General features: G+C 37.9%; 2 protein-coding genes across 4 annotated transcripts; one reads left to right on the top strand and one right to left on the bottom strand.

Annotated features, from left to right (window-relative positions):
- Nucleotides 1-15,426: 15,426 nt before the first annotated feature.
- Nucleotides 15,427-51,317, bottom strand: LOC139121447 (uncharacterized). Of its 3 annotated transcripts, XM_070686324.1 has the most exons (9): nt 49,350-49,605; nt 43,071-43,163; nt 41,142-41,387; nt 40,770-40,826; nt 29,953-30,087; nt 27,701-27,835; nt 26,584-26,652; nt 18,898-19,011; nt 15,440-17,815 (listed from the first exon to the last, which is right to left on the bottom strand). In XM_070686324.1, the coding sequence occupies exons 3-9, from the start codon at nt 41,334-41,336 to the stop codon at nt 17,813-17,815; spliced, it is 708 nt and encodes a 235-aa protein (XP_070542425.1). In that variant the 5' UTR covers nt 41,337-41,387; nt 43,071-43,163; nt 49,350-49,605; the 3' UTR covers nt 15,440-17,812. The 3 variants fall into 3 exon arrangements, with proteins under 3 accessions (XP_070542418.1, XP_070542425.1, XP_070542434.1); XM_070686317.1 differs by lacking the exon at nt 43,071-43,163 and having other exon boundaries at nt 15,427-17,815; nt 49,350-49,608; XM_070686333.1 differs by lacking the exons at nt 43,071-43,163; nt 49,350-49,605 and adding an exon at nt 51,192-51,317.
- LOC139121457 (uncharacterized) lies at nt 51,318-71,756 on the top strand. The gene is made up of 8 exons (XM_070686349.1): nt 51,318-51,559; nt 64,452-64,698; nt 65,012-65,068; nt 66,046-66,227; nt 67,344-67,478; nt 68,201-68,269; nt 69,000-69,113; nt 69,649-71,756. Exons 4-7 carry the CDS (start codon nt 66,111-66,113, stop codon nt 69,048-69,050), a joined length of 372 nt encoding a protein of 123 aa, XP_070542450.1. The 5' UTR covers nt 51,318-51,559; nt 64,452-64,698; nt 65,012-65,068; nt 66,046-66,110; the 3' UTR covers nt 69,051-69,113; nt 69,649-71,756.
- The last annotated feature ends 333 nt before the right edge of the window (nt 71,757-72,089 follow it).

The raw sequence follows: 72,089 nt of genomic DNA, 5'->3' as shown, positions 1-72,089 counted from the left end.
CCTAGATTTATGGGACCAACGCGCAACCGAAGTATAAACGTAAAAACCTAGACAGAAGTGCTACAAAGTGTTTGAAACTCACAAGGAGACCCCGGGAAGGAGACACTGTAGTGTCACGATCCCTACAGGCTACAGGAGAGGCGACAGCGAGAGGATACCGCGTACGCATATAAAGAAGACGTCGCCGTACGCGTACTCTACATCTGATTTTAATCAAATTGCGGGAAAAGTATCACCGATGATAAAGCGAAAAAATGACTTTGTTAAAGGGACGGCACCGTAGTCGTATGCCCGATGAATGTAATTCAATGTGGTCAAACATAGACCTTCGAGAAAAACTCGAGGGTCTGGGTCAAATAAGCATTCAGCATTTAAATTTGACATCAGAGGACGTGGAACACTTTAGGTTGGTGAAGTTGAAGACAGCAACTTTGAAATGGCAAGAAAATATGTATACATATGTATAAATATTTGTTTTTGAGAATGTACAATAAGTAAAGTGAATATGTCATTTTAGAACGCGGATTCTCAAGGTAAAATTAGGTCACCGCTCTAGTTTTAAAAATATAATTAAGGTCCCTAATTGTGTCAATAACGTAAAACGATGCCTAGTAAGCCTATTTTCACGTAATTTTTGAAATCTTTGCCTGGGGTGTATCTGAATATTTAGCATAATGAAATCTGATCTGTTTTGACTGGTCAGTGTGTCAAGTTTCATGAAAATTACAATGGAAGAACTGAGTTTTCTATCATCTGACGTAATCCTATGGCAGCAGACGTAATTGTTGCTATCTTTTCTGTATCATTTTCATCTGATTGTCTTGTAACTTGAGACCACATCCAACAGGGATGGATGAAGTCTTACAAAAGATGAGAAATAGGAATATTCGTAATTCGTGATATTTTGCGGGAAATCGATATATCCAGTTGAAATCGGTAAATCGACGTATCGGTATTTCGGCAATAAGCCAATGTCCTATTTGATTTTCACACTTGCATTTTCGGTCAATCCCTGAAAATATATTGATATCTCGCATGACGATTTACATCATGACACAATCTTGATCGACATATGCTTCCTTTTTGCAAACTAAACACCGTCAATATAACGTTTTAGAATATAAATCATTTTCGGTACATTCGACGGCCATTCGGTTTTTGGAATATTAAACCTAATAATTTATATTTAAAGTAATCTGGGAAATGTGATTTTCTATCACATGTTGCATTGAGGAATATTTGATTCTAACTTTAAGTTTCTCATATATCGCTATTGGACCAATGCCCAATATTGTAATAATGATAACTGCGGCACTGAAGGCTCTCAAAACGTGACTGAAGGCAGTTTTATTTGAAGTTGATAAAGATAAATGATGTTGTCATCATCGTATTGGAAACCCTCCTTTTATACTCAACAAATCGTACACATGTCAACCACAACACATTCCGATGACGACAGCCATACGCCTATAAAGTAATGTATCTTCACTGAAATTTGCTATTTCCTCTTGTGCAAGTCGTAGCATCTCTGCTACCATGTCATTTGCCTCAATCGACACGATGTCGTTCCCTCGAGACTGTGCTACTTTTACGAGCAAGGGCGATTGCAAAATGGTCAATGTAGGCTCAGAGTTAGAGGGAAGGGAAAATGGCAAGCGACGCATGGCATATTAATCGAGCAAAAAATTAGTAGCCCTCATGTTATGACTAATGAAATATTATCCTGAGCTAGTTTACATCACGAATTTCAAAGTCGTCTTCAAATTTCCTTTTCCAAACTAAGTTTTACATGGCCGACACTTGAAAATAGCTGAAGTAAAACCATCCACAACTGCAAATGGCGACCGAATTCGAACGAAATAAGATACCGCCATCAAGAAGGCTCTAGTTACATAAGATTGTATGAATCCCCGTTGCAACACTTTGACATTTGTCGACGTTTTTTGCATTGTTATATGTTGCCACTATGTCAGCAAATCACCTGGCAATAAATTTAGCCCTCTGCGCCCCTCGTTCAAATTCCCACCAAATCGAATGCGACAATCTAGCAATAGATAGATGTAGTATTTGACTGAAAACAGAAATACCGAAATACCGAATACATATTATCAAAGGGAACCAGTATTCGCAACTGTGCCTGTGCGAGTTTCTTGTTTACAAACAATGTATACTCATGTACGATATCTAGGTGCACCTAATAATCATAGCTGTAACATTAATATTATACGATATGACAGATATGAATAACTTTCATCAATCACCATCGTATCTTGGATGTTTACATTGGTCGTGTGAGTCCCATGCGACCTTTAAGCGCAGCTCCGACGACTATGTCCCTTTAAATAACATGTCTGGATCAAATGATATACGTATTCATCCAGTTAAAACAAGATCTGAAATAATCATTTGGCCATATTGTGTACGGCGATAGAAGAATGGCGTGCCACAAGTTTTTGAAAGCGTGTCGTTCAGATGCACTGAAAGAAATGAAAGTGATATATAAGCAATAAACCTAGTATGTCCATATGTCTAATGTATTGTTTTGCCGCAAAATATCACGGATTATTTACCAGTAATTTAAATGAGTGCCGGAGGCAATTTGAGAGTATCATGTCATGGAGACTTTCATTTTTGCTATTTAGTAAAGTAATGATAGAAATTTAAATAAAATGAAATAAAATTTAAATACAGCCATTCAAAATGTATTTACACAAAAGACACAAAAGTTTTTCCTCATCAGTGAGTGCTGGTAGTTTTGATAGTTTATATGAGAATAATTATTTTATGTTATCACCCGTAAAGTTAATTTCAAAGCTGGCCATTATCTGGCAGCAGTTTTCAAGATGTGGTCATGTTTCATTGTATTTGCTCACTTTCCAAAGTGTGTTATCATGCAGTAAGTTAAAAAATGAAAGTGCCGTAAGTGTTGTCTGCTTCGGTGCACGTGCCACCCTTCACTCACGTTATTGCATTAAACACATTCACCCGCGAAAAGTAGGTCCAGCGATTTTCGCAAATATGCGACAAAAAACAAAATAAAGACATCGTTTTATACTTTATTCTTTGACTTTGAAATTAAATATAGCCATACAGAGCATGACATTGTTGAAATTTGCAATCAAGTGAAGTTCGTAAAAATGTGGTAAATCACCACATTTTTGTCACCGGTGGCAGACATGAAAGCGGGAGAGAAGTGAAACGGAAGTGAGAGCGCCACCACTGTTTGGAGTGTGAATATCACATGTCTCACTCCGGAGCCCCTCTAAAGATGCAATGCACTATCTGTTAGGACGATAGACGAATTTTCAAAGAACTGTATTTATTACTAACACAAATTTCGGTGACGTCGAATACAACTGCTCGTACGTGTGATCGATGCAAAAGGACAGCCAAAAAACAAACTTACAGTTTACCGTGCATCCTGCATGAAAGTCCGCAGTCTTCTAAAACTTGGAAGTCCGCCTCATTGAGAGTGTTCTAACGTCCTTGTAAACACTGACAATGACATAAAAATGACGTCTGCTCGATAACATATCGATAAACTCGATAAAAACTACAACAACACAGAAAATTCGAGAAAACACATGGCAAAAAGGTTCCCTCATCTCGTGAAAACACGTCTCATTGAAATCACAGATCCTACAATCCGCCAGAGAGGGCGCTGCACTTAACTTTCGTCGCTCCACTATCACTATCCACTACTTAGGGACCGTCTCAGATTGTCGCAGAAGTTCAAAAAGCGAAATTTATTCGTTTAGGGCGGAGGGGGTGTGACCTCCATTCAATTAGTGAACTTCACTTTCGCACTTTTATTTTGTGATCAAACGTTTTCGTGTTTTATTTTAAATTACAGAAAAATATGCACACTCGTGCCAACAACTTTGTAACTGTCTCTATCTCGTTCATTCCCAAAACACAATTTACCGATAGTAACATTGTATCCTAAACCTTTCATTCATCAAATTATTCAAAGACAAAAAGTATCATTTTTTAAAATGTGCTATCTATAAGCGTCTGCTCTAACCACTAGATTTCTTTATTCTCACTTGTTATGCACCTGGTCATAGTCGTTTTAATATGATTGAACACGCTTCCCCCCCCCCCCCATGTCGAAGTTTCTCGCCGGAGTGACTCTAGCTATATGTCTACCTGGTGAGGAAAAACCACCATGTAAACAGACTGATATAACCGAAGCCCAAATTCGCTGTAAGGAATCAAAGCAAGTGTCTGCGACAACGCAATCAACAGTCAATGTATACTGGAACGGCCAGAACTGGACCAGGTTTCCTATAACAAGTGAGGGATATCCTTATATGGTAAATCGCCTGAACCGTATGACGATTTCTCTGATGTTAAGGTAGCGGTAAAGGCTGTTTTTGCACCAATTCTTTTCTCAGAGTTAATGTCAAGTTTCAAGTGTTAGAATCAAGATATTTAGTTCAAATTTTCAGGATAACTCCCTTAGTTAATACTTTCTCCAAAGAATATAAAAATTGTATATTTGTAGCCATGATTTGAAATAGACACCAATCAATATTAAAATTTAATTTTTCATATTTTTTTACATCTTTGAATTTATTAATAAATTAATATCACCAAATTAGTCATAAATATGTTGACACTATTAATTGCAAGATTTGTACGGCAGGATTGTAAATAAAATTTGTTTTTATGATTTTACATGGGTTTACATATCAAAAAATTATTAAAAATTCTTTCAAATTCAAAATGTGATTTTTCAAAAAGTACTTCAAATACAGGAAAATTGTGCCATACAAATCTTATCTGTAACCTTGTTAATAGGCTGTAAAAATTCCATGTCCATATCTCATTTCAAAGGTTGGATTAAATTGGTATAAAATTATGTAGGAAAACTGTTATTCTGTCAAAAATGTTGAAAACAAGCCATATTTGCACCCCTCTTTTGAAGTCACAGAGCAGTCTTTTTGGTTAATCTCACTTTTGACACCTCTTTGACACCCAAAGAATCTAAAAATGCATTTATAATAGCAGTCACGCATTCTGAATGCAAGCACTGCCTTGTCAAACTTTCCCAAAAAACAGTAAAAATGACTTTCCCTTTTCAAACATTTTTTTTAAAAGCTAGGGGACCTCTACCATAGTTAATACACTAAGGACTCCCCAACTTCCTCTTATTTGGTCAGTTTTTCAGAAGTTTCAACGGGCTATAACTCTGCAATACCTTTGTGCCCAAATGTCTAGTTTTTTGTATTCCACAGAGACTGTTGACTACTTTTATGTTTTAATAGTTTTATTGAAGTTTATAACTGACGCTCTAGCCTTTACCGCTACCTTAATGCATTTGCAAGTGCTGGCATTAGGGCATTGCAGACCAAGCCTCGGTTTGTTTAATGTTGTAATGTGGCAAGGGAATACGTCTTTAGTAGCTATAGCAAAATGCAACATTGTACTCTCAGGCAGACATGAACATTCGCACTTTTGAAGTTTCGTTTAGGGGAGGGGGAGGGGGTTTTGATCTAAATGAAGAAATTTCGTTTCTTGAACTTCTGCGACAATCTGAGACGGTCCCTTAGACTGCACCCCCTGGCACTTTACTTTTCACAGCGGCAGTTACTGTGTGGCCAAGTTACTGGTGCACCTTGCAAATACTTCTTGTGTTATGGCACTCTAGCCGTATGTTTACATACACGTACTACGTACACAACTGATAGAGAAGGACCTCCGACTTTTGAAGCGACAGGGTTATCAAACGATAAATAATCTTGATTGGTAGCTTATACTTCTTCAAAGCGACCGAGCATGTGACATGTGTTGATCAGAAGGTGGAAATCTTTTGCTAGCTCACCTCAAGATTGCCCATCCACAACTGGCAAAAACAGTTGCACAAACACAAATTGCAGATTTCATTGCCGACAAAATGCAAACTTTAATATTTCATCGTAATTTCAATGTGTCACATGAAGATAATTCCTGGAAAATTGTATACCAGTTTCAAAGGTATCGTACAAGAGGTTTATTAGAAAACACGATTGGAACTAATTTTGGATAATTGGATGGTGAAGTAAAGTCATTTTAACCTGCACATTTAAGCTTATCTACTTTTCTTTATAAGTTGCACACTTGCTTTTATGAGCAATTTGTTATATTGCAACATTCTGCTATTTGGCACCTACACTTTTGTCCCCATCAAGAGACCTAGCAGCTGATAGAGATCCGCAGTATTATGTAGACGGATGCGCTATTTTGCGGGTTGCGGGCTGCGGGTTGCGGGCATTAAAAAATGTGTGATTTTTGGTATCTTTGTCGCTAGTAGTTAGAATAATTGCTAAAATAGTATCTTGATGTATTTGTTTATGGAATAAAAGCCGTGAACTTCTTGAATAATGCTTTTATTTTAGCTTACATCCGGTAAAGCGCCACCAACGTCAGAAAAGTCCATTTTCCATCCAACATTCGCCGTTGCACAGCGCACTGCCGATCGAAGCTTTCGAAATGATATGACTGAACACGGATGAGTGATAATATGAACACAAGACAGATTTCACAACAACTCGCTATATTAAATTTTTATGTTATGATTAGGATTAATAGTTTAAAAGTAAGTTTTGGATCCTTGACAGCACAGATGAACTGGGAGATGAACTTCTGCAGTTTGTTGAAACTCGACACGCCTAATAATTTGTTACTTTTTCATAGAATGCCAGGGTGTCTGTAAACGTTGTAACTAGCCATAACGATCAGTAACGACCAGAAACGAGCAAAAACGACCTAGAACTAGACAGAACGAGCCAATAACGATCCGTAACGAGCCAAAAAAATTGATTTGTCCCTAAGTTAAACTACAAGGGCATTTCCCGCCAAACTTAGAAATCACGCCCTCTATGACGTTTGGTATTGCCAAAAAATTCTGCAACAGTGCTCATACAGTGAGCAATAACGAGCTAGAAATAGAAAGTACGAGCCAATAACGAGCAATAAAGAGCAAAATAAAAATGATCTGTCCATAAATTGAACTTCAACTGCACTTCCCACCTGTCCTGGAAATCCCACCATCTACGACATGCTTTGTACAATCTCGAAACCTCTGGCGGAGTTCGATTCTGACCCGAGTAGCGACCTGGGTAGCTTAAGTTGACATCATAGGACACTATTTAGCATGCTCAGAACTGTGACCCGGGAGATGCGAAACGAACGACATACCCGATCGACCCTTGTAAACAAACATGGCAACAGAGTTGAAAGAAAATTAATTTTGCATAATCATTTTGAAGATTTTGATGAAGACTCAGACCCTAGTATATTTTTTGATATCGGATAAAAACTGTCATGTTTTTAATCGATTATTTTATCAGCAAGTCAGGTCTGCATATTATTTTCTATTCGTCACAGCAACATTTTGAAAACTCCGATGTGATGCAGAGGGACCATGTTGTAATAACGTTTTGCATATTTCTTATATCGCCAGCTACACACGTAAACGATGTGCAATTTAAGAGCATAGAAACTTGGTACCTTTCACTAAAAAATTACGGGAAATTGGCAACAGCTCAAGTCAATAACTACAGGTAATAATATTATGACTTTTATTTGCTGAAACTTACGTAAACATGTAAAATATATTTATTTACTTCATCTGTTTGGCGGCCATTTTGCCGAGTTGCAACTCTACCAACCCAGTTTCCGACGAGGGAGAAGCCCGAGTAGGGTTGAAAGGTCAAATGACGTAATTTGCGTCATCAGAGTAGCTACGCTGATTCGTTCGACTGCAACTCGGGTCACTACTTGGGTTACAATCGAACTCAGCCTCTGTGGCAGTGCCCGGGCAGTGCTCAGTGAACACGTGGCATACTAGTGAAGCCTGATGAACATTTTTCTAATACAAAGAAAAATTCACATTTATTTATGTATTGTTGATATAAAAAAGACAGAAAAGTCAATTCCCAGAGCGCACATAAACTTGAGCGCACGTAGTATCCGTTTTGCATTCATGAAACCACATTTGCCTGAACTCTGACCCTTGCCGGTGATCATGGTAAGGGACTGGAAAGAGATTATGAGGGGAGGGCCCCATTTTAAAAATAAATCCGGAGTCTGTTGGGCAAACCATTGATAAATTCCCCGACAAACAAGCGATATCCCTACATTCATTTATGTTTGATAGCTTATATATGTGTAACGCCCCTCCCTGTAGAGATTTTATCTTGAAGCGTCCCTCACGTGGCCAAGGCGTGTGAAGGTCATTGACTCAGATCGTACGAGAAGCAGATAAGAGATAGTGTGATAGTTTAATTAATTATTGGTTAAGATTTCATTGAGAACAATCGAGAATGGGATATTCCATGGTGTGATCTTATTTAATCTTAAGAAACAATCAAAGACTGGCGGGAAAATTACCACGTGATAACTTTTGTAATTATGTAAGTTTGAAGATGTATTTAACTTTGTAGAGAGCTTAGACTGAGACTTGAGATCAGACCGTTGACAGTGAACGACACGGTCGCCATCTTGCAATAAAGTACAAGGTGTCTTACAATCTACATCTTGGTTGTCAGCTTCAGTTACTGAAAGCATTACGATCCAGACTGGTACCTCTCAACTCGTAATTCCCCTAACTGCGAGCGCAACATATGTACTTTATAGAAATTTGGAGGTAAGAAGTGCATATGTGTGCAGGAAATATGATTTTTCTCTAATTTTACTCAAGCTGTTGAGCTACTATATGGCAATCTATGAGAAAAGCATGGACTCTGTTGCGATACAACACTGACTATGTCTTTGCATTTGTAAATGTTTGTCAATTACAATGTGGTGTTTGGAAGTGAAGATGCATGTGAGATTTAAAAATTGATATGTTAATTTCGGGTCAAAACTACAACCTCACTACACATGTTAACCCAGGCTAAACTATAAACAATTTTTCCCTTACAAAACCACAGTGGAAAGAATCAGTCCCCTGGGGTGGGGAGGGAGGGTTTTGTGCAACTGTTTACTTTATTTGATTTTATTTTGATTGATTTTCGAAGGATGAAGCTATTCTTTAAAAGGTTCATGATATGTTTTTTTTGAGCACGTACATTGATGTGCGTCACTATTTTTCATGGAAACACGTTTAAAGTTCACAATTCACCATTTTGTCCTCAGCGTCATGTTGAAAAACAACAGCCCTCCCATCTTATAATTTCTTTTCTGTCCCTTAGTATGAGTAATCCATTTGGGAAAAGATCATATTTTTGGGGCTCTTTATTGCCCCTTATTGGCTCTTCTATCTTGTTCTGGCCCCTTATTGCTCGTTATTGCTCGTTACTGCTTGTTTCTGGTCGTTATTGACCGTAATTGCTACAATGCAGCTCGTTACTGGTAACGGGCTGCACCATTCCAAACATGCCGTAGAGGGCGGGATTTCCAGGATTGGCTGGAACTGCGCTTGCAGATTAATGTATGGACAGATCATATTTTTTGGCTCGTTATGGCTCGTTATTGGCTCGTTCTGTCTAGTTCTAGGTCGTTATTGCTCGTTACTGCTCGTTTCTGGTCGTTATGGCTAGTTACCACATTTACAGACACCCTAGAATGCCATGCCCTTCTCACACTTCAGATTAGTTCAACCGCCGATAAAAGCACATTTTTCAGAATCGTTTTCAATGCCGTTTAAAATTAGTTTATTGTGGTGAACACGATAATAGTCAAAGGAAACTTTTCATAGTCACGCTGGATCAAATGCATATGGAACGACTATCATACTGCAGGTGCAAGTCATAGAATACCTTCATGATATTAGATGATACACAATTATTGAGAGCTGCATAACACAAACTTATCCAAAAATATTCCTATTAGATCGATTCCTGAAAATAAGTCAACGCACCGGCGTGTTTTCCCGCTGAAATTCTCGCGTTAGCGGAATGTCGTTCTCTTCGGTCGCAACCTCGGTTGAACCGAAACAGCAAAGTAAACTAAGTCCTTTGTTGTACGTCTTTTCTTTTTAAAGATTTCATGAAAAATACACGGCATTTAAATACCAATCACTTCTACGCTTTTTGAAGTCAATTTTTTCTTACACATTGCATTTAAATAGGCATTGTTTAATTTTCTGTATGTGTTGCCCTAAAACCGAATTGTGAATAGATGCATTACAAAGAATTTACTTGCTATGGCCTGATACTAGAAATGTAACAATTTTCATTCCGCGATAAGTGGCGACATTTCCGAGGCGCGAATTTTTTTTGTCAGTCTGGTATTTTTTTTGTCAGTCTGGTATTTTTTTGTCAGTCTGGTATTTTTTCGCACTCACATCCATGGCAAGAAGAAAAGTGATTTCAGATCCCTGGCGTGGCCAGGAAGCTCGGAATAAATAAATTGGTCCTCGGAATCGCCGCTTTTAGTTTAGCAGATTTTGATTTTTTTAGAAAAATGACGTATTTTCACCCACTTGGTTTGGTCTACTTATCCCTGGAAAACAGACATTGCCAACTACGACCACGTCTTTTCACTATCATATACATTCTAATCCATATACATGTATCATTTCGGATAGCCTGTTCAGTTCGAAAACAGGAACGGCATGTAGTCCAAAAAATCAAGTTTACAGCATATATGTTTTCAACAGCCTTCAAATGTACAGTATTATGTTAAAATACACCATATAGTTGTGTTTCATTAATTTTAAGCATCTTGACATGATGTTGAAATGTGGACTTGGCAGGAAAAGGGATAGTGTACGATAGACTTGATCATGATTATTGATAATAGAACCTTCTAAAGGTTTTATTTATTATATACTAAATGCCATATTACATATATTAGAAATCTAGCCACAGCCCGCAACCTGCAACCCGCAGCCCGCACTTTAGCAGATACCTTATGTACTGACAAACTTTTTGTGACATGTGTGTCGATGAAGAAGGTTGAAATCTTTGACAGCTTACTTCAGGATGGCCTGACCAAAATTTGCAAAAAATAGCTGGAAAATTCGGAACATATTATGTTAAGATCATTCTTTTGAATTCCTGTAGCCAGTATTCAACTCCAACATTGTCCACACTGCTTATGAAGTAGTACTAAAATCCATCAAAAGATGAATTGCATATTAAATGGTTTGTTCCACAATTCGTCATCCCACCACGCTCCAAATTCTCGCTAGGATCCACTTATGAAATACTCACCAACAATCCGCCATACTCTGGTACACAAAGATGATCAAAGAAGTAACAGTAATTATTGATTGCCACAATCCCTGCGTAGATTAAAATACCTCCTAATAGAAGTGAAGGCAATCACGACCAACGTTGATGATTTAACAGGAGGCTTTGCATTCTTGTCTTCAGGAAGATTGTCATCAAGGGGCACTTTATCCATCTTGTCTCAATCTTTTCTCACTATCGATTTGCCTTTGCCAACGAAACATCTGTCTGAAGAGAGAAAATGGGCTGTGGCTAAATATACACCCTGAGACACTTTGGGAAGTCTTTCACATGACGTAAAAAAATTACTTTGGTTTTTTTTACAATTTAAACACTCAATGTATTATCGGTACGTTTGATGTACGAAAAGATAAGGTTTATTAAACAACACAAAATTAGAATCAATCCTACAGCTTACATTGGTGTTGGCGTAAGTGTCTCAATAATCAATTCGAAACACATAGTCAAATTCTGCCATATTGGCTTACAAGGCGGATTTGTGATGACGCATCCTTAATATGCAAAAATAATGTTTTTCAAATGTTTAAACGAGATTTTGGAAATTAATCTTTCAGGAATGGTGAAGATGGTACCTTGATATCATCGATGTTCTGTAGGAAACTACTAATTCAGTGAAGTGATGAGGGGTACAACCAAATGGCAACGATAATATAGATGACATTTTTCTGATTATCTATCGGCAGCGGCAAATTAGCATGTCTATTGTCATATGGCTTGCATTGATTTGTGGCTAAGCTACACCCTAAAGTGAATACTTGACAGCGATACTTGTTCAAGTAAATATATTGGTTTCTAAATTGTTCAACAATTTAAACTGAAAATAACGTTTCTGCCATGATTTTCAATCGTCTTGCTTTTATTAATGTGATCTTGTAACATTTTTATATTTAAAGCCATTTCAGTTACGCCAATTCTTCAAATTTGCCTTCTGTTAGCGTTATTATTTCAAGGACAGGTGGAGCAAATGTTCTCAAAATTCGAGCCACGGATGCTGTATTGCTATACATGAAAATAATATACCTTTTGCATACGGCAACAATATCTACATACTTGTTCTAGATTTTAGCCAAATTTTATTCTCTCCCATGCATAGGTATGCCTTAGTGGATGTTCAGATAAACTCATGATTGAAGTTTTTGGCTTAAGGTAGAATGCGCCTCGGACTCTCAAATTTATATAATTCTTTTCTGATCTTCCACTTGTTGGGACTCATTTTAAAGCTCTTGGAGAAAGAAACACCTTCATCGTCTCCGTTTTTCGATAAATTCAAAATTTAAGTTTCCCCTAAAGAGTTAACACAGGAATGGCGGCCATTTTGAATTTCAAATATCGCAAAAATGTTGGGCACTTTGTTTCGCTACTTCCGAACTTTGCACGGTGACTCCCGATTTTTATTGTTGATTTGGTGAGAGAATGGTTAAATGTTTCCTTGAGGAAAAATTGAGCAAAAGTTTGAGTCTTTCACTTTCGAGGTGCCTGCACCTTAAGCAATTTTCTGATAGCTCATGGAATACCTACTCGATTCGTAGAGATTAACCTCTTTCATACTGATGGTCATTAGAGAAAAAGAAAGGATACCTTTCATTTTGTAATCTGTCACTTTTTCCTAAGGATAAACAGGTTAATTTGGACGATAAAATATTTTGTAAACGTTCATTTTTTTACAAAATATTGTAAGCAAAATTTAAGTGTTTAATTCGGACAAAGGGGAGAGTACTTTTTTCCATGATCCTTCTCATTGAGTGTTGCATTTCATTTGTTCCCTATGAGTTTGGGTTTACGACAGTGAACTTTGCCAATGCCAAAATCTTTTAAGAATATGGTGCAAGAAAAAAAGAAAACACTATCATATCAGTTGACATGTTTGTATGCTCATAGCACATAGCAGTTGGCGATTCAAACAAGACTTGGCTCAGGCAAAATAAACACAAAAAAATAAATTTCTGTCAGAAGTGAATTTGTATACCTATTATTGTTTTATGATGGTCTGTCTATGAAAGGTCGGTTGCCAGTGTACCCTGATCAGTAGAACAGCTCATCGAACTGGTTCAACCCCCCACCACAAAACAAACACACATTTTGACTCTGATCAGCAAACATTTGCGAGGATTTCAAAGTAACTTTGGCCCTTAACCTTTATTTTTGCACCAGTAAACTACGCGGTGCTCAAAGGATCCACATTACTAGATAAGGGTCAACAAAGTGGCCCTGGGATCTTTCATTATTTAGTTGGGGGAGGTGTCCTTGCTATCACATAATATTACCTTTTGCCTATATCCATGACACATACTGAAGTGTCCTTGACGTGTTTTAATTACTGAGTTGAATTTTTTTACTTGGACACGCGTTGGTATCACATGATGTGCACGTGCTATTGATTTAACACGTACACACAATCATCCAGACTTCAATCACATATTATTTTGGTTGATTAGACAAATAGACCGTTTTTTCCACAATTATTAACCAGTACAACATTTTGTGCCAATATGCAAAGTCCACTAGATTTGTTGCTGCATCTGTCACTGCCGAAAATGGCGTGATGTATGCAGTACAAATGCTGCTGTATAGATCAAAAGTAGGCTATACTCAGAATTAGCTGAGTATAGCATATCGCTGCACTCAACACAGCGTGTTTTGCTTAAAATCGCTTAAAATTACTTAGTTTGCAAATATCAATTCCATTTTATTTGTTAACCAAAGATTAAAATATTGGTTTGGTTCACCGTTTAGCTTATAAAGCAGTCACAAGTTGCATGATAAAAAAGTGTTTATTTATGCAAATGTATGAAAATCACCCGATTTCCTGGCTTCTCTTTTCTCCCAATTTCAAGATTTCCAAAATATTTAACTCCCCTCTGAATGGGTCAAATTTTCTGAAATTTTCACACTATGTTCATTAAATACTATAAGAAAAAGGTAATTTTTTTTGGCAATAAAATACTTACAATTTGAATAAGAGGTTTTTCAATTTTGCTAATCATAATTTTAATCACTTTCTTGAGTGTCAGTCTTTCAACCCATGCCATTTTAGAATGAGGATAGATAATGGAAAATAAAATAATCGTTTTTTTCTACATACACTCTTGTTTCAAATGAAACATTCCATTTCAGAAAAAAAGTGTCAAGTTTTTGACTTATTTTTTAAAACGTATACCGAAATTGAGGTATTCTGACCAAAATATACACCCTCCTCATTTTCCTAGTAAACTACTCCTACCATACTTTAGATTCTCTGCTTTTGAAAATATACAGTATAAGGTGGTTTCCTTGTCATCTTAGATGAGAAAAAATCCTTTGAAAAAACTGTTTGCAACATGCAGCTCCACCTTAACTTTCGTCCACTGTACAAGCCATCAGGCAATGGAAAGAGATGGCATCTGGTAACATTTCTACAGGTACACTAATTTCATTTAGATTGCCCAGTGGTAGCTCTGTAAGACTAAAATAGGCAATAAGATTTTATAAAACTGCATATTTTTTTTATTCTTGTAGGCACTTGTAAACTGGCTGTCTGCCCTAACAAGAAAATATTTGTACAAATTAAAATGTAGGATCAGCAACTTTGGTTACAGTGGTACATGAACTCAAAATAACAATAAATGGCTGAGAATGCCAGGGGTCAGTGACACTATGAATAGACAAACTTAGCTTTAAATCATCATGATGTATTCATATTTCATTTTCCATAGATACATGAATGAATACCAAATAGAGGTCATGATAATGCGTGGCCCTAATTTAACTGCACATTCACGCAATTTAGGTCTAACAATCACCCAACCTAATAAGTAACGAGTTATTTTTGTTTGAAAAGCAGTGAAAAGCTAATGTATCAAGAATTGTTCCCTATAATTCCACCACCTACTGTGATAATATTTATGTAGAGTTTCCTGAGGACATGTCACCCAGGTTATTGATGAAAAGCCATAACTGAATACTAATTTAAAATGAGAATCCCTACATGTATATGGATCAATTACACAAGGAATTGCACTATATTTTGAAGAAGAACAACAACAACGAAATGAACAAAATACACTTCTTACCTTTTTCAATTTTTGACCCTGTTAGAAGTTTCAGGTTTCACTACTGGTCAGTTAATAGTAAACTTAATATGACACTAACAATGCTTTAGTGTTGAAGTAGGTGTTATCATCGATCATAGAAGCACCTTAAAATACCTTCAAGGCCTTCCAGCTGCAACTTTGAAGGTATCAAATAAATGCTATTTTCCACATTAATCTAATATTGTGAGTTTTAATGTAGCTCTTCCATTCTGTTACATACCCATGTTAAAGAAATTATGTATGTGCTAACATGCATAAAGTAATTTTCGATCTTGTTATGTTTTATGAGAATGACAATAGAATATTGTGTAACAGGCTAATAATCTCCTGTTGGACGTGTGGTATGTGAGTATTCATATATGCAAATTATGTCAATGAATAATGTCAAAGTTTGCAAATTTGACGATAATGACAATAGAATATTGTGTAACAAGCTAATCATCTCCTGTTGGACGGTGTGGTATGTTAGTATTCATATATGCAAATTATGTCAATGAATATTGTCAAAGTATGCAAATTTGATGATAATTATCCATTTTCTATGGAGTTATTCATCATGTATCCAGGATCACACCCAAGATATGATGAACAAGATAAGTAAATGAAAATATCTGTACAACATTAACTTTCTTTCAACAATGACCCTCTATGAAGCACATAAAGGGTAACAATAGAAATACAAGCAGATTAAACATATACCGGTACATATCTTTTATTTTATTCTTATATCTTATAATTACCAAATTACATCTGCATGATAAGCATTTGAAGTACTGATTCCGGATTTACTGAATTTTTGTTGTTGTATTCACAGAAATTTCTCAACGAAACCGATATGCAGATGTAATTTGTGACAGAAAACTACAATGATCATTGAAGAGTATGTTAACACAAATAAATTCAATGTTCTGGATGAAGTGATCTATCTTTGTTTGCAGCAATAAATGGTATTTTTAGTAAGTGAACACTACATCAAATCTATTCTGTTTATAACTTTTTCTACATTGGTTTAAGGCTGTCAACAACTAAGAAATTTTGTAAACCATACAGTGTATTTGCAGTCATCTACCATTGAGAACAATAAAATTATCATCATGCTTCATATTTGTGTTTTAAACTGCAGAGAGTGTTACGGCCTTATATGAAAATTACCAATTTGACAAATGTCACAATTGTAAAATGTATAATTGTGCTATTATCAAGACATTAACGTAAATTGTGTGCATTCAGACATTCATGCAACACAAAACACTGCTGGATAATGTACTCAAGCATATTTTCAGGCTAACCACATTTGATGACAAACTCACTGCACTATCCTCTTCCTCATTTTTCTCCAAAAACATATCTTTCCAGTAATACCATACATGTAACTATCACTTGGCAAAATATCAATTGAAGTACATGAATGACATGCAGGGAAAGAATGATACTGACAGCATAACAATTTTTTGTCACAAAATGTCCGATAAAAGCCAAAGGCACCCTTTTCTTGACTACACTGTAAATGCTTGAAAGGAATACTACTAGAGTACTAGAACATTGCTACTGTACCACACTAATTGTACAATTCACACTAGTGATTTTTAATTTCTTAAAATATTGTTTAACCTACACTGTCTCCAAATTTGATTTTTCTCAATTATTTCAGCAAAATTATCACATGACAATAATATTGTATTCACCTGGACAGACTTTGTCTGTTGTAATATGACAACTTGTGAATATCTCTGAGGCCGCCCTGAACACAAAGGGATTGCCCATATAATTTGTTATCCGTAGGGTGTTGTTTATATTCTAATTTCTCGTGTCATGTTTCAATATGATATCTTTCCAGATGGAGAAACAGATTGACCATAGTCACAATCATATCTAATGAATGTCCACTTGAAGACTTAATGCGCCTTATGAAACAAAGTACACTCATTCGACAGGAAACATCCAGTTTGAATATTTGTCTGACAAAAGGTAAATGATCTAACCAGAGGTAAAGTCAGAGAAATTACATATCCAGATGGCTCTAGAGTTTCATGGTGTACATTGCTTCCAGTATTGGACCAGATGAAGATCAATGATACCTAGAGAGCCACATCAGACATGTACAGAAAGAATGACAGGGCAGCATGATAAAAGTAATTAAACAATACTAAAAATGTTCTCTGACAAACAATAAAGGATCAACGCACCTAACGTATACTTAAAACCACACACTTGTCAGTACTGGCCTATGTAACACTAAATCAGAAACAAAGTAAACTGTAAATCATACAGAAAGACTTTTACAATATTATTTTATAACTGGAGTAAATACAGCATCTTCTACAATTTTAAATTTTTTGTGCTGATTAACAATGCTAAACCATGCAATGTTCAGGTACTCATATATTCTCTGGATATCTTTGTCAATGTCATGACAACATGGGCTGATGTCAAAACACTTGTCAGTTGTTCGTTAGTTTAGTCGTGGCATATCATCTTAGTCCAGTAATGGTGACGATTCTGATGCATCCATATCAACGTCACCTCTCTGGCTCTCGATGTCCCTAGAATCATTGCCATTTACTGTGGACAAAGCACACACATTAATGATGAAAATGAGAACGTTACACTCTGCAGTCATACAGTACAGACCTTATGGCCATAATGCTATCTGACAAGGTGTGTTGTAAAAAATAAACTGACGACACTAAAAGTTATCGTGTTGCTATTGTCCAAAAATCAGATTTTCAAATCAGAAAGCTGTTCAACACAATTTGATGTACTGCGTTTGATGCCTCAAATCAGCAAGTAATAAACTATCCATAATGAACTTCAGGCCTGAACTTGAACCCCTATTGGTATATACAGGTAGTTCAAGTATGTTACCAGATAGTCAGGCCTGAAAGGGTTAATCAATTTTCTTTTATAATGAACAAAAAATCAGGGGTCACTATGCATATTTTGATATTAACGAAACAGGCTTCCTAAATTTAGTGATATTTGAAATTCAAAATGGCCGCCCTTTTCCTGAGAAATTTAAATGTTTCATTTGTACAAAATTAATAGAGTGAAAACATAATTCAGTCCGCAGGCTTTCAACTGTATGGGCAAAAGCAATCGATGAGTGAGGATTGTAAAAATTTAACGAATCAAAAACTATCAGCAAGATGAAATCTGCTGTATAAAAACTAAAACATCGTGATCTGTTTCACAGACAACTGAGTTAAAAACTTGTGAAGATTTATTTGGGCTTTAGAAACAAGTAAAAAATAGTCACTTAAGCATCCTTTTTTAAGTGAATGCATGTATTTGTCTTTTCATTGGCTAATTCAAATGTCACTGATTAAAACTTTTCCCTTTACTTAATATATTTACAATTGTAATGGAATTCAAAAATGCTAAAAAGCATGCAGCTAATTCAAAATGTTTTACAGGATCCAATGAATATTACCCTGAAGAACTAAATAGCGGGAAATTAAAGAAGGCTGAAAAAATTGAAATGGTTACTGTAATAGAAATTATTCTGATGGAATACAAATCCCTTGGTCTAACATCTTCACACTAAAGAAATTGATGCAAAACTTTCCAATTTCCTAAAATATTCAGGTATGTGAATTAAAAGATGACTCCTGATTAAAGAGTTCATGATACTGAATTCTGGTTACCTTTGTTGTGTTGGTTGGAATCATCGCAACTATGGCATTGCCTTTTTCAGCCGGTACAGTCTTCAAAGGAATTGGCAAAGTTATACCATCTGGTTGTCCAAGATAGATGTACATCTGGGATTGAACACAAAATTACACATTTATATTTCTATCCAAAAATGTTATGAGATCACCCGTGAGGTGAGTTGCACAATGCTATTGGCATGAATTCTCATTACCTTAACTAGCTTTTGTGTTGTGCTAGGGGGCAAACAACATGCCATTGAATTGCACTGTGGGTAGAAAGTGGACTTCTCACCACGGAATAGTTTAAAATAGTGATCTGAAAAATATTTCTAACACTAATTATGGCGCGTAATGCATGCCAAAATTAACATCCGTTTTCTTACACCACCGACCGAATTTTTCCACTAGTCATCCACATTCGGCTTGGCGATTTCTGAACCCACTCACTGAATTATTCAAGTGGTTACCGATTTCTGAACCCACTTACTGCATCCTTCACGTGGTCAGCGATTTCTGAACCCACTCACTTATATTCAAGTGGTCAGCGATTTCTGAACCCACTCGCTGAATTATTCATGTGGGCAGCGATTTCTGAACCCACTCACTGAATTCTTCACGTGGTCAGCGATTTCTGAACCCACTCACTTACATTCAAATGGTCAGCGATTTCTGAACCCACTCACTTACATTCAACTAGTTAGCGATTTCTGAACCCACTCACTGACATTCAAGTGGTTAGCGATTTCTGAACCCACTCGCTGAATTCTTCACGTGGTCAGCGATTTTTGAACCCACTCACTGAATCCTTCAAGTGGTTAGCGATTTCTGAACCAAGTCTCTGAATTCTTCAAGTACTGAACTCCCTAAGCTCAACTTCATTAATTTCTACTTATGACACGAAACAAGACCCCTACGTCACACAGCGTCATGCCTACGTCAAATGTCGTCACAAAAATTGTGGTGTCAATTTTTACTAGCATGCTAAGGGGCGAAATTAGCTTTGACCTCTGAGTTTTACGTCGACAACAAGTGCGTTTACGTCAACTAACACACTCCATCAGCGGATTATTTTTATTTTATTTTTTCTTCCTGGCCTTAAAGCCCCAGTATTTCTAACTTTTAACCTTTTTTGTTCGAAATTACATGTTATTCCCTTTCATCCATCGTGAAATGTTGTTCAGTGAAGAAATAAGCCAAATTTGTGCTCATGTAGTGACATACAAACGCTAAATACTGCCCGATCGAGTTGGATTGCCGCGCGGGTTTGTTGACAATGCACATGTATACGTCTTGCAGCATGCCTCGCACGAGTGATCGCTCGCATGGAAGTACAGCTCTCGTCATCGTACGGTTTCAGAAAACGACAATATAGTAATTGAATATCGTAACTCAACTAAGTTAAAACAAGGAACGTGCTTTGGAAACGATAGGAAATGTTCTTAACGTATTTTAAGACCTTGGGATAGTTCAATGTCGTATAATAAGAGGCTCTCATCAGCCAACAGTCCCAAAAAATTCCTGGGGCCATGCCGCGCCTTGTTGCGGATCCGTAGCCCTACCACTTTCTTTGCTGGTTGTGTTGGGGGAGTGGGGCCACTCCCCCAACACAACCAGCAAAGGGAGTGGTAGGGCTACGGATCAGCAGCAATGCCGCGCCCTGCCCGGGCAATCGTCAACGGTCGCTGGCTGAATGATCGCGAATGATTTTATTTTGTTCTCCTCTGTTCAAATACGTACTGCTACTGTGTTTCAGAGGATACAGAACTTTGGGAGAGGAGGCTGACATTCTATTCTGGTACAATGTGTGCGTTATATACGGATTATTCAAACTGAAGTTGGCAAAGCCCGATGCGCACCCTGCACAAGGTCACACTGGAACTCCCGGTACCGATGTAAAATCAAGACGACACTGTATGCATTTGGCTCACTTCTGTAGGCAAATAACTATCAAAATTGAGTAACTTGAAGTAATAAAATTCAGCTGATTGTCGTTTTAGCAGCAAGGTGATTGCGAAATCGAAGCAACAAATTTTGGCAATGCATGGCAGCCTATGCAAGCGAATGCAAGTGAACGCGATGGCCTTTGACAGAAAGTAGGGAAACCGTCAGTATTTACGACCTGATGTTACAATCGATAACGCAGTAACTAACCGATAACGTATCAAAACCGACATAGTTGTAAAAAATTACCGATAATGTAGTAAATCAACCGATAACGTAGTAACGAATCGATAATAACGTAGTACATTTTTCTATTCGATAACGTAGTAAAAATTTACCGATAACGTATCAATGACCAAGAACGGATTAAATCACTGATAACGTTTCATGGGGGAAGATATATGTATATATATATATATATATATATATATATATATATATATATATATATATATATATATATATATATATATATATATATATATATTACTCTGATATATGTTAAATAAAAAGCAAATAAATATTTTACAGAAGAATAAATATGAACTACATGAAACCGGGCAAAAACTGCAAGTAGCTGCCACTACCAGCAATACTTATTATGAAACAGAAGATAGTGATGATGAGAATGATATCGTTGTTCATGTACTCAATGGCACCAGCGACAGTGAAGATGAGGATCGACAGTGGTGATGATGATGTCGCACAGTAGTTTTCTACAGTTGGGACCAGAGGTGGAAGGAGAGGCTGGGTCATGGAGAAATGTTCTCAACAGATATCATTATTAGTGCACAGGATCTAGGCAATGTTGTAAATTCATCCTTTGTATTATCACAGAAATGTACATTTTAATTGACTTCGTATTCAGTTCAACAACCATTTTGACATCTAACCATACCATAATGACATGTTACCCATCCAATTAAACAATACTATATGGTCAGAGACTGGTTATTAGGTGAGCTTTTATATCTACATTGTGTTACATGGGCTCAGGTTAGCCTAAATTTCCGTGTTAGGGATCGAGGGGGGTTACTCAACTTCATCATGGTTGGCTGGGGTATGACTTAAAATTTCGGCGTTTCTAATGTAATTCCTCCGACCCCCATGCCGTAAATAATGACGGCTCCCTAAACAGATGTGTACGCCTGAGTCAAAACGACCAGGACAAATTAAGCACGGCTAATTTCTCTGCGAAATTTAAAAGCAACAATGAAGCTACAGCTAAGTAATTTACAGACTCTTGGCTTTTGATGCATCATTTTTTTAGCTTTTATACCTGTAAAAAGACATTCTGAATACAGCGGTAAATTTCCTCCCAACGTGAAAGGCGAACAGGCGGGCATTCTGCAATGGACGCTATCAACTTTACCTTGCTGCAGGCCCCACGCCAATCTCGGCCCGGCCCCGCTGCTCTTGTACAGACTGACAGGACTAGTAGCCGGCCAAAGGGCCAAACGCATAAAACAACGCCGAAGTGTAAAATCCGTAGGTCAGAACCATTGATAATAAATTTCCAGAACAAGAGATGTTTACAAGTTTTGTATTGATCACTTCATCTAGGTTTATGTGAACGACTTTCTCATAGAGCTGTGTGTATGATTGTCCCGGGCATTGTTTGGGGGTAGCGCCTATCGACACGATCATCGTGTCTATAGGCAAAAAATGCTTTACCGACGCGATGATCGTGTCAATAACGTATTTTTGTAACGCCTCTCCCTGTAGAGATTATATCTTGAATCGTCCCTCACGTGGCCAAGGCGTGTGAAGGTCATTGACTCAGATTGTACGGGAAGCAGATAAGAGATAGTGTGATAGTTAATTAATTATTGGTTAACATTTCATTGAGTACAATCGAGAATGGGATATTCCATGGTGTGATCGTATTTAATCTTAAGAAACAATCAAAGACTTGGCGGGAAAATTACCACTTTATAACTTTTGTAATTATGTTAACTACGAGCGCAACATTTTTTCTTACCTATCGACACTATCATCGTGTCAATAAGTGTGTCCTTCTTTACTTATTGACACGATGATCGTGTGTATAAGAAGCATTTTCCGCCTATTTGCACAATGATCATGAAATAAGCGGGAAAATCTTATAATTGACACGATCATGAGCCTTTTTTACGATCATCAAACACAGCAAAAAACAGTAATGTTAATGCCTCGTCGGGCAAGCAAATTTACTTTAATGTGTATCCGCGCACTTGTCTTCCTTACAGCTAAAGGCATGATACTTTGTAAATTTAAAGTTCTGAATCTCCATCAAAGATCAGCGGACATTGTCAAAATGCAATGACTGTAACGAGAAAAGAGAAAAAATCGGAAAAAAGAGGGTGAGAGAAGAGAAAAATTACAAAATAACGGAAAGAATGAAAGAGAAAAAAGAAAAAAAATTGTTCATCCGGAGTGGGATTCGAACACACTTGCTGGGGGGGGAGCATTCATCCGCACACCTCGTGTTGTTGTATGTTTGAAGCTGCAATTTTGTTTGTTATGTTCTCGAATTCATTTTAGGGGGGCAGTTTGAGTCTCGAAAAGTGAAAAATTGAGATCGCGACCACGATTTCATTGGTTGTTTATTATGAAACAGCAAGCGATGTCAGCAATTCAATTGTAAATTGAACACGTGGGTCTAAGGCTAAATATGGAGAACACACTTTTTGTCACACGAGGAAACTCTTTCAACACGAAAGCCGTACATTTGAGACCATTGCAAAATGGTGACATAAGTGTACAATTTGCATTTAATCGCAAGTTATCATGATTGTGTCGATAAGGTGTTTTTTCTTGCTTACCAACACGATCATCGTGTCGATAGCCAGAACATTATTTGGGGCCTGCCTTACCCATGGACCGAATATTACGTCCATGCTTAGCGGTACGCTATAGCTCACTCCGAACGTCTCTCGACTACAGCCTAAGCAAATTGTGCAGATATATGTGTCATGAATTCTTAAACAACAGAATCAAACCAAGAGGTTAGTTTACTGTTGAGCCCGGTGTGCACGGGACGACTTTGCAGTGAGGCCGGCCGGGATCTCTCTTGTGTTCGAACTTCTACCATGCCTGGAGCGCCATTAATGTTGTGCTCGCATCTAGACGGTAATTGTACTACGGTAGTCCTTATGGGGATTAGATACCCGTTACGTTTGATATTATTTGGAAATACTTTAAAATTTACTAAGTAAGACTTTTATATTGTATTCAAGATATAATTTGTTCCTTTCTGAGCATTTTCAATTACGTCAACGATATGCGAAGTTGATGGGCTGTACATGTATTGCCTATCCTGTACATATAAAGGTCTTACATTTTGTTGAGTCTGTTCTTCTACTGTGCAATTCTAGCATTTTGAATTGTTAGAAATGTAAACCTTCAACAGTTATCGAACTTGTGAAAAAGTCTTTAAAGTCTAAATTTAAGGAAGCCTGGAAAAATGCCTTGTCAAAAAATAACAAATTAAATGTATACTGTAATATTAAAAACATGTTTAAATGTGAAAATTATCTATCACTTGTTAAGTCTCCATTTCACAGAATTGCTTTGACAAAGGCAAGAATTTCTGACCATACTTTTGCAGTAGAAATTGGTCGTTTTAAAACATTCCAAGACATCTTAGACTTTGTACCCTTTGTCATTCTGGTGTTGGTGATGAGATCCATTGTATTTTATTATGTCCAAGTAAACCAGCACAAACTGTACGATCAATTTACTTTGAAAACTTTTTTAACATTCAGAACCAGCTAAAATGCTTTGACAATGATTCTCTTTTTAAATACTTTTTGTCATGTACTGACAGTTGCATTGTTCATGTTGTTTGCAAAATACATGAAAGAATTGTAACGGATTTTCAGACAGAAAGTTTAATCACTTCTGAGCTAATTTAAATGAAGTGAATCTGAAAACTTTTCAGTGTTATACATTTTCTTCCCCTTCTCTTTCTTTCTGAGCCAATGTCATTATTGTGAACACGGATAATAAATAAATAAATAAAATACAGCGTAGCCCGGCCGTACACCAAATTTCGTTTGAGTAGACGGAGCAGAAGCAGTCCCGTCATTTATTTTCAACGAAATTTTCATAATACTGCATAATGGAAAAAACGACTAGTTCAATGATTACGATGGTGAAATATTGAATTTTTATTTATATATGTTTTTCTCTCTCAATTCATTCAGCAAACTTGATCTCCGTACCGTCGGTCACAACGTGCAATGCAGTGCTTAGCTTAGTGCAAAGCTTACATTACAATCGACTGCCTCCGTAGTTGTTCAAGACGTTTGTCTGCACGGCTAGGGGCTGCTCATTATATTCGGAACAATCTGTGCACACTTACATATTTATATCTTTCCGGTATTTCGCCCAACTTTTGTGCGTCTTTAGCTGAGTCTCCAGTTTCGATTGGCAAAACCTTTTCGAAGAGCATAGGTTTCTATGGACGCCACAGTAAAACAAAATTTGCGTCACAGTCCCTCTATCCATAGAGGGACTGCGCTTGCGTAGCACGCACGGTGGTGTCAATTACGTTTCGTCTTGTGTGTCAAGAAAGCCTGACTTCTGGTCCGGACAAGAAGTCATTTTTCACTCCTTTTACTGTTAATTGTACACGGGCGGGCTTGGCGTGCGAACCATGCGATTCAGTATCAATCACAGGCTCTAGAGTCAATGCAGGCGAACCGCTAGCCGTCACTGATACAATAAAAATCAATTGATTTTTATTGTATCAGTGACGGCTAGCGGTTCGCCTGCATTGACTCTAGAGCCTGTGGTATCAATGACTTACTCAGTAAAGATTCATTTTCGGGTCACATCTTCCAAGCTTTGATAAAGACCCCCTAGCGTAATGGTCAGCCACCTTAAGAATCCGTGAGTGAATTTGACGAGTCTCTTTTTGAGTGACCGGATTATGATAGAAAAAATATCAAGTCTGCTGGGGTGCCTAGCGGAATGAAGGCGAGTAGCTAAAGGATGCGGTGAGTTGGTTTAGCAATCGCTGACCACTTGAAGGATTTGGTCAGTGGGTTCAGAAATCGCTAACTAGTTAAAGGATTCAGCGAGTGAGTTCAGAAATCGCTAACCACTTGAATGTAAATGAGTTGGTTCAGAAATCGCTAACCAGTTGAAGGATTCAGTGAGTGGGCTGAGAAATCGCTGACCACATGAAGAATTCAGTGAGTGGGTTGAGAAATCGCTGACCACATGAATAATTCAGCGAATGGGTTCAGAAATCGCTGACCATTTGAATGTAAGTGAGTGGGTTCAGAAATCGCTGACCACGTGAAGGATGCAGTAAGTGGGTTCATAAATCGGTAACCACTTGAATAATTCAGTGAGTGGGTTCAGAAATCGCCAAGCCGAATGTGGATGACTAGTGGAAAAATTCCGTCAATGGTGTAAGAAAACGGGTGTTAATTTTGGCATGCATTACGCGCCATAAACTAATGGAATTGCTGCCATGGCAAAAAGTTCTGCTTGTTCATGAATGTAACTAAAAACATTTCTCTGTTCACCTTTTAGATGCTTCTGGTATTAAATTCCTGTACAAAGAGAACCTAAAACTTTAATTTTGTTTCTGTAATCTTGTGTGTTTTACCTGTAGAAATCTGCCATATTGAAAATCTGATTGACAGCCTGAGAATTTTTTTTATTCACTTAGGTGGCACAATCATATTTAAGGTCATGAGAAGTAACAAGCAACTGTAACAGAAATTACATGAGCAAACACCATACCTGTGGAGGCTGGCAGCATGGTATAGCTGATTTCCAAAACCCCTTCCAACATGATTGCATGCTGGAAGTCTGTAGAAGAACATAATATTATCATCAGTACAGTATATCCTCCTTAACCCTTTTATGGTAAACGTTTACTTGAGTCCCCAATAATGGTGCATTGCATCACAAACAAGTGACAAAACCATACTGCATTAAGGTAGAACGCACCTCGGGGACAGACATTCGGACTCTCAAACTTTTACAATTCTCTTCTGATATACCACATGTGGGGGTTCGTTTTAAAGCTCTCGGTGAAAGAAAACTTTTCACCGGCTTAGTTTTTCAAAATTCGAAAAATTTTATTTCTCTCCATAGAGTTAACACAGGGATGGCGGCCATTTTGAATTTCTAATATCGGTAAATCTTGGGTAATTTGTTTCTCTAGTACCAAAATTTGCACGGTGACCCCCTATTTTTATTCTTGATTTTGAAAAAGAATGATTGAAAGATTCCTTGAGGAAAGTTAGAGCAAAAGTTTAAGTCTTTCACTTTCGAGGTGCATACTACCTTAAAAAAAATTTTAGGCAACAGAAGAAAATTTGCTTGCAACTTTTATAGACTGATTGTTTGTACTCCATTTCTTACATAGTCAGTGTCCAGTTTTCTTTTCCTGTTAGTGAATGCAGAACAATAAGGTACCATATACATACTGGGTATCAAAGCCATGATATGGATAAGTACAAAATTAAGTCAGTTTCTACAGAAGAGCGATCCTGGTGAGAAGTACAATGCAAGTCAAATGTTTAATTCACAATGGACATCGTGACCGTCAGGTCATTTTCAAACGGACGGTTGACAACATAGCTAAATGTACACCTCACAAAGATCCTCAATGGTAACTCATTTCCCATGTTCCTATCAGGCAGGTTACTTTTCACTTTTCTATCTCATCAAAGAGTAACCTATCCTACGCATGCAACCAGGGACATAATTCCTAAAATAACTGACATCTCTCCTGTTTGACTAATAGGCAACAAAGGCAAACTTTAATGACAGAACACATTTTGGAAGTACTGGTTAGTTCCTCTACATGTGTATGTTTAGTGAATATTAAAATCGAAACATATGTACTCACATTGGCCTGGATGCAGCATCCCTGGTTCCAGCGGCAACAGAGAATCCCGCTGCAGAGAATTCCATTTATGAAGGCGACAACTCCCTCGCATATAGCCATCATCATGATGAAAGTATCGACAGCTTGCTTTTTCTGCTGCATAGAGCGAAAAAACAGACGTGTGTAAAGTCAGTACAAATCAAGAGTGGCAACTAGCATGAACATTAGAGCCAACCAGTGTTCTAACTGAGGCTTATTTGTGCACTATTTGCAAAGTGTCTCCGACTGCCCTCCCAGTGGAATTTCTAGTTTAATGCAACTTTAGTTTCATCATTTTGATCAGTATTAGTTTTGGTAACAATACATCAGTATTAGTTTTGGTAACAATAAACATAAACAATGGGACGGAATGCGATCTCAGTGCTGATTTTCCCTTTTTGACTTTTAGCGCTCGTTGGTGGTGCAGTTGCTACCTACACATTGTATGCGTACGCCTTCAGAGTAGGCAGTGACTATGTAACCAGATTTAACTCGATAAATGATGATGTATGCAGAAGACGCAACATGGCTGCCTCTGAGGTCTCCGTGCCTTTCGTCACAAAAGTCTAAGATGCGCATTCACTCAAAACCTGAAGGGGAAAACTGGAGGCAACAGAATTTTATTTTAGGTGTGAATAAATTTTGACTTGCAACTCAAATATGGCCAAGCATATGCATCAATGTTACAACATGTCTAAATTCAATTGACCAAATCCATAAATTTCTGTTCAAGAAAATTTGCTTCTGACAGTATGGAAAGATGTTATTATACTAAAGTTGACTGCAGAAACGGAAAGTGATATTAAGCATGGAAAACTGATTCTTGTACAGATGTGATGGTGTGATTATTAAATCTTCCATATCAATGAGTAGCTCACATTACTTTCTCAACAAATTTGATCAATTTTAGTCACATTTCTATTGGTTGCTCTACTCGTTGTAAACTTGGGCTAATATGCAGCGCCTTGGAAGCTTTTAGCCAATTGGTTGGCTGAAACTTATTTTCTTATTGACACATATCCCTACAGCCAATCAGGCGGAGACTAAGCCCTAGTTTCAGACTTCTTAGGTTGCTGTAAAAATGACTAGTAGCAATCAGATATATAACCTTCCAAGTCCCTGCACATTGCCAGAACTTTTGATGTTATTCAGTGTGATGCTGAATACTTTAGCTGGTTTTTGCAACATATTACCAAGATTAAGTAGACTAAACCATTCTCAAACACCTATGCTGTTCCCAAGTCACTTTATCAACTTTTTATGTAAAAAAATTTCTGCAATCAGTCTTTTCTCTTCACACAAATGACAACTCTCAATTTGTGCTCTACTCATCATGAAAATGTGCAGACTACAATTTAAAGGACAACAAAATTGGGGTTTGAAAATCTGACAAGAGGTGATGATCAAGTGATTGCATCTCATCATTAGTTAATCCTCTTTCTCCCAAGTGGTATTTATTTCTACGGTTTGTCTATGGAGCCTGGTAGAAAGGATTAACCTTCACTTCATGGAAATACCGCTATGTCTAAAGATTGAGTTGTCCTCAAATAATAACATGTTTGAGCTTTGCTTTTTAAAGTTAACGGCTATCATGGTTTTGAATGAAGAATTGCAAAGGCATCCATTGAAAGAAAACTACAAGTATTATGCCAGCCATCTTTTGAGCTATCACCAAATCTGACTGAGGAGAAAACATTACCGTTGGGATGGGCAATATCCCAAAATATCAAAATAAATGCTATGTACAGGTAGAATAGGTTCACACATGTCAGCATATCTGCAGGGCAGATTTTATTCACTAGGTGATTTTAAAATACATGTACATATCATTGATCTGAAGCATCCTCTGTACAATCACACAATCAAATGAGATCATGTACACCTAGGACGAGAAAAGACTATATAATGTCACATACCATTGGCTTGTTACGTTCATGGAGACAAGTTTCATTGTAAGTACCATCACTATTCCAACATTTCTCTCTCATGCCAAGATTCCCCGGCACAAACGCTGTAGGTTCGAAATCATTTCCATATGAAAAGATACCTTACTTGAGGTGTGAACTGACTGTCAATTGGTGATTGCTCTACAAATATCACGGGTGATGTCATATTCATAAACATTGTGATCTTTTGTTCTACTTGATCGGTAGTTTATTTACTCTCTGGGGAGTCATAAGCCGTTAATTCGGTAATGCGGAATTTTTCCGCTCTCAGGGGATTAGTCTACCTACATGGTTTGTGCCGGCCAATTCCTCAATGCTGTAACTCCAATAGTCTTCTGAATACAAAGCAACTGCCATTACTATGACCAATGCTACTGCACAAAATGTTGCCGATAAGAACGAAAACACCAAAGACGTCAGAGTCTGCAAGCAACAAATAAGATGTATGTTAAGGAGGCACTTTACGATGAACAAGTCATTGACAATGACATAGTCCTAACTTATAATAGGAGTATTAGTCTTGATTGGGCAGGGAAATGTGGTCATTAAGTATTACTGGAGTGTATATGTTGAGATCTATGGGCACATAGGTCTATGTCGTTATTCCCAATTTGAAACACATGAGGCATGTCTAAGTTATGGTTCTAAATCGTGAAAAAAGATCAGACCTCTAGCTGTATTGGCCAGCCAAGAAATACATATTTGCATAATAAATAAGGTACTAGATATGACATCTTAAGGTCTAATATCCTATCAAAATTGGAGGGTATTGAAGTTGTGGTTACTGAGTTATGCATATATATATAATAATCAAGGTCAAATGTCATCGAGGTCACGTGACATTTTGAAAAAAAAATTGTATTGCTAATTAATCCCTATATGCCAAAAATCAGACCTGACAGCTATGGAGGCCATAGACGTCCAAATTCACCAAATGGAAGGCGCTACTGTTAAACAAGAAGTAAATAGAGTTTACACAAAGCCAAAGAAGTCTGCAATATCAGTTAAGAAGAAAGGCCCCTGTTTTCGCTGTAATCGGGAAGGTCATTTTGCAAAAGACAAAGATTGTCCAGCACGATCGGCAACGTGCAACAAGTGCCATAAAGTCGGACATTACGCAAGTGTTTGCAAAACAAAACAGAGTACCCAGAGAAAGAGACGTAAAGGGACAGTGATAAGGTACAGCCTACTGTCAACAAAGTCACAGACAATCAAGAGTATGTCTTCATACTTGATGAGAAATTCAAGGGTGACACTGTGAATGTAAACGTAGGTGGTGTGACGATAGCGGACATGCTGATTGACTCTGGTGCCACTTGCAATATTGTAAATGAAGACGTGTGGAAATCATTGAAGTCCCAGGGTATTAAGTGCAAAACTGAGCTGACCTCGAAGAAGCTATATTCGTATGCTACAAATAAACCCATCGAACTATTGGGCAAATTTCATGCTGAAGCAGTACTAGCCGATAACAAGACAGAAATTGAAGTATATGTCATTAAAGGCGTGCATGGCAGATCTTTGTTGGGTCGTACCAGTGCAGAGAAACTAGGTGTACTGAAGGTGGGCTTACAAGCAAATTCAATTGAATCGACATATATCTATGACAAGTACCGACAATGTTTTGAGGGCCTTGGCATGTTGAAAGGATACCAGGCTGAAATACATGTCGACCCTTCAGTACCACCAGTGGCACAAAACCCAAGACGTATTCCCTTTAGTATGAGGTCAAAGCTGGAAGCCAAATTGGATGAGCTTAGGGACGATTCAGAATTTACTTCCAGGGGGGCTGGAGGATTTTCAGGGGGGGGGGCACCCATTTTTCCCAAGAAAATTTAGGGGGGCCAGACAAAAATACCACAATCTTTTAGGGGGGCAAGGAAAAAAAAACATCAATTCAATATTTGCCCAGAATTTCTGATCTCTACAAAAGAGAACCATAAACGCTACCTGGGTGACAGATAAACTCAACATGTTTAGTTAAACTCCTTTAGCTGCCAAATTCGGTAATATTCATAGTGGTTTGTTTTATGCATCTATAGCAGTATCTTGTTCTCCCTCCCTGAAGCGTTATGAAATGTCCAGTATTTAGCATGTCATACAAACCATACAGTGAACAGTCAGGGTTGTTTTTGTTGAAAAGAGATCTCAGATCAAGTCCAGACTAGAATTCATTTATCAACAATAACAATGGTCATTTATGTTCACACTGGTATGTTGCTAAATACAGCATTGGGTGTTCTATGTAGTGATAGAATAACAAACAAATGCTGATACATAGAGATGAACATTGAACAAATGCTAAAAATTACAGCAAATGTCTTTTTAAGGTTGGGTTTACCTTGTAGCTTGTAAAGCAGTTGAAAGTTGCATGATAAAGAAGTGTTAATTTATGCAAAGGTATGCAAATCACCCGATTTCTTGGCTTCTTTTGCCTCCCAATTTCAAAATTTCTAAAGAATTTAACTCCACTGCGGCTGGGTCAAATATTCTGAAATTTCACATTTTGTTTTTAAATGCTATATAACACAACAACTATCAATTGGTTTGGTTTGGCAATAAAGCTCTTACATTTTTAATAAGAGGCATTTTAATTTTGCTGATCATGATTTTAATCAATTATTAGAGTGTCAGTCTTTAAACCCCTACAATTTTAAAATGAGGATGGATAATGCCAAATGAAATAGTTGTTTTTTCTACATGAATACTCTCCTTTCAAGTGAAATATTACATTTCAGAAATACTGTCTAGATTTTGACTTAAATAAATTTATCATAATACAAAAATTGAGGTTTTTTACCCCAAATATACACCCACTTCATCCTTTGAGTAAACTACTGCTACTGCTACTCTTCTTTTCTGCTCCTTTTTTCTATGCTTCATTCTCATCCACTGCATGAAAACCCAATAATTCAGATAAATTCACATTAATGAGTTGCCTGTATTATAGTGTATACACGTGAATTCACATCCACTGAATACAGGCTTGCTGAATACAAAAAATGGATTCTTGACTGTATTCATCTGTATATGCACTCTTCAGCTAAAATACAGGCAATAATCCATGTTAATACAGTAAGTATTCTAGGATTTTCATGCAGTGATCAATTTTACCCTTTCTAAATTTTTAAATGTTCTACATAACTTTTTACAGTGCTTACATCTACTATAAACTTTTGAAAATAAATTTATGGCCGTCTCATCTTCAAGGTGCTTTTCAGCGAATAGTTTTTTAATGTTGAAAATAAAAATATTATGTATTACTGTCAAAAATATATGGTGAAAAATTTACAAAAGGGTTGATTTTCCAATAATCCTGTATGTGCATCCAGAAGATCATGTGGCACTGCGGCAATGCTATGGTGTCGGATTGTTGAAATATTGTGTACACAAGAAATTTGCTGTAGTCCAAGAAGTGATCTCAGTGTGTATGAGGCTAGGAGAAATGTGGATAGGCTTACACATTGTGTATTGATGCTAATACTTATGTGTCCCATTCATTCTGATATGTATAATCAAAGATTTCACAGTGGCGGCTGGCAGAAAAGGCAAAAAAACAATTAACATTTATTGTTTCGTGTCATCTGAAAACATGCGCATCATGACTATTTTAAATTAAAGTTTGTTAAAAAAGTTTGAAATATGCATGCTCTGTCAATCTTGAAAAATACTGCTGACAAAATGTGAATTTTGACTTGCACAGGGTTGTCTGCATTTTAATATGAACATTGGATTGTGAATGGAATGAGCAGAATAAAATGTGAATTCATGTTTTGGATAAGGTGTTTTGTCCAAGAAATGTTCTAAAATATTCCTCAGCATTTGTGCTTTCAGTGGCAGCTACTTGGTTTTATGATAACCAAATTAGAAAAAAAGAGAAAATTAAAAACAAGTTGGCTTTCACCAATTTTAATTCCTTATGTTTAAACTTTCACCGTGAGTCTGCAAATATTCAGTATCATCAAATGAAAATGTATGCTGAACGTGTGCATGTACATGTACATCTCACTTTCCAGAAATATCTGGATATCTGCAAATGATGTACCATTAAACTTCAAGATATATATCACTTTGCCAATTATCTGCTCCCTGATTTTCTGTTCACCATTTCTAACTGACATCTTTGCTTGTCTTTGTGTGCATCATATGTATCAGTGAGACATAACGAAAAAAGTATTCATATTTAGTAATTAACTTTTCTTTAGAAATTTACAACCAGATATGTTTATTGCTACCCTTTCCAAAAGTGTGCCACTTGCAGTCCCTGCAAATCATTCTTTTTATAGTCACATAACCCTAAAATGATTTGTTATATCATCGATTAATGTCCACTAGGCCCTACAGTTCCTACAACTTGTTAGACTAGATATGTCTATAATGTACCTATAAGCATGCATGTATATATCAGGGGGGGCCATGGAAAAAAAACAGGAAAGATGAGGGGGGGGGCCATAGATTTTTTCTATAATTTACTAGGGGGGCCATGGAAAAAAATCACCGAGAAAATAGAAAATCCTCCACCCTCCCCCTGGAAGTAAATTCTGAATCGTCCCTTACAAAGCGGGACGTAATTGAGAAAGTGGAGGGCCCGACTCCATGGGTCAGTCCTGTCGTAATTATACTTGGGTTTGGTTAATTTCTCAGCCAGATACATTCCAGACTTGGCTACCATTGCGGAGCCGCTCAGAGAACTAACCCGTCAAAACACAAAGTTTGTATGGGGTATGGATCAGAAACAGGCATTTAGTCGTCTGAAGCAAGCACTAGCAAAGGCTGACACATTGGCCTATTTTGACAAGAATACAGAAACCCAGGTCATTGCGGACGCGAGTCCAGTAGGTCTTGGCGCTGTCTTGATTCAGTCGCAGAATGGTGAAAGGCGTGCTGTCAGCTACGCATGCAGAAGTCTAACCAGTGTTGAATGTCGCTACTCACAGATGGAAAAAGAGGCCTTGGCGCTGGTTTGGGCATGCGAACACTTCCATGTATATTTGTATGGGATCAAGTTCGAACTGCTAACGGATCATAAACCGCTGACTTACATTTATTCAAAGCGTTCGAAGCCATCGGCACGTATTGAACGCTTGGTTTTACGCCTTCAGCCCTACAACTTTGCAGTGAAATACATACCAGGTTCACTGAACATTGCCGATTCACTATCACGTTTGATCAGCAACCAAACAGATAAGACCTGGGAATTAAATGAGGCAGAAGAATATATTCGGTTCGTTGCAGGAAACGCTGCACCTTGTGCATTGCCAATACAGAAAATTGAGCAAGAATCATTATGAAGATGAGGAGTTGAGTACAGTCAGAAGATGTGTCAAATCAGATGACTGGCGTTGTTGTCCATTAGGATACAAAGCTGTAAGAAGCGAACTAGCAGTAGTTGGTAAAGTACTACTGAGAGGAACAAGGATCGTAATGCTGCGGAAGTACAGAGCACAAGTACTTGACTTGGCCCACAAAGGGCATCAGGGCATTGTTAAGACAAAAATGACGCTACGCACTAAAGTATGGTGGCCAGGCATAGATCAGGATGCCAAACGGAAATGTAGAGCATGTTTCGGATGCCAGCTAGTTAGCCAACCATCCGATCCAGAGCCAGTAAAGTCGACGCCATTGCCACAGAGTCCATGGGAAGAGATCGCCACTGATTTACTTGGTCCTTTGCCTTCGGGGGAATATCTGCTTGTTACGGTTGACTATTACAGTCGCTACATTGAGGTGGACATTATGAGAACCGTGACAAGTTAGAAAATAATAGAAGCTCTAGACAACAGATTTGTCACCCATGGATACCCATGAGTTTCTATCAAAGCTGATAATGGACCACAATTTTCGTCACAAGAACTTGATGACTATATTCAGGAGCATGGCATAGCTCACCGTCGTACAACCCCACTGTGGCCGCAAGCAAACGGCGAAGTGGAGAGACAGAATTCGACACTCCTGAAAGCAATGAAAATTGCACAAGTGCAGCATCCGAATTGGAGGAAAGAACTAAATAAATTCCTTATGGCATACAGAACAACCCCTCATTCAACTACAGGAGTTGCGCCATCCGAGTTGATGTTTCGTTGTGAGATCCAGACCAAGTTACCCGAGGTCATGGAAAACACAAAAAGAGAAGACGATATTGCAGTTAGAGACAGAGATGGAGAAATGAAACAGAAGGTTAAAGATTATGCAGATAACCGTCGGAATGCGCATGACAGCGAGGTACAGACAGGTGATAAAGTCTTACTTTAACAAAGACAATTGAACAAATTGTCAATGCGATATTAAGAGACACCGTACAAAGTGATTTATAGATATGAAAGTCAGGTAGCCATACAATCGCCAACAGGTGTGAGGTATAAACGAAACAGGTCGCATGTAAAGAAATTGTATGATTCTGACAAGATACAGGAGAATCCAGATGATCAACCCACTGTGAAAATGGAGGATGAAATTGAGGCCGAGTCTATTTATTTATTTATTTATTTATTTATTCGTCACATTTCTTGTAAAGTTCCATTGTCTTTACTACATACTTGTTGATGTAATTCTTTATCCTATGGAACCAAAAAAAAATTATATAAATCTTGATTTACAAAATACATAAGCTTAGAACAGGAAAAAAAGGTAAGAATCGTAACCATATTTTACATGCTTGTAGGGCAGAGATGTGACGGGGAGCTAGAAATAGCTTATGTGAAGCTAATTTAAATCTGGCTCCCAAAAGAACAATAACATAGTCTTAAATACAAATGAAAAAGTAAAGTGGGCAAAACTTACACGAGGAAATCACGATTTATTGATAATGAAAGATTTTAGGGCATGCTTGAACTGTTTACGATGTGAAATGTTCCTAATGGAAAGTGGAAGCCTATTCCAGATTTTAGCACCGTGATAACTGAAAGAGAATTGACCAAGGCGAAGTTTGCATTTTGGTAACAGAAAGGAAGAGTTGGAAACTGATCTAGTGGTATATTTGTGAGTGGGCAAGGAAAAGTAATCATTGACGCTATGGGGTAGATTACTTGACAAAGGTCATGAATGAAAATCCCAATCTGATATTCAAACTGATTGTATATGTTCTAAATATTTAATTCCTTAAAGATCTGTTCACTTGGAGTAGTGGGTGACTTAAAGGTAATAATTCTAACTATCTTTTTCATAAGTTTGTGGATAGGGAGTAAAGCAGAATGGTATGTGCTTCCCATATCTCCAAACAGTATGAAATATGAGGAAGAATAAAGACATTATAGAGCATAATAAGGATGTGTTTTGGAACTAAGTGTCTGATTTTTGCTAATAAACCAATTTTTGGACTGATTTTTGTACAGACTTTATTAATGTGATGTTCCAGGACAAGTGGCTGTCAATCTCTACTCCAAGGTGTGAAACATGCTCAACGTTACTAATCTCATTTGAATAGATACTAATCTGTCCGTTTTTAACGTAAGAACGATGATAAGTAGAGAAAATAACATAATTTGTTTTGTCCTGGTTAATGGTCAAACTGTTATCTGAGCACCAGTTCACAATGTTATTAAATTCAACGTTGGTATCGTTGATATCAAGCGTGTTACTTGTGAAGGAGTGGAAAAAATTAGAGTCATCAGCGAAGAGGTTTGAAGTGAAGTACGACGTACAATCTGGGAGATCATTAATGTAAATAAGAAAAAGAATGGGCCCTAGAATTGATCCCTGAGGAACACCGTAGCCAATGGGACTAAGAGTTGAAACATAATTACATGCACTGCATATTGTTTTCTATTAGTCAAGTAGCTCTTGAACCAATCACAAGCTGTTCCTCGAATGCCGTACAGATGGAGTTTGTCAATAAGAATCTTGTGATCAATAGTGTCAAACGCTTTCTTTAGATCTAAGTAAATTCCAAGCACAATGTTGCCGTCATCAAGATTGCGTAACATATCATTAACAACATTGATAAGAGCCAGTTTGCAACTGTGGTTTTTCCTAAAACCATATTGATGGGGATGAATAAGTTTATGCTTATCTAAAAATGAAACCAATTGTTTGTTGATGATTTTTTCAAAAATTTTGCTCAGTTGGGGGAAATTGAAATTGGTCGGTAATTGTTAACGTCATGTGGACATCCCTTTTTATAGATTGGAATGACTTTTGCGATCTTGAGAGAATCGGGAAAGACACCATGCTGGAGAGAAAGGTTAATGATATGAGACAAGGGTTTTGAGATAGCCACAGCAGCGTCAATCAGCAATCGAGCAAGAAATATTGTCATGTCCTGATGACTTGGCAGGATTAAGGCACAAAATCTCGCTGATTACATCTTCAGCTGTTACTGGATGAAGGAAAATGCTAGTGGAATGGGTGATTTGTGAAAGTTTCTTTGGCTGGTACTTCTTGTGATTTTATCTGCTAAGTTACTACCATGTGAGAGAAAAAATCGTTGAACTTCTGAACAATATGTGAAGGGTCCGTAATAATCCCTGTATTGTCAATGATTTTGTTGGGAAGATTAGTACTTGTTTGACCTGTTTTCCCAAGGATCTCATTAATAAGCTTCCAACATTTTTTTGAATCTGTACAACTATCACTGAATTTATCACAGTAATACATTTTTTTTGACTTCCTTATTAAAGACGTCAACATATTCCTGTAGACATTAAATCTAGCTTTTAAAGGGGCTCGAAATTACTTTTAGCTACTTTCCGGTATATCCTATATTTAGTATAAATTGACTTCCTTAACCCTTTTGTGATCCATGGTTTTCTGGACTTGGTTTTTTTTCTATTCCTAGTGACCAATGGGGCAAATTCCATAAAAACATCAGTGAAAATATCTGCAAACTGTTGTAGGCATTATTAACATCATTGCTTGACAGAACTGTGTCCCAGTTTATATCAAACAACGCTCTTTGAAAAAGAGCTTTGTCATAATTAACAAAACTCCGTATTTGAGCTGATACCTGGTGAGGACTCTCAAAGACTGAAAGTAGGTTTTCAAAGGTAGCAAATATTGGGAAGTGGTCCGCAACATCAGCTGTAATAACACCACAATTTACAAAACGGTCTGTAAAGTTACAGTATACATGGTCGATAGTTGTCTTTGAATGGCTTGACATACGAGTTGGAACGGTAATAAGTTGCTGAAAGTTAAGACTGGCAAGAGTATTGTTATAACTACAGACCTGCTGGCTGTTGAGCTTTAAATAATCTATGTTGAAGTCACCTACCAATATACAATCACACATTGTCGATTTAACCTTGTACAGTGCATTTTCAATATCCTCCGTAAAGGCGTCAACGTACAGGAGTGCCCGGTTTACGATATACAACACCCAGAATAATATTTGTTCAATTCATATGTACTTTTATCCATAAAGATTCTGAATGTAAAATGTGCCTGAACAGCATTCTCGACCACAACGTGTTATCCATCCACCAAAATATTTGGATGACTATGAAACTGAGTTAGTTAGGACTGGTCAAACCTCAAACGGGTAAGAATAATTTCCAGGTTTGCCAGCATGGGTTTTTAAAGGGTAGTCCACCCCTTGCCCAAAGATTAGCAGATTTAGGATGTTGTTATGATGTTTATTTTTGGAAATTTCGTGTTTAAACTGACTTGAGATATTGTCATTGTGTTAACTCGATTTTTGAATAGTTAAGTGTTATTTTCAGAGATAAACTGAGGACACTAAAAGTAACTAAGACAAGTATGGACATGAACTCTGAGTGAAGGGGACATGTTGTCTGAAAAGTGGAAGGGATGTATTGTATTAACCCAAAATGATGTTATACTGTGTTAATTAGGCACACCCTTGTATGTGACCCTTGACCAGGAGTTGAATAAAGGCCATATGGTGTTGAGACCCATATGGCGGCACTGTGTTAAATCCGAGTGTTGTGGTTCAATCCGGGCCATCCTCTGTCTAGCAGGAGACAGAACTGTTCAGGAACTGACTTATACATGGGAGTCTATAGAGAAGTGCCTTATACACGGGAGTCTATGAAGGTGAAAACTAAAAGTCCTCTAACACGGTCAAATTTGATTGCATAGTGAAACAAATCGACGTGCATCTGTATGGGGTAGGGTACTATCCTTGTGCAAAGTTTGAAAGAAATTGACCAGGGTATGTCTGAGATATCTGCGTGAACGGACGGACTGACGCACTGACACACGGACGGACATGACCCAATCAATAAGTCCCCACAGACGAACTAAAAATGTGTGAAACTCTAAAAATTTAAATATGTAGTAAAAAATACACATGAAATTATGAAACGTGAGAATAAAATTAACTGATGGATAGTGGTGTAAGTATGCTAATACATTCTGAAAATAAAAGGTTCTACAGTGATATAACATGTTTTCTTGCAGCAAGACCGTTCAGAACATGACTTCACCCTTTAACCACAATGGTTTTGCCCAAATAACCCATTAAAACAGTATCAATGATGAGTGTGGACCTGGTAATGAGGAATCAGGGTAAGCAGGTGTGGTCTTGTTACACTGAACAATAGTGTGGAGAGATTTAGATTTCACATTTTCAATAGAGCCTTTACATTCATGGCTGCTTTTGCAAAACTGGAAAAGTCCTGAAATGAATTCGATTGGCCAGTAAACTGATACCAAACATATTGTTCAGTAGTATATTACAGTAGTTTACGCTGAACTGTCGGCAAGAGATATAACACTGTCAGGTGTAACTATCATCTACATCTGTAGCAGTAATGTCAGTCGATCACAAAGAAATCAACTCTGTGAAAGTTTGAATGTCGTCTCAAAGGAGATCAGACATATCGGTAGTCAAAACAACACAAACAGATTTGCACAAACAATCCTTTGCAAACTATGTATGCATTCTGAGTGGTATATGGGACAATGTGTGGTGTTGTTTTGATATATGCCTGATAATGTCGGCACCTCCTTAAATTTAGATAGTATGTCTAGTTTGCATGTTGCCTACTATTCCTACAAACAATGTAGACATCTAAACTCTACAAAAAATATGTTGTTTTGTTGGTTCAGTGTCGGTGAAAATGGAAAAGAGTAGAAACGACTTTATAGCCCCTGTCTGTTTTAGGGAATGTGAAGCTGAAAACTACTAGACGTGAGTTGGGTCTTACCATTTGATCTGTCTTTCTCAATGCAGACACAATGCCAATCAACCCTGTTATTATCACCTGTAACATAATATGCAAAGGTACATTAAAGAAAGGGGTTTTCTGAACTGTACTAAAAATGTTGTCCGGGACACTTACAGCAAATGTAATCACTGTAAAGAACTTCAAAGTCATTTTCTACATTTTCACCTGAATTTAAGCTGCAAAATGGCATTTCGGAGTGATTTGGAGGGTGTTCAAATTTTGGAATTTTCAAAATACTCAGACTGCCACGCAAGAATACATGAAAATTCATGTAATTAACAGAATTTCTACAGATGACTTTTTCAGAAAGAGCAATGTTTAAGAAGTTCCAAGGAGCCCTGTGTAACTTACCAACACTCCAGCATATATTGGCATCCCGGTGTAAGCAAAGGAACACTCAAGGTTTATGGCCACAAAACCCATGAATATCAGGATGCCACCAAACATAATTTGAAGGAAAGCAAACACAACCAGTGTTGATGATTTCACTCGTGGCTCCATATATCTGTCTCTTATGAGGGTGTCGTCAAAGGACACTTTATCCATCTTGTCAGAATTTCTTCTCAAACAGGCTTTCCTTTTTCACTGAAATATTATCTGTAGAAAATGTAAAATAGGTATAATATTTACTAAGGATATTTCTTACATCAAGTGCTGTGCAATAACGGACAAACAAGTTAAAATATTACATCTCTTACAAAGAACATCATTTGAAATGTCTAGTATTTTCAGGTATCTTTGACCCCTTATAAACAGGAAGTGAAACTTAATCTGAGAATTCACTTTAGAGAAAATACCAAATGCGACCTTATTTGCAATTATCTGAGACTCTCATTCATTACAGTAAACAGCAAAGTCCTCTTTGAAACGCTCTAGTCATGGGGAGGGACCATGCTCTAGTCCATCCAATCTGGTAAACAGTGGCATCTTAGTGCTCAAGGCATGACCCAATATGATATGGTACTAGTTCCACAGAGACATGGTGTGCCACCTTTGCAGTGCTGTTTGTGTGATTTTATCTCGTAAATGAAAAAAATTTTGAAAAGTTAATTATCCTCAATGGAATCCAAATGCACGATGTAATGATATAACATTGCTTCACTTATGATATTGACACTGATATATGACACTGCTAAGACCACGGAGAAGGTTTATTTCCTTGCTAGCTACAAATTTCCATACTAGTCTTGTGGTGATATACCTTCACGGACTGTCACTTTTATTTAACCCTTATTCTGCCAAGTTCATAAATCCTCATTAGGTCAAGTTGGTTAAAACCAAGGAAGTATAACATTTCCCATACCTTGCATCTTAACAAAATTCCAGCATAATTTGAACAAACCTGACTACAGTGACACCTAGCTTATATTACCTGCATACAATATAATTTCAAACAAATTAAAAGGGTGCTTTCAGAGAAAATTCTTCAACAAAAAACACAAAAGATGCCCCACAACTACCGGTACAAATACGTGAATTCTACCATGATTTTAACAAATCTGAATGTGATCTCCCACAGGCTAGCAATCTACAATGTACATACATGATTTTTGCTCATACATATGCCAAACCAAGTGGGTGAAAATATGAATATGTTTTGCTCAATACTGCACTTTACCCTTTCCTGCCAGACACTATCACTTCCCCATCCACCAAGTCAGTAAAAGCGGTATCGAGACAAAACCATATGTATTTTCACCCACTTGGCTTGGTATGTTGTAGCTGCTTTAGTCTGTAAAAATCATGTTTACAGTATCTCTGTCTTCAGGGACCTTAATATCTTTGTTAAAATGCATCATATGGGACATGTTTTGCGTCACTTGTTTTAACCAACTTGACCTGATGCTGAAATATGAACTTGGCAGGAAAAAGGTTAAGTGACTTGGCAAATAAAAAGTGAGAAAGTGTTAGGCATGGCAGGATATGGAGGATGTGGTTACCAGCTAGTATTCCATAAGTACCAGTTATAGGTAAACAACTTGTTTGACCTTTGACCTTTGACCTAATCACTATTGTCACTTTTTTTCAATGAATATGCATCTGGAAAGAAATAAGGTTAAGTTTATGATAATCACATATTTGATATTTATGAGCCACTCTGACATTTCAAGAAAGTTCTTTTTATGGAGGATAAATGTTTCAATTTGCATAAACATACTCCATTTGTCCTTTTTCAGTTTGTAAATTGTTTCCTCTTTTCAGTCTTTATCCGGTAGCTTCCTTTCTTTCAGGATGTGTACCTGATGGCTAATGTCTTTTGAGGTAGTTGATTATACAGACCTGTTTGGATTATAATCTGTTATAATTATTATAATATTCTTCCCTTGAAGCTGGCCGTCTGAAAACCAGGGTTTATATTCTCACCGAGAAGACCTGTGGAATATTTGGAAGCTCGTGCAAGTTTCAAAATTCAAGCCTTAGAGCTCAAAACGCCATCATCCCAAATAACAGCATTGTCCATGTATTTAATTCTACGATAATGATGTTATAAATTGTGTCACATGTATTTGTTTGCCTGTATAAGAGCTATTGGAGGAACATTAGTGTATTAATTGAGTGAAATAATCATCTCAAGGATGCCAAATATGATAATTTTCACACCAGCAGTCTTACATCTTCAACCAAATACCCTCAATACCTGTACCTCTAATTACAGAGATAGAGGCCATAATAAATCAAAAGTAACTTTAACTTTGATATGTTTTACTAATTTGTTTGTTAAATTGTTCTACTCCCAAAGGAAGTTGCAATACACTATGTCGAGCTTGTCAAATCAGCCTGCACATGTGTAGATGGTCATTGATCGCCAGCGAATTTTGGTATGGACAAAAATTCAAATATAAATGCTAAAAAGTACATTTTACACAAATAGAGGCTGACTAGACAAGCCAAATAGTGAGTGTTTCCACGAACTTCGGGTTAAAGAACATAAACTTGCAATTGACAAACAAAACAAAAAATTAATATGCATGAAAAAGAAAATCATCAATCATCATTTTGTCTGAAATATAGTAACGGAGGTGTACTAGCAAGGATTCGGATACAGCCTCCAACCCAAATATTATTTTATATTACATTGTGCAAATGCAAGAAATATTCAAGATACAATGACAAGAAGCTGGGTCGGCAGGCACGCCGCCCTGGAAGATATCCTATAATGCATTGCTGTAAGGCCAACGCCTAAACCGGAAATAGGCTCATTTGGCGTCAAGACACCAAGGCGAGCGGATCGGCTTCGCTCATCCAATCTTGCCGCATACGGCAAGCAATTGCGATAATGACGAATGCCTTATTTCCAAAAATCAGTAAATGACATGCTTTATCCATCCCCACTTCAGTATGACACGTTCCCTAGTCAGTAAATGACAATGGGGCCGGGGTACCCCAGGCCTCCCACAAGTATCAGATTGTTCACAGTCCCGTGGATTGTTGTAGCGAAGCCAGCAGTTTTTCTCACAGAAACAAGTTGCATATGTACTCAGTAAAACGTTGTCAGGTACATGTAACATGAAAAGTGACTGAGGTCGAAGTGACTAAGGCACCGGGATTGATTTGACCACAAACAACGACAAGAGGGTGTGAATTACTTGGGTCGAAACGGACAGGGTCGAGGTGACCTGCTGCCCCGGCCCCAAGCTGCAGGCCTAGCGGCCTGGCTATGTTTACATAAGGCGTCCACATTTTAGAAAATCGCTAAAAGTAGGCAGAAAGAAAGCCCCCATTACGTGAAAACGATAGGGGTCGGATGACAGTTTGACACATTTCGTACCATTAAGAGTCGAATGATACTACATTGACCTGGTTGACCATATGACTTTCATCGAAAAACGTCCGGGGAAAAGTGAATACATTGGATGTTTGACCAAACTTTACAAAGCATCAATTTTTCGATCAAAAATCCATGCGTAGAACTAATGAAAATTCGTAAAAAAATACCACTGCCTTGTGTAACCTCCACAAATGTAATAATCTCCACAAATGTAATATCAACCACAATTGTAATAAAATCAACCACAAATGTAATAAAATAGTCAACCATTAATGTAACAACCCGAACCACAAATGTAATAAACAAATTAACCATAAATGTAATAAAAGTCATTGTGTAATGAACTTGCATATGATCATTTGTTTATCAATGCCCTGAGTAAATAATTAACTTTAATAAGACTAGTGTAATGTTATTGCATACTTTCCTGAAACTGGGTTTCCTTTCCAAACACAGAATAGAATTATTACATTGAGAACGCTATCAGAAAACGGCGAGGTACTGATCAAACCGTTAGATAATGGAAGTGGAACAGCAGTTCTAGACACTGATAATTACATAATAAGGAAGCGTCAAAATAACTTATCAACCAGTGACACCACACAAAGTTTATGACAGATGACTCACAATAAATAGCAGAGAAATATAAGACATCATAACATAAACTTACGACACAAAACATGTTGACGAGAACATATATCCATATTTCAATCTAGTAAAACACAATACGAACACTACCTTGAACACAGTAGAACAAAATTAGAAATCCTGGCATCCCTAGTGAAGGAGCAAACTTCAAGTGGGACAACATAGGAATACAGACAATATATCGATTATTCCACACAATATATCCACTGAAGACGAATTTGAGGCGATTGATTAAGAAAGTACGGCAATTTTCGAAAAACGTTAAAGGATCGTAGTGTTAAACAGTCTTCCCTATTTTATTACAATTGTGGTTGATATTACATTTGTGGAGATTATTACATTTGTGGAGGTTACACCTTGTACATAAGGCAATAAAATGTCGTAGACGTGAAATGAGTTTACTAGAAAATACATAGTGGCTCTTAAGGGGGAGACCCACATTGGCAGACACTTATCTTCAACCTGATTTTTCACCATTAAAATGAATCTTTAACCGGACATGTAGTATATGTTTGGATAGCTCGAGAATTGAAGATTACGAAAATTGTAAGAAAAATTGAAAACCTGTTTGCGTGTGTTTGTTTTGCTCAAAAATATGTGTTTTTGAGTTTTTTCACTTAAAAAAGTATAAGTACGAGAGGGTGATGGCCATTGGTAATCCGTTTACTGCAATCGATAGCAGGGTGAGGTGTGTAAAAAACCGTGTCTTGGATTTTTGATACTCCGCTTTGTTTTTGCACAATTAGCCTTGAAAGTGAGAAGTGGTGGATTCTGAATAAATTAACGGCTTTTGTCCACGTTTGTCACGATATCTTTTGTTTTTGGAACATTATCGGAATTCTGAGACACGGTTTTGTAGAAACAGTCACTAACTACAACCTGTGCAAAGATAAGGCTAATCCGTCGACGTGGCACCAAGTTACACTCTCCAGAAGTTGCGATACATTGCCAAAAACGGAACGGAGTAAATGGCAGAAATGTACATGCGACCCTTGGAGTCGCACAAAGTCAGCTAAAATTCCGGTTCGCTCACATTTTCGGTGGAAATTCCCAGCCCATAATGAAGTACAGGACTTTTTACACAATTGTCTGAATTTGTGTTATGAATGAAATGATACATGACGTGAAAATTGGAAGAAAATGAACACTGAAACGGCCAGTTCGCGGCGTAAGCGTTAGGCTTTATTTACACAACTGTCATTCCGAGCTAAATCTGGGGATAATCTTCTTGCTAAATACAAACTAGCGTATTAACTGTGCACTGTAGTGCACCAGTTAAAATTTAATTATAAAGCAAAGAAATGGCTGGCTGCGTATATACTTCGTAAAAGTATGTGATTTTGCATGCCAAGTCCGATGACATTGTGTTTTCCTCTCTTTTGGTTGCGCAATCGTCACCACGTTTTCAGCTTCCTGCCCGGAGAGAGACACGTGACAATGAATTTACAATGTGGTACATACCGACAAAGACGAAGTTCATTCAGACGCCGTGTTCGTGCGTACGTTAGCTCTCCGTCCCGGACGATGGTTAGCTTTTAAGTTCCGTACTGCATGTTGAAGTACGACCACAGTCCGCCTTGAAAATGGCATGGAGCTAAAAACGGACAGCTACATGAACGCGGTTTCCGACCTCAGAAGTAGCAGTTCCGGGCTAACTTTATGTTGTGCCAGGTTAGAACCCATCGTTAGGCTAAACTAAATATAACACCTGACAATATTTGGTATCTTAAACGATTTCCTAATAGTAAGATAAAAAGTTGGCGAAAAACTGAAATAAATCGATTCTGACGCGAAACTTGAACAATTCTAAAAGCGACTTGTTTTGGCTTCGCGAGTACCATGGAGGCAAGTACCTAAAACAGATATGAATCTGCCACGGTGACCACGCTGATATTAATTTTAACTTAATGCGTCATTCTAAAATCGCGACGGTCGAATTTTGTACAAGTAATGAAATGCGTGAACTTCAGTCAAACAGTTGAATATTGCGTTGGCTGATATGTGGAAACGAGCATTCGTCGTTCACGGTGGCGACTGTCCATTGAAATACTATAATAACGACGACAGACAGACCAGCAGCACGCTGTTTTTCAGCGTGATTGAGTTTATCCACAGGAAAAAGCAGTTGCTGATTCGAAAAAAGCACGTTCATGGTTGTTTAATTTCTTTTCAAGTTCATGGAAATACTTCTATCATTCCAATTTTTGTTTCTTTAAATTTACCGCATAAGTTTATAATTACCAAATAACAATTCAATCCCAATGATTTTAAAGCTATACTGAAATTAATTTGTGCTGTGAAATATCGCATACTTTTCAATCGAGATTGATTTCGACCCTGGACTTCGACTCACTTCATGAAAAGTCCGCCAATAACAGTTGATCACGGTTTTGTGGAGGGACGTGAGTTGATCGAGATAAATTATATATGCCCTATGATTAGCTCTGGTACAGATTGAAAAACAAATGCTAGGTCAACATTGTGTTTACATTGTAAATCACGGCATCATTCTAATGTAATATAGCAAAACTGTACGTGCGTTACCCGCATCACGTTCCCTCTGTGCCCGCATAGAATTTACAAAACAATAAGCTCACGTTTCCAAACCGGGCAGAGCACACACCGGCGCTTTCCAAGTATTGGCATGTTTCTAATTTGTACTGAGAGGAATGTTGCTCGCCCAACTGTCGAAACAAAAAGACGTCGCAACCATTTTCACAAAAAAAGATAGAAAACTTGTGGTGACGTACAGGAACGTAATCTTCATTGCATGCTTTACGTGTAAACCGTAACCACGGTCCCTCTGAGGGACTGTGCCGTAACGTAAGCGGTAACAGTTTGGGTTGACGGACTTCACTGGGCATTTGCAGACGTAAAAAAATCATCTGACATTTTTATCATGATCAGTCGCAATTAGTTCGGAGCTGGATCAATTTTGAATGTCGGACTTCATTAGGTGCAGACAAACATGTAAACTGTCATCAGAAAAAGACGTAATTTTTTGATTTTCAGAGTAGCCTAGTTTGATTGGGGCGGGATCAGTTTTGAATGTCAGACTTTACTTTGCATTGAGTCCACGTCATTTGTTAGCGGACACAAATGTACGTTTTGGTTTTCGGCGGCGATTAATTTTGAAAGCTGGACTTTATTTGGAAAACATGTAAAGACAAAGACCTACTATTTGAATTTTCAGCCGTTATTTGTTTTGTACGGGAACAGATTTATTAAATACGAGGTAAAATAACGTAAACTATAATGAGCAGCCTCTCAATTGTGCGCAAGATGTATCACCAGTTTTTTGTTCGAAGCTCTAAGCGTTATGCGTTACAGTCCTCGCTTGCGACCATCAAGTTTCCAGTTTACACCTTTTCAACGCATCGGAAACTGGAGTTTTAAGCCTGACTGTAACTCTGACAATTTTTTTAACTGTTCTCTCATTCCCGGTCATATGCTTGATATTTCGCTTTTGTGGACCATGCTTTTACAATCGACGGCTACCTTAAGCATGTTCAGTAGCCACGACATACTTCCTGCCGGCAGCTGGGAAGAAGACTGACGCATGCGCACTCCTCCGGATGGAATTAACGTAATCTACTTACGCTCTTGAGATAGCCTTGACTAATCTGGAAACCGTTAAGACATAAGAAAAACACGGCACGCGAACTGGCCTACAATGTTCATTTTTGTTAAAATCTAACTCATTTCCGAGTATGTTATGGTTTCAAACTTATCGTCCACTCAAAGGCCATATTAGACAGATTCAAAATTTACCATAAAACAAAAAATGACCAAAATCACTCAAGGAAGGTGGGTCTACCCCTTAAATTTAGTTTAAAAATTTAGCGTCTTTACCGCGGTATCGCTAGATAGCCGTCATTTTTGAAGCGAAGATGAAGTGGTTGATTCTGGGATATCTTCCAGGGCGGCGTGGTCGGCAGGTAAGCTTTACATCCGGGTAAATCGCTTTCCTTTTGTTAGGTGCTGATCATGCTGAATTTTACAATGCATTTTGACCATTGAGAGAGATCATAGTAGTTAATTTATATAATAGTAACACGTTAGACTCTGAAGAGAGGCCACGATGCGGTCAAGTTCATGCTTAGAGCCCTCAGACCAAATTCTGTAGCGTAGTGAAATCTTACCTTTGCTTCTGTATAAGACCAAGTTGTATTTCTGCACTGCAGCCCTTTCAGAGTTTCTGTCCGAGCTAAAGAACTTAGATGGTTTGTTGTTGTGTTAAAATACCGCAAGTCGCTCCGGATAGTTCAGCTTGTTATGTATTTGCACCAATCAATAATGCTGATGTGTCACACGGATCTGTACCAGGAACAAATTCATGTAATGTACATAGACACGTCTCATAAACAAGATGACGTGTGATTACAATAGTCGAGTTTCGAGATTCTCGCGAGATGAGCGAAAACGAGGCTGAAATCAAGTAACTGATTCAGAGACGATCTTTTGTAAAGATTACGATGTGATGTGTAAAGTTGTACAGGTTCATGTTTTACTAGTATTTCTTAATTGTTCATTTAGAAAAAGTTTGATCGATGTAAAACATCGTTTGGCAATACTTTCCCTCAAAGATATGCTAATGAAATCTGACCGACCGTCACGCTATTCACGTTCACACCGTCGCGCGTGAAATAAAACTTGAATTTGTACAACTTTAAACATCACATGGTAAGCTGTAGAAAAACGGCCTATTTGTGGTTTTACATTTGAAACACTCTCGAGAGCTCAGTCGTAAAGTTAAGTGTTGGAATTAAACAATCTCGGAAATCTAGCCGCAATTTTTTTTATATATTTGCACTGTCGATCTTGCCGTTTGATCCATGGCATGTCAGGGAGACGGCTGGTATCAGTCACCGTGTGGTATCAGTTATACCACCGTTGACATATTCATATAGACCCTGGGCAACGTACTCGCTCCCTCCAGATCATGTTACACCCATAGATCCCAATCAGAACACCTGCACTTAACGTTTAGGTTTTACTTACAAAAACATTTCTCGAAAATCTATGGAGTAAACTTTTATATTAAACAGTTATTTCAAAATTTGGTGATACCTTTTAACATGATATGTAATAAAAATTTCATAAAACATAAATTTAGAAGGTCGTATTTTGTTTGACAAGAAGGCATGTTGCAGGTTTCGATCTGTTCACCCCCATATCAGTGTAAACAGTTCCACTGTACTGACCGACCGTTACGCTATTCACGTTCGAACGAGCGACATCCTTATTAGCATATCAATAGAAGTCAAAGTTCCCTGCTGGAGTGAAAATCTTGAGTACTCCTTGGAAAATCGGCCGAATTACGTAAACAAACCAGAAATTTTGTTCACAAAAGGAGTGAGGGTATGAGCAATAATCAGAGTTCAGGCAGGTATAGGTCATTTTATTGAATTACGCTAACTGTGGTTTATTTTGCCGTTCAAAGTTCTGATACATGTTGTGTCGTCGTAATAGACTCACTTTCGATGGCAGTTGGCCCGCAGGTATCCGTGGCGGGGTTGACCTTTGACCCGCATAGCGATCCCCACAACCCCGTCAACAGATAGCTGCGTTTCCACAGCTACCACGGCAATATCATGGCAGTGGTCGAGCATCAGATGGGCCTACCAACACCATACATACTCCATCGAAAATATGACATCGAAGAGTGTGCCATTACCTTGATATTATATTCAGTCTACTCCTTATATCGATCTTAAATACTCCAAAATAATTGAAAATATGTTGTCAATTTTAGTTGCAATCAACTTTCACGAAATTATGTGTCATCTGCTGGTTTGTGACACGGCAAAATGTCATCAAATCAAGATTCGTTCTGTCGAAACCAAACCCTCTGTGTTGATGTACAGAAGTACGAATAAATAGTGCGTTTTCTTTTAGCAAACTTAAGAAGACTTTGCTAAAACTTCTTACATGATAATCATTTCAACAGCACTAAATTTATTTGATTGAGAAACACTGCTTACCTTTGTAACTCCCTCCTGGAACGGTGAGCACCTAAGTTCAACGGCGGCCATGGTTGCATTGCAAACCAGCTGGTCAACCTCAGCCTCTTTTTCGCTCATCTCGCGAGAATCTCGAAACTCGACTATTGTAATCACACGTCATCTTGTTTATGAGACGTGTCTATGTACATTACATGAATTTGTTCCTGGTACAGATCCGTGTGACACATCAGCATTATTGATTGTGCAAATACATAACAAGCTGAACTATCCGGAGCGACTTGCGGTATTTTAACACAACAACAAACCATCTAAGTTCTTTAGCTCGGACTGAAACTCTGAAAGGGCTGCAGTGCAGAAATACAACTTGGTCTTATACAGAAGCAAAGGTAAGATTTCACTACGCTACAGAATTTGGTCCGAGGGCTCTAAGCATGAACTTGACCGCATCGTGGCCTCTCTTCAGAGTCTAACGTGTTACTATTATATAAATTAACTACTATGATCTCTCTCAATGGTCAAAATGCATTGTAAAATTCAGCATGATCAGCACCTAACAAAAGGAAAGCGATTTACCCGGATGTAAAGCTTACCTGCCGACCACGCCGCCCTGGAAGATATCCCAGAATCAACCACTTCATCTTCGCTTCAAAAATGACGGCTATCTAGCGATACCGCGGTAAAGACGTTAAATTTTTAAACTAATTTTAAGGGGTAGACCCACCTTCCTTGGGTGATTTTGGTCATTTTTTGTTTTATGGTAAATTTTGAATCTGTCTAATATGGCCTTTGAGTGGACGATAAGTGTGAAACCATAACATACTCGGAAAGAGTTCGATTTTAACAAAAATGAACATTGTAGGCCAGTTCGCGTGCCGTGTTTTTCTTTATGTCTTAACGGTTTCCAGATTAGTCAAGGCTATCTCAAGAGCGTAAGTAGATTACGTTAATTCCGTCCGGAGGAGTGCGCATGCGTCAGTCTTCTTCCCAGCTGCCGGCAGGAAGTATGTCGTGGCTACTGAACATGCTGGAGGTAGCCGGCGATTGTAAAAGCATGGTCCACAAAAGCGAAATATCAAGCATATGACCGGGAATGAGAGAACAGTTAAAAATTGTCAGAGTTACAGTCAACCTTAAAACTCCAGTTTCCGATGCGTTGAAAAGGTGTAAACTGGAAACTTGATGGTCGCAAGCGAGGACTGTAACGCATAACGCTTAGAGCTTCGAACAAAAAACTGGTGATACATCTTGCGCACAATTGAGAGGCTGCTCATTTTAGTTTACGTTATTTTACCTCGTATTTAATAAAACTGTTCCCGTACAAAACAAATAACGGCCGAAAATCCAAATAGTAGGTCTTTGTCTTTACATGTTTTCCAAATAAAGTCCAGCATTCAAAATTAATCGCCGACGAAAACCAAAACGTACATTTGTGTCCGCTAACAACTGACGTGCACTCAATGAAAAGTATAGTCTGACATTCAAAACTGATCCCAACCCAATCAAACTAGGCTACTCCGAAAATCCAAAAATTACGTCTTTTTCTGATAACAGTTTACATGTTTGTCTGCACCTAATGAAGTCCGACATTCAAAATTGATCCCGCTCCGAACTAATTGCGACTGATCATGATAAAAATGTCAGATGATTTTTTTACGTCTGCAAATGCCCAGTGAAGTCCGTCAACCCAACTGTTACCGCTTACGTTATGGCACAGTCCCTCAGAGGGACCGTGGTTACGGTTTACACGTAAAGCATGCAATGAAGATTACGTTCCAGTACGTCACCACAGTTTTCTATCTATTTTTGTGAAAATGGTTGCGACGTCTTTTTGTTTCGACAGCTGGGCGAGCAACATTCCTCTCAGTACAAATTAGAAACATGCCAATACTTGGAAAGCGCCGGTGTCTGCTCTGCCCGTTTTGGAAACGTAAGCTTGCTGTTTTGTAAATTCTATGCAGGCACAGAGGGAACGTGGGTAACGCATGTACAGTTTTGCTATATTACATTAGAATGATGCCGTGATTTACAATGTAAACATAATGTTGACCTAGCATTTGTTTTTCAATCTGTACCAGAGCTAATCATAGGGCATATATAATTTATCTCGATCAACTCACGGTCCCTCCACAAAACCGTGATCAACTGTTATTGGCGGACTTTTCATGAAGTGAGTCGAAGTCCAGGGTCGAAATCAATCTCGATTGAAAAGTAGGCGATATTTCACAGCACAAATTCATTTCAGTATAGCTTTAAAATCATTGCGATTGAATTGTTATTAGGTAATTATAAACTTATGCGGTAAATTTAAAGAAACAAAAATTGAAATGATAGAAGTATTTCCATGAACTTGAAAAGAAATTAAACAACCATGAACGTGCTTTTTTCGAATCAGCAACTGCTTTTTCCTGTGGATAAACTCAATCACGCTGAAAAACAGCGTGCTGCTGGTCTGTCTGTCGTCGTTATTATAGTATTTCAATGGACAGTCGCCACCGTGAACGACGAATGCTCGTTTCCACATATCAGCCAACGCAATATTCAACTGTTTGACTGAAGTTCACGCATTTCATTACTTGTACAAAATTCGACCGTCGCGATTTTAGAATGACGCATTAAGTTTAAAATTAATATCAGCGTGGTCACCGTGGCAGATTCATATCTGTTTTAGGTACTTGCCTCCATGGTACTCGCGAAGCCAAACAAGTCGCTTTTAGAATTGTTCAAGTTTCGCGTCAGAATCGATTTATTTCAGTTTTTCGCCAACTTTTTATCTTACTATTAGGAAATCGTTTAAGATACCAAATATTGTCAGGTGTTATATTTAGTTTAGCCTAACGATGGGTTCTAACCTGGCGCAACATAAAGTTAGCCCGGAACTGCTACTTCTGAGGTCGGAAACCGCGTTCATGTAGCTGTCCGTTTTTAGCTCCATGCCATTTTCAAGGCGGACTGTGGTCGTACTTCAACATGCAGTACGGAACTTAAAAGCTAACCATCGTCCGGGACGGTGAGCTAACGTACGCACGAACACGGCGTCTGAATGAACTTCGTCTTTGTCGGTATGTACCACATTGTAAATTCATTGTCACTTGTCTCTCTCCGGGCAGGAAGCTGAAAACGCGGTGACGATTGCGCAACCAAAAGAGAGAGAAAACACAATGTCATCGGACTTGGCATGCAAAATCACATACTTTTACGAAGTATATACGCAGCCAGCCATTTCTTCGCTTGATAATCAGATTTTAACTGGTGCACTACAGTGCACAGTTAATACGCTAATTTGTATTTAGCAAGAAGATTATCCCCAGATTTAGCTCGGAATGACAGTTGTGTAAATAAAGCCTAACGCTTACTCCGCGAACTGGCCGTTTCAGTGTTCATTTTCTTCCAATTTTCACGTCATGTATCATTTCATTCATACCACAAATTCAGACAATTGTGTAAAAAGTCCTGTACTTCATTATGGGCTGGGAATTTCCACCGAAAATGTGAGCGAACCGGAATTTTAGTTGACTTTGTGCGACTCCAAGGGTCGCATGTACATTTCTGCCATTTACTCCGTTCCGTTTTTGGCAATGTATCGCAACTTCTGGAGAGTGTAACTTGGTGCCACGTTGACGGATTAGCCTTATCTTTGCACAGGTTGTAGTTAGTGACTGTTTCTACAAAACCGTGTCTCAGAATTCCGATAATGTTCCAAAAACAAAAGATATCCTGACAAACGTGGACAAAAGCCGTTAATTTATTCAGAATCCACCACTTCTCACTTTCAAGGCTAATTGTGCAAAACATAGCGGAGTATCAAAAATCCAAGACACGGTTTTTTAAACACCTTACCCTGCTATCGATTGCAGTAAACGGATTACCAATGGCCATCACCCTCTCGTACTTATACTTTTTTAAGTGAAAAACTCAAAAACACATTTTTTGAGCAAAACAAACACACGCAAACAGGTTTTCAATTTTTCTTACAATTTTCGTAATCTTCAATTCTCGAGCTATCCAAACATATACTACATGTCCGGTTAAAGATTCATTTTAATGGTGAAAAATCAGGTTGAAGATAAGTGTCTGCCAATGTGGGTCTCCCCCTTAAGAGCCACTATGTATTTTCTAGTAAACTTATTTTCACGTCTACGACATTTTATTGCCTTATGTACAAGGCAGCGGTATTTTTTTACGAATTTTCATTAGTTCTACGCATGGATTTTTTGATCGAAAAATTGATGCTTTGTAAAGTTTGGTCAAACATCCAATGTATTCACTTTTCCCCCGGACGTTTTTCGATGAAAGTCATATGGTCAACCAGGTCAATGTAGTATCATTCGACTCTTAATGGTACGAAATGTGTCAAACTGTCATCCGACCCCTATCGTTTTCACGTAATGAGGGCTTTCTTTCTGCCTACTTTTAGCGATTTTCTAAAACGTGGACGCCTTATGTAAACATAGCCAGGCCGCTAGGCTCTAAGTATGTCGTGGCTACTGAACATGCTGGAGGTAGCCGTCGATTGTAAAAGCATGGTCCACAAAGCGAAATATCAAGCATATGACCGGGAATGAGAGAATAGTTAAAAATTGTCAGAGTTACAGTCAAGCTTAAAACTCCAGTTTCCGATGCGTTGAAAAGGTGTAAACTGGAAACTTGATGGTCGCAAGCGAGGACTGTAACGCATAACGCTTAGAGCTTCGAACAAAAAACTGGTGATACATCTTGCGCACAATTGAGAGGCTGCTCATTTTAGTTTACGTTATTTTACCTCGTATTTAATAAATCTGTTCCCGTACAAAACAAATAACGGCCGAAAATTCAAATAGTAGGTCTTTGTCTTTACATGTTTGCCAAATAAAGTCCAGCATTCAAAATTAAGGTAGTGACTCGGGTTCCTTTGTAAATTTTAGCGATTTTGTGATTATTTCATATTCTGACCCCTGAAATATGATCTTTTTATTAGAGAAAACTGTGAGGTAACATTGTACTGGAAAATGTCTTAAATTTTAGTGAAAACACGGCCTTCTAACCACTGCCCGAGTTATTATTTTCTTTTTGTTTTAACGGTCCGGATTACTGTCAGCGTTATCGTTATACCTTGAGGAGATTATGTAAATTTTTACGCACCATGTTGCGCATGCGCGCACGTCTTCATAAGAGACGCTAACTGCCGGCAGTATAAGCAGTGTAGAAAACGCAAACGGGGGCCGAAGAAGCAAAATGGAAAGCTGATGGACGCGATGTTGTGTGTTGGCCGCTACAGCTAACACACAGCATCGTACACAGGGCTAGCGAGAGAGTTGCCGACATCGACGGTTATTTACGAAAAGTGAATAAAAGACTGGCATTTTTGGAAGCGATCGAGTAGCTGAGGTAGGCAGGGATACGACTTGGGCCCAAGAACGCTGAATTTCGACAGTAATTTGGCTTTTTACGTCAAGTCCCAAAATGGATTTGAAGTCACCGACCCTACGTACGGGTCTTTGCAGAATTGTGGTGAGCGAGGCGATTAGCTGTAGCGGAACACATAGCATCGTACGCCGGGCTATAGATTACACTGCCGTCCAAAGAGAATCTATTTAATCTTCACTGGAAAATATGGTTCTATAACAGCAGCCCATATCTTGGACTTAGTTTGTCCATGGATGTAGGAAGCATGGTTTGTCCAATTTGTCAATCCGACACTGTTATGTCGGTCTAGAGCACAGCAACGTACGCGAAACGCGAATCGTTGCCTATCTGTGGTCAAGAGAGTGTCGCTGGGTGTCGCGATATGTCGCCGTTTCAATTTTACAATGAGTGAATCTGTCGAGTATCGCCTCAGTCGTTTATTTTAAGTCATGAAGAATCGCTTTTCGTGTAACTGAAGATGATTTTGGTTTCATACCCGAGGCCATAATAGTACATGTCACAGTGGAAAGCGAAATAGCGCACGAAAACCCGGTCATTTTTTATGGTGAGCAAAAGGACTGCAGCAGATCACATGTGAAAACCACAAAAACAAGTGCGACTTTCCCGCATTCCTTGAACTTCTCAACTACAGAATTTTTTAGAGCATCGAGAGTTGGTCGTCTCATCTCCGAAAGCAAGCAAGCAAGCAAGTGACGTCTTGTACTATAGGCACAAAAATCGGCACTAAAATGAACTGGGCAACCATTTCACACTTGGTACGTGCATAAATTACGGGCTGTGAGACCGGAAGTCACGCGCTAGCGAGAGAGCGAGCGCGCGTCGTCGGCAGAACGCAGACCTGTAAACCATTCCGGCTGTATGATTTTTTTAAACTTTTCTCGTCTTGTAACCAGACTCTAACCGTTACCAAACAGTGTACAGTTAATATAATTATAAGCTAGATACGTATTTGACAAACAGATTATGCCCTGAATTATCTCTCTAGTGTTTATCGTGTAAATAGTACCACCGCTTACGCTGACCAGCCTCACGTTTCTACGCACAATTTTCATCATTTTTAGGCGAACTAATGTTTAGGACTTGTCAGAATTTCTCTAACCTGATGCCCAATATTTAACCTAGACCAAGATCGAATAATTTTGTTTGAAACGCACAAAAATCCGACTTTTTTCGGCGATTTTGTGTGAAAAATGGGACGTTTACACAAATCGTCGATTTTCTCAGTTCCGATTTTTGCTATGTATGCGCACCTTCAAATGAGTGTAAGTCGGCGACGCGTGGGCGGATTTCCCCGATTTTTCGCATGCTAACACTTCATGAATAGACCTGAAAAACCGTGTCTCAGATTTTTGATAAACCCCCCTGAAGTGACGATAACTTGACAAACGTGAACAAAAGCCGATAATTTATGCGAAAATCCGACAGTTCACACTTCGAAGGCTCACTGTGCAGAAACAAAAGCGAATTTCAAAAATCCAAAACACGGTTTTTCCCCCTGTATATCCAGCTGTCTAGTGCCGTTAACAGATCACTTAGGGGTGCTGCCAATTCTTACTTATACTCTTTTAAGTGAAAAAATTCAAAATCACATGTTTTGACTTAAACAAACATACCAATGCATGTTTTGACAACTAAACAAAATTTTTACCTTCTTCAAATATAGACCTATTAGAAAATGTACCACATGTTGGGTGTGAGACCCTGTTTTCTATGTGAAACTTTTGATTGAAAATATGTGTCAACCAAACTGAGTCACTACCTTAATCGCCGCCGAAAACCAAAACGTACATTTGTGTCCGCTAACAAATGACGTGGACTCAATGCAAAGTAAAGTCTGACATTCAAAACTGATACCGCCCCAATCAAACTAGGCTACTCCAAAAATCCAAAAATTACGTCTTTTTCTGATGATAGTTTACATGTTTGTCTGCACCTTATGAAGTCCGACATTCAAAATTGATCCAGCTCCGAACTAATTGCGACTGATCATGATAAAAATGTCAGATGATTTTTTTACGTCTGCAAATGCCCAGTGAAGTCCGTCAACCCAAACTGTTACCGCTTACGTTATGGCACAGTCCCTCAGAGGGACCGTGGTTACGGTTTACACGTAAAGCATGCAATGAAGATTACGTTCCAGTACGTCACCACAAGTTTTCTATCTATTTTTGTGAAAAAGGTTGCGACGTCTTTTTGTTTCGACAGCTGGGCGAGCAACATTCCTCTCAGTACAAATTAGAAACATGCCAATACTTGGAAAGCGCCTTTATCTGCTCTGCCCGGTTTGGAAACGTGAGCTTATTGTTTTGTAAATTCTATGCGGGCACAGAGGGAACGTGATGCGGGTAACGCACGTACAGTTTTGCTATATTACATTAGAATGATGCCATGATGTACAATGTAAACACAATGTTGACCTAGCATTTGTTTTTCAATCTGTACCGGAGCTAATCATAGGGCATATATAATTTATCTCGATCAACTCACGGTCCCTCCACAAAACCGTGATCAACTGTTATTAGCGGACTTTTCATGAAGTGAGTCGAAGTCCAGGGTCGAAATCAATCTCGATTGAAAAGTAGGCGATATTTCGCAGCACAAATTCATTTCAGTATAGCTTTAAAATCATTGCGATTGAATTGTTATTTGGTAATTATAAACTTATGCGGTAAATTTAAAGAAACAAAATTGGAAATGATAGAAGTATTTCCATGAACTTGAAAAGAAATTAAACAACCATGAACGTGCTTTTTTCGAATCAGCAACTGCTTTTCCTGTGGATAAACTCAATCACGCTGAAAAACAGCGTGCTGCTGGTCTGTCTGTCGTCGTTATTATAGTATTTCAATGGACAGTCGCCACCGTGAACGACGAATGCTCGTTTCCACATATCAGCCAACGCAATATTCAACTGTTTGACTGAAGTTCACGCATTTCATTACTTGTACAAAATTCGACCGTCGCGATTTTAGAATGACGCATTAAGTTTAAAATTAATATCAGCGTGGTCACCGTGGCAGATTCATATCTGTTTTAGGTACTTGCCTCCATGGTACTCGCGAAGCCAAAACAAGTCGCTTTTAGAATTGTTCAAGTTTCGTGTCAGAATCGATTTATTTCAGTTTTTCGCCAACTTTTTTTCTTACTATTAGGAAATCGTTTAAGACACCAGATATTGTCAGGTGTTATATTTAGTTTAGACTAACGATGGGTTCTAACCTGGCACAACACAAAGTAAGCCCGGCACTGATGCTTCTGAGGTCGGAAACCGCGTTCATATAGCTGTCCGTTTTAGCTCCATGCCATTTTCAAGGCAGACTGTGGTCGTACTTCAACATGCAGTACGGAACGTAAAAGCTAACCATCGTCCGGGACGGTGAGCTAACGTACGCACGAACACGGCGTCTGAATGAACTTCGTCTTTGTCGGTATATATATGTACCACATTGTAAATTCATTGTCACGTGTCTCTCTCCGGGCAGGAAGCTGAAAACGCGGTGACGATTGCGCAACCAAAAGAGAGGAAAACACAATATCATCAGACTTGGCATGCAAAATCACATACTTTTACGAAGTATATACGCAGCCAGACATTTCTTAGCTTGATAATCATTTTTTTAACTGATATACTACAGTGTACAGTTAATACGCTAGTTTTTATTTAGCAAGAAGATTATCCCCAGATTTAGCTCGGAATGACAGTTGTGTAAATAAAGCCTAACGCTTACGCGGCGAATTGGCCGTTTCAGTGTTCATTTTCTTCCAATTTTCACGTCATGTATCATTTCATTCATACCACAAATTCAGACAATTATGTAAAAAGTCCTGTACTTCATAATGGGCTAGGAATTTCCACCGAAAATGTGAGCGAACCGGAATTTTAGCTGACTTTGTGCGACTCCAAGGGTCGCATGTACATTTCTGCCATTTACTCCGTTCCGTTTTTGGCAATGTATCGCAACTTCTGGAGAGTGTAACTTGGTGCCACGTCGACGGATTAGCCTTATCTTTGCACAGGTTGTAGTTAGTGACTGTTTCTACAAAACCGTGTCTCAGAATTCCGATAATGTTCCAAAAACAAAAGATATCCTGACAAACGTGGACAAAAGCCGTTAATTTATTCAGAATCCACCACTTCTCACTTTCAAGGCTAATTGTGCAAAAACAAAGCGGAGTATCAAAAATCCAAGACACGGTTTTTTACACACCTTACCCTGCTATCGATTGCAGTAAACGGATTACCAATGGCCATCACCCTCTCGTACTTATACTTTTGTAAGTGAAAAAACTCAAAAACACATATTTTTGAGCAAAACAAACACACGCAAACAGGTTTTCAATTTTTCTTACAATTTTCGTAATCTTCAATTCTCGAGCTATCTAAACATATACTACATGTCCGGTTAAAGATTCATTTTAATGGTGAAAAATCAGGTTGAAGATAAGTGTCTGCCAATGTGGGTCTCCCCCTTAAGAGCCACTATGTATTTTCTAGTAAACTCATTTTCACGTCTACGACATTTTATTGCCTTATGTACAAGGCAGCGGTATTTTTTTACGAATTTTCATTAGTTCTACGCATGAATTTTTTGATCGAAAAATTGATGCTTTGTAAAGTTTGGTCAAACATCCAATGTATTCACTTTTCCCCTGACGTTTTTTGATGAAAGTCATATGGTCAACCCGGTCAATGTAGTATCATTCGACTCTTAATGGTACGAAATGTGTCAAACTGTCATCCGACCCCTATCGTTTTCACGTAATGGGGGCTTTCTTTCTGCCTACTTTTAGCGATTTTCTAAAATGTGGACGCCTTATGTAAACATAGCCAGGCCGCTAGGCCTGCAGCTTGGGGCCGGGGCAGCAGGTCACCTCGACCCCTGTCCGTTTCGACCCAAGTAATTCACACCCTCTTGTCGTTGTTTGTGGTCAAATCAATCCCGGTGCCTTAGTCACTTCGACCTCAGTCACTTTTCATGTTACATGTACCTGACAACGTTTTACTGAGTACATTATGCAACTTGTTTCTGTGAGAAAACTGCTGGCTTCGCTACAACAATCCACGGGACTGTGAACAATCTGATACTTGTGGGAGGCCTGGGGTACCTCGGCCCCATTGTCATTTACTGACTAGGGAACGTGTCATACTGAAGTGGGGATGGATAAGCATGTCATTTACTGATTTTTGGAAATAAGGCATTCGTCATTATCGCAATTGCTTGCCATATGCGGCAAGATTGGATGAGCGAAGCCGATCCGCTCGCCTTGGTGTCTTGACGCCAAATGAGCCTATTTCCGGTTTAGGCGTTGGCCTTACAGCAATGCATTATAGGATATCTTCCAGGGCGGCGTGCCTGCCGACCCAGCTTCTTGTCATTGTATCTTGAATATTTCTTGCATTTGCACAATGTAATATAAAATAATATTTGGGTTGGAGGCTGTATCCGAATCCTTGCTAGTACACCTCCGTTACTATATTTCAGACAAAATGATGATTGATGATTTTCTTTTTCATGCATATTAATTTTCTGTTTTGTTTGTAAATTGCAAGTTTATGTTCTTTAAGCCAAAGTTTGTTGAAACACCCACTATTTGGCTTGTCTAGTCAGCCTCTATTTGTCAAAAAAGTACTTTTTAGCATTTGTATTTGAGTATTTGTCCATACCAAAATTCGCTGGCGATCAATGACCATCTACACATGTGCAGGCTGATTTGACAAGCTCAACATAGTGTATTGCAACTTCCTTTGGGAGTAGAACAATTTAACAAACAAATTAGTAAAAAATATCAATGTTAAAGTTACTTTTGATTTATTATGGCCTCTATCTCTGTAATTAGAGGTACAGGCATTGAGGGTATTTGGTTGAAGATGTAAGACTGCTGGTGTGAAAATTATCATATTTGGCATCCTTGAGATGATTATTTCACTCAAATACACTAATGTTCACCCAACAGCTCTTATACAGGCAAACAAATACATGTGACACCATTTATAACATCATTATAATAGATTTTTATACATGGACAATGCTGTTATTTGGGATGATGGCGTTTTGAGCTCTAAGGCTTGAATTTTGAAACTTGCATGAGCTTCCAAATATTGCACAGGTCTTCTTGTTGAGAATATAAACCCTGGCTTCAGCCAATCAGACGGCCAGCTTCAAGGGAAGCATGTTATAATAATTATAACAGATAATAATCTAAACAGGTCTGAATTTTCAACCACCTCAAAAGACAGTAGCCATCAGGTACACATCCCGAAAGAAAGGAAGCTACCCAGATAAAGACTGACAAGAGGAAACAATTTACAAACTGAAAAAGGACAAATGGAGTATGTTTATGCAAATTGACACATTTATCCTCCATCAAAATAACATTCTTGAAATGTCAGAGTGACTTATAAATATCAAGCATATGATTACCAATAAACTTAACTTTATTTCCTTCAAGATGCATGTTCATTGAAAAAAAAGTGACAATAGTGATTAGGTCAAAGGTCAAAGGTCAAACAAGTTGTTTACCTATAACTGGTACTTATGGAATACTAGCTGGTAACCACATCCTCCATATCCTGCCATGCCTAACAATTTCTCACTTTTTATTTGCCAAGTCACTTAACCTTTATCCTGCCAAGTTCATATTTCAGCATCAGGTCACGTTGGTTAAAACAAGTGACGCAAAACATGTTCCATAGGATGCATTTTAACAAAGATATTAAGGTCCCTGAAGACAGAGATACTGTAAACATGATTTTTACAGACTAAAGCTGCTACAACATACCAAGCCAAGTGGGTGAAAATACATATGGTTTTGGCTCGATACCGCTTTTTACTGACTTGGTGGATGGGGAAGTGATTGTGTCTGGCAGGTAAAGGGTTAAAGTGCAGTATTGAGCAAAACATATTCATACTTTCACCCACTTGGCTTGGCATATGTATGAGCAAAAATCATGTATGTACATTGTAGATTGCTAGCCTGAGGGAGATCACAGTCAGATTTGTTAAAATCATGGTAGAATTTGCGTATTTGTACCGGTAGTTGTGGGGCATTCTTTGTGTTTTAGGTTGAAGAATTTTCTCTGAAAGCACCCTTTTAATTAGTTTGAAATTATATTGTATGCAGGTAATATAAGCTAGGTGTCACCGTAGTCAGGTTTGTTCAAATTATGCTAGAATTTTGTTAAGATGCAAGGTATGGGACATGTTATACCTCCTTGTTTTAACCAATTGACCTACTCAGGATTTATGAACTTGGCAGAATAAGGGTTAAATCAAAAGTGACAGTTGGTGAAGATATACCACCACAAGACTAGTATAGAACTATTTAAGCTTGCAAGGAAATAAACCTTCTCCATGGTCTTCTGGCATAAATCTGTGTCAATATCATAAGTGAAGCAATGTTACATTATTACATCGTACATTTGGATTGCATTGAGGATAATGAACTTTTCAAAATTTTCCATGTACAAGATAAAATCACACAAACATCACTGCAGAGGTGGCACACCATGTGTCTGTGGAACTACCGGTAGTACTCATGTCATCTTGGGTCATGTCTTGAGCACTAAGATGCCAATGTTTACCAGATTTGATGGACTAGAGCGTTTCACAGAGCACTTTGCTGTTTACTGTAATGAGTGACAGTCTCAGATATAATTGCAAATAAGGCCGCATTTAGTATCTTCTTCAAAGTGAGATTCTCAGATTAAGTCTCACTTCCGGTTTATAAGGGGTCATAGATACCTGAAAATACTAGACATTTCAAATGACATTCTTTGTGAGATGTAATATTTTAACTTCTTTGTCCACTATAAAACAGCACTTGATGTGAGAAATATCTTTCGTAAATGTTATACCCAATTTACATTTTCTACAGATAAATATTTCAGTGAAAAACAAAAGCCTGTTTGAGAAGAAATTCTGACAAGATGGATAAAGTGTCCTTTGACGACACCCTCACAGAAGACAGAAAAATGGAGCCACGAGTTAAATCATCAACGCTTGTTGTGTTTGCTTTCCTTCAAATTCTGTTTGGTGGCATTCTGATCTTCACGGGTATTGTGGCAATAAACCTTGAGTGTTTCTTTGCTTACATCGGGATGCCAATATATGCTGGAGTGTTGGTAAGTTACACAGGGCTCCTTGGAACTTCTTAAACATTGCTCTTTCTGAAAAAGTCATCTGTAGAAATTCTGTTAATTACATGAATTTTCATGTATTCTTGCGTGGCAGTCTGAGTATTTTGAAAATTCCAAAATTTGAAACCCCTCCAAATCACTCCGAAATGCCATTTGCAGCTTAAATTCAGGTGAAAATTTAGAAAATTACTTTGAAGTTCTTCACAGTGATTACATTGGCTGTAGGTGTCCCAGACAACCTTAGAGTACAGTTCAGAAAACCCCTTTCTTTAATGTACCTTTGAATATTATGTTACAGGTGATCATAACAGGGTTGATTGGTATAGTGTCTGCATTGAAAAAGACAGATCAAATGGTAAGACTCAACTCACGTCTAGTAGTTTTCAGCTTCACATTCCCATAAATGGACAGGAGCTATAACTTTGTTTCTGCTCTTTTCCATTTCTACCAACATCGAACCAACAAAACAAGATATTTATCGTAGAGTTAAGATATCTACAGTTGTTTGAGGGGAATGCTTGGCAACACAGGAACTAGACAAACTGTCTAAATTGAGGAGTTGCCGACATTTTCATGCATAGTCAAAACAACACCACACATCGTCCCATATACATATACCACTCAGAATTCATAGTTTTGCAAAGGATTGTTTATGCACATTTGTTTGTGTTGTTTTGACTACCAATATGTCTGACCTCCTTCAAGACAATGTTTCAACTTTCGGAGAGTTGATTTCTTTGTGATCCACAGGTATTACTGCTAGGCAATAGTTACACCTGACAGTGTTGGCAACTCCTCAATTTGGACTTTACATGTACGTCTATTGCCAATGGTTTAGTGTAAACCACTGTAAAATGCTGCTAAACGATATGTTTGGTATCAGTTTACTGGCTAATCAAATTAATTTCAGGACTTTTCCAGTTTTCCATAAAAAGTCATGTAAAGGCTCTATTGAAAATGTGAAATCTAAATCTCCCCACACTATTGCTCAGTGTGACAAAACTTCACCTGCTCACCCAGTTTCCCTGTAAACAGGTCCACAGTTATCATTGATAAACAATGGGTAGTGGTTTGTTGAGGCCAAACCATTGTGATGAAAGGGTGAAGTCATGTTCAGGACAGTCTTGCCGCATGAAAACTTGTTACATCACTGTAGAGCCCGTTATTTTCAGAATGTGTCAGCATGCTTACACCACTTTCCATCAGTTATGTTTATTCTCACGTTTCATAATTTCATGTGTATTTTAACCATATATTCAAATTTCAATAATATCACACATTATTCATAGTAAAGGACCCTCTTTATGTACATTTATTTTCCATTTTTCACAGACTCTGACGTCATTGGTGTTTCGTTCTTATCGGCAACATTTTGTGCAGTAGCATTGGTAATAGTAATGGCAGTTGCTTTGGATTACGAAGATAATTACCGCTACATGTACAGAGACAAATGTTGGGACAGAGATCGTGATGCTTACAATGAAACTTGTCTAAATGAACGTAACAAGCCAATGGTATGTAAGTCTTTTCTCCTTTGGTGTATATCGCTTCCCTCAATTGTGTGATTGGAAAGAGGATACTTCCGATCCATTATGAGTATTTTAATATCACCTAGTGAATAAAATCTACCCTACATATATGCTGACATCTTTTAACCATATTATATTTGCACAACGCATTCGTTTGCTACATCCAGGGATATTACCCCATCATGAAGGTAATGTTTTGCCTGTTATACAGATTTGATTAGCCCTTTGAGTGCTGTAAGTTTTCCCGCAAAAAATTTTAGTGCAACATTTTACCAATTTTTATGAATTTTTCTGCATTTTTTCGTATTATTTTGAAGCAACCAGACATCACATTTCAATGGCCACAGTTTTTTATAAATTGTAGCAAAAATTTTTTTTTAACAGAAATTATCAGGCCTGTAAAGTCCTATCAGCTATCTTACTGCTTTCCAACAAAAATATCCAATCTTTAGGGAGATGATTTGAATTCCTGTAATAAAGCCATATTGTCTTTGAAAAGCCATTAGTTACAGTTAAATCCTTTGTTATGGATTTGGTCAATTGAATTCTGGCGTGCAACATTGATGCATGTGTTGTGGCCTTATTTGAGTTGCAAGTCGAAATTTATTCATACCTACATCAAAATTCTGTTGGCTCCGGTGTTCTCTTCAGGTTTTGAGTGGATGCGCAACTTAGACTTTGGTGACCAAAGGCACGGAGACCTCAGAGGCAGCCATGTTGCGTCTTCTGTATACATCATCATTTATCGAGTTAAATTTGGTTACGTAGTCACTGCGTACTCTGAGGGTGTATGCATACCGTGTGTTGGTAGCTACTGCACCAACAACAAGCACTAAAAGTCAAAAAGGGAAAATCAGCACTGAGATCGCATTCCGTCCCAAGTTTTGATGTTTATTGTTACCAAAACTAATACTGATCGAAATGACTGAAAGTAAAGTTGCATTAAACTAGAAATTCCACTGGGAGGGCAGTTGGAGACACTTTGCAAATAGTGCGCAAATAAGCCTTAGTTAGAACACTGGTTGGCTCTAATGTTCATGCTAGTTGCCACTCCTGATTTTGTACTGACTTTACACTGGTCTGTTTTTTTGCTCTATGCAGCATAAAAAGCAAGCTGTCGATACTTTCATCATGATGATGGCTATATGTGAGGGAGTTGTTGCCTTCATCAATGGAATTCTCTGCAGCAGGATTCTCTGTTGCCGTGGGAACCAGGGATGCTGCATCCAGGCCAATGTGAGTACAAAATTTCAAGCTTAATATTCATTGAACATAAAGGAAATAAACCAGTACTTCCAAAATGTGTTTCTGTCATTCAAGTCCGCCTGTGTTTGTTGCTTATAGTCACACAGCGGGGTCACAATTATTTTAGGAGCTACTTGCCTGGTTGCATGTGTAGGACAGGTAACTGTTTGATGAGATAGAAAGGTGAAAAGTAACCTGCTGATAGGGATGAGGAAATGAATAAACCATTGTGGGGCTTTGTAAGACGTGCATTTGGTTATGTTGTCGAACATCTGTTTGAAAATAACTTGACAGTCATGGTGTCCACTGTGAATTGAACATTTGACTTGCATTGTACTTCTCACCCAGATCGCTCTTCAGTATACTGGGTACACTGACGTCATTTTGTACTTGTCCATATCATGGCTTTGATATGCAGTATGTATTTGGTACCTTATTGTACTGCATTCACAGGGAATGTGATAACACTGCATACTGTTTCACTAACAGGAAAAGAAGACTGGACATCTATGTAAGAAATAGAGTACAAACAATCGGCCCAAAAAAGTTGCAAGCACATTTGCTTCTGTGGCCTTAAATATATTTTTTATGCAGTATGTTTTGTGACTTGTTTATGATGCAATGCACCATTATTGGGGACTCAAGTAAACGTTTACCGTAAAAGGGTATAGGAGGATGTACTGTACTGATGATAATTTTATGTTCTTCTGCAGACTTCTAGCATGCAATCATGTTGGAAGGGATTTTGGAAATCAGCTATACCATGCTGCCAGCCCCCACAGGTACATGTAGGCAGTTTGCTCATGTAATTTCTGTTACAGTTGCTTGTTACTTCTCATGACCTTAATATGATTGTGCCACCTAAGGGACTGGTCTGTTTCTTCAGCCTGGGGGGATTATTTTTTGCCGACGTCAACAAGTGGCTGACCCCCCCATTCCAAATTTTGAAAACAGGGTGACCCCCCCTATTCCAAATTTCAAAAACGTGGTGACCCCCCCCCTATCACCAAAGTCAAAAACAGGGTGACCCCCCATGAATCCACCCCCCCCCGGCTGAAGAAACTGACCAGTCCCTAAGTGAGTCATAAAAGTCTGAGGCTGTCAATCAGATTTTCAATATGGCAGATTTCTACAGGTAAAACACACAAGATTACATAAAAAAAATTAAAGTTTTAGGTTATACAGGAATTTAATACCAGGAATATCTAAAAGGTGAAAAGAGAAATGTCTTTAGTTATATTCATGAACAAACATAAATTTTTGCCATGACAGCAATTACATTTGTGTTGGAAGTATTTATGAGATCACAATCTCAAACTATTGCTCTGGTAAGAAGTCAACTTTTTACCCACAATGCAGTGCAATAGCATGTAGTTTATCCTTTAGCACAGGACAAAAGCTCATTCAAGTAATGAGAATTATTGCCAACAGCATTGTGCAACTCACCTCAAAGGTGACCTAGCAGCATTTTTGGATAAAAATATAAATGTGTAATTTTGTGTTCAATCTCAGATTACATCTATCTTGGACAACCAGACGGTACAACTTTGCCAATTCCTTTGAAGACTGTACCGGCTGAAAAAGGCAATGCCATAGTTGCGATGATTCCAACCAACACAACCAAAGGTAACCAGAATTCAGTATCATGAACTCTTTATGAATGAAGTTTTCACTTTATTGATTTTGTACAAATCAAAAATTTAAATTTCTCAGGAAAATGGCGGCCATTTTGAATTTCAAATATCACTAAATTTAGGGAGCCTGTTTCGTTAATATCAAAATTTGCACAGTGACTCCTGATTTTACTGTTGATTATGCAAGAAAACTGATTAACCCTTTCAGGCCTGACTTTCTAGTAACATACTTGAACTACCTTTATATACCAATAGGGGTTCAAGTTCAGGCCTGAAGTTCATTGTGGAAAGTTTATTACTTGCTTTTTGAGGTGTCAAATGCAGTACATGAAATTGTGTTGAACGACTTTCTGATTTGAAAAACTGATTTTTGGACTATAGCAACACAACAATTTTTAGTGTCATCAATTTATTTTTTACAACACACCTTTTCAGAGGGCATCAAAGCCTTTCTAAAGGTCACTACTTTACGACCGCAAAGTACAATGTTCTTATGTTCATCATGAGTGTGTTTGATTTTTTCCTAGTAAATGGCAATGGTTCTAAGGACATCGAGAGCCAGAGAGATGATCTTGATATGGATGCTTCAGAATCGTCACCATTACTGGACTGAGATTATGCCCCGACCAAACCAACAACTACTGACAAGTGTTATGACATCAGCCCATGTTGTCATGACATTGACAAAGATATCCAGAGAATATATGAGTACCTGAACCTTCCATGGTATAGCATTGCTAATCAGCTCAAAACATTTAAAATTGTATGAGATACTGTATTTACTCAAGTTATAAAATAAGATAACAATCATCAATATTGTAAAAGGCTGTCTGTAAAAGCTAAAGTTTACTTTGTTTCTGATTTAGTGCGTAGGCAGTACTGACAACTGACTGTGGTTTTAAGTACAAGTCAGATGTGTTGATTCTTTATTGTTTGTCAGAGAACATTTTTAGTATTGTTTGATTAATGTTATCATGCTGCCCTGTCATACTTTCTGTACATGTCAGATGTGGCTCTCTAGGTATCATTGATATTCATCAGGTCCAATACTGGAAGCAATGTACACCAGGAAACTCAAGAGCCATCTGAATATGTAATTTCTGTCAGTCTACCTCTGGTTAGATCATTTACTATTTGTCAGAAAATATTTAAACTGGACGTTTCCTGTTCCTTTGAGTTTTCCTTTGTTTCATAAGGCATAGTAAGTCTTCAAGCGGACATTCATAAGATATGGCTGTGACTGGAAAGATATCATATGCAAACATGACACAAAAAATTAGAATATGAACAACCTTTGTGCGGCCTCAGAGATATTCACAAGTTGTCATATTACAACAGACAAAGTCTGTCCAGGTGAATACAATATTATTCTCATGTGACAATTTTGCTGAAATAATTGAGAAAATCAAACTTGGAGACAGTGTAGGTTAAACAATGTTTTAGCAAATTAAAAATCACTTGTGTTAATTGTACAATTAAGTATGGTACATTAGCAACGTTCATGAAGTATTCTAGTAGTATTCCTTTCAAGCATTTACAGTGTAGTCAAGAAAGAAGAGCCTTTGGCTTTTATCGGACATTTTGTGACAAAATATTGTTATGCTGTCAGTATCATTCTTTCCCTGCATGTCATTCATGTACTTCAATTGATATTTTGCCAAGTGACAGTTACATGTATGGTATTACTGGAAAGATATGCTTTTGGAGAAAAATGAGGAAGAGGATAGTGCAGTGAGTTTGTCAACAAATGTGGTTAGCCTGAAAATATGCCTGAGTACATTATCCATCAGTGATATGTGTTGCACTAATATCTGAGTGTACACAATTTACGTTATTTTCTCAATATTAGCACTATTATACATTTTACATTTGTGACATTTGTGAAATTGGTAATTTTCATATAAGGCCGTAACATTCTCTGCAGTTTAAAACACAAATATGAAGCATGATGATAATTTTATTGTTCTCAATGGTAGATGACTGCAAATACACTGTATGATTTACTAAATTTCTTAGTTGTTGACAGCCTGTAAACTAATGCAGGAAAAATTACAAACAGAATAGATTTGATGTAGTGTACCAAAAATACAATTTATTGCTGCAAACAAAGATAGATCACTTTATCCGTAACATTGAATTTATTTGTATGTGTTAACATACACTTCAATGATCATCGTAGTTTTCTGTCACAAATTACATCTGCATATCGGTGTCTTTGAGAAATTTATGTTAATACAACAACAAAAAGTCAGTAAATCCGGAATCAGTACTTCAAATGCTTATCATGCAGATGTAATTTTGATAATTATACGATATATGAATAAAATAAATAAAAATAAAACTTGAGAATAAAAGTTACTGATGAAAAACAATGTAAGCATGCTGACACATTCTGAAAATAACAGTTTGTACATATAAGATGTTTCCATGCGGTAAGACTGATATGAACATGGATTACCCTCTCACCACGATGGTTTGTCCCAAATAATCAATTGGTGCCAATGATAAATGTGGACCTGTTTATCGGGGTGAGCAGGTGAAGTCTTGTTAACTGAACAACAGTGTGGAGAGATGTAGATTTCATTTTCAAATTTATTTGGCTGTTTTCAATAAAACTGGAAAAGTTCTGAAATAAGTTTGATTGGACAGTAAAGCGATGCAAAATGTATCGTTTAGCAGCATGGAAGATGTCTAAACACTTTGATGTGTATCTTGTATTGTTGGTTCGATCTTGGTTGATATGGAAAAGAGCACAAAACAACTTTATAGCTCCTGTCCATTTGAGGAAAAGTGAAGATGAGATCTACCATGACAGGAATTGATTCTTACCATTTGATCTGTCTTTCTCAGTGCAGAAACTATACCATCAACCCTGTTATCATCACCTGTAACAATACAACACGCAAAGATACATGAACTAATTAATTAAAGATACATTGGGTTGTCTAAATTGCGCTCAAAGGTTTTC

The sequence above is a fragment of the Ptychodera flava genome, chromosome 2 (genome assembly GCF_041260155.1).
Source record: "Ptychodera flava strain L36383 chromosome 2, AS_Pfla_20210202, whole genome shotgun sequence".
NCBI lineage: Eukaryota > Metazoa > Hemichordata > Enteropneusta > Ptychoderidae > Ptychodera > Ptychodera flava.
Note: the sequence above shows the minus strand (reverse complement) of the source record. Positions and strands in the feature narration are given on the sequence as shown.

Bases quoted from the DNA above. Each gene is read 5' to 3' on its own strand.
- LOC139121457 (XM_070686349.1), top strand. From the start codon at position 66,111: ATGGCAGTTGCTTTGGATTACGAAGATAATTACCGCTACATGTACAGA. The intron at 66,228-67,343 runs GTATGTAAGTCT...TGCTCTATGCAG, and splicing joins ATGAACGTAACAAGCCAATG to CATAAAAAGCAAGCTGTCGA. The intron at 67,479-68,200 runs GTGAGTACAAAA...GTTCTTCTGCAG, and splicing joins GATGCTGCATCCAGGCCAAT to ACTTCTAGCATGCAATCATG.
- LOC139121447 (XM_070686333.1), bottom strand. From the start codon at position 41,336: ATGGATAAAGTGTCCTTTGACGACACCCTCATAAGAGACAGATATATG. The intron at 40,827-41,141 runs GTAAGTTACACA...ATTATGTTACAG, and splicing joins CAATATATGCTGGAGTGTTG to GTGATAATAACAGGGTTGAT. The intron at 30,088-40,769 runs GTAAGACCCAAC...TGTTGCTTGCAG, and splicing joins TGAGAAAGACAGATCAAATG to ACTCTGACGTCTTTGGTGTT.